Source organism: Alexandromys fortis, unplaced genomic scaffold (assembly GCF_014885135.2).
Source record: "Alexandromys fortis isolate MF-2015 unplaced genomic scaffold, M_Fortis_MF-2015_v1.1 scaffold_23, whole genome shotgun sequence".
Classification (NCBI taxonomy): Eukaryota; Metazoa; Chordata; class Mammalia; order Rodentia; family Cricetidae; genus Alexandromys; species Alexandromys fortis.
This window is the reverse complement of record NW_026067907.1, coordinates 11,703,144-11,759,595: the sequence shown is the minus strand read 5'-3', so window position 1 is coordinate 11,759,595 and position 56,452 is coordinate 11,703,144. Positions and strand designations below refer to the sequence as shown.

At 45.4% G+C, this 56,452-nt stretch overlaps 1 protein-coding gene across 3 annotated transcripts; it reads left to right on the top strand.

Annotated features, from left to right (window-relative positions):
- Window positions 1-6,524: 6,524 nt before the first annotated feature.
- Window positions 6,525-35,400, top strand: Cep43 (centrosomal protein 43). Of its 3 annotated transcripts, XM_050135882.1 has the most exons (13): window positions 6,525-6,693; window positions 6,994-7,047; window positions 10,054-10,108; window positions 10,563-10,651; window positions 11,036-11,173; window positions 11,966-12,046; window positions 14,527-14,586; window positions 21,415-21,638; window positions 22,341-22,456; window positions 24,391-24,459; window positions 29,025-29,064; window positions 30,402-30,498; window positions 33,281-35,400. In XM_050135882.1, the coding sequence occupies exons 1-13, from the start codon at window positions 6,592-6,594 to the stop codon at window positions 33,353-33,355; spliced, it is 1,200 nt and encodes a 399-aa protein (XP_049991839.1). In that variant the 5' UTR covers window positions 6,525-6,591; the 3' UTR covers window positions 33,356-35,400. The 3 variants fall into 3 exon arrangements, with proteins under 3 accessions (XP_049991839.1, XP_049991841.1, XP_049991840.1); XM_050135884.1 differs by lacking the exon at window positions 14,527-14,586 and having other exon boundaries at window positions 21,418-21,638; XM_050135883.1 differs by lacking the exon at window positions 14,527-14,586 and having other exon boundaries at window positions 6,526-6,693.
- Window positions 35,401-56,452: the final 21,052 nt, after the last annotated feature.

Below are 56,452 nucleotides of genomic sequence, written 5' to 3'. Positions count from 1 at the left end.
ATCTCCAGATACGAGATTTGCCTAGGGCATCAGGTCCTCTCTGGACTGCTGATTGCCAGGGGGACCACCTGGGGCTTCGCTCCAAGAAGCTCTAACCCCAATCCTTCAGCAGGCAAAAGCCAGCGCAGAGGCATTTTGTCACTACACGGCAGTCACTGCTGTGGACGTGGCACCCCAGCTCCCACCTTTTGAGACAGAGTTTCTTACTGAACCTGGAGCTAAGCAGTTGCCTAAACTGGCTGACGAAGCAACTGTCTATGGTGTCTCAGACCTGGCTCCCCGTCCCGGTACTGGGAGTACTGACACCTACCACCCCTATACTCAGGATTGTAAGGCAGACACTTAATTGACAGGAGCCATCTCCCCAGGCCCCACCCCTCCCTCCACACAATTTTTGGAATGAATTTACATAGATTTTTAAAAAACTACCACTGACAGGTGACTGGGGGGGCCTATGTCAGATTTCCAGTGCATGCTTAGCGTGAGACTTCAAAGGCCTCAGTTCCAGCCCCAGTTTGAGAAAAAAAAAAAAACCTTTAAAAAATTAAAAATGAGTAACATCAAGACCCACTTAATAAGTTCATCTTAGCACTACGTCTTAGAACCCGGCCAGATCCTAAGCATTAATTAATACACTCAAGCGATGGGTTAAAATGACGGCCACAACACTCAGAAGGCGATGGGTTAAAATGGTGGCCACAACAACCAGAAGTAGTTTCTAAAGCTGCAAGTCTTCAGCCACTGCAGCGCTAAGAACGTGCCTTCCCAGGCCTGAACGTGCCAGGCATTGCTCTGTTACCATGGTGACAACTTTTGAACCAATCAATTTAGCATAGACATGCACTTAGCAACAAGGTAATTACGTTTATAAAAAGAGCTAGGCAGTGCGAAGTGAGATGCAGAAGTAAATAACGAAACACTCAAAAGCCTTTTCTTATTGTTCACATTTAAGCTGGTAGGGGCTGGAGCTATCGCTGAGTGGCAGAGGGCTTAGCTAATATGTGGGAGGCCCTAGTTCTATGCACAGGGGAGACAATCTAACTTAAGGGCGGATGTGGACTTAACTGGTAACACCGGCTGCACACCTCTGCGTAGGAGGGTCGTTTTCCCTCTACCCTTGCCAGCGTCTGGGCAAGAGGTTAGGAGAAAAACAAGCAGAAGCACGCCCCCATGCGCCACGTGGTGCCCAGAGGAGAAGTCAGTGATGGCACCTTTGACAAAAGCTCCGGTTCTAGGGCAGGACACATGGGCAGGTGCACACCCGAGATCTGTGGCGGGAGGGGCTGGCAAGTACCTCCCAGGCTGCATTGGGTACGGGGAGAAGTAAATAAGGAGATGCCTTTGTAAAAGCACATCCTGCTGGAAGGCAGACAGGCAGAAGGCAGGGAGCGTATTAAAAATACATACCTGCTTCTACTAAATTGCCTTCAGCTCAGAATAGTCCTGATGCCAAAGTGGGTTTTGCGGAGGGGGGAGGGGTGGCACTTGAGGGGATCAGAAGGTGTGGCACACTCCAGTTACCACATCTTTGAACAGGTAATAATAATAAAAAAAAGAAAAAGAAAAAAGCCCTCTTCTTGCTCTGCTGCACACTGCCCCCTGGTGGTTATGGGTATGAAACTGTCTTGGGATGGCCCACTCGTCTTTCATTCCACATTTCCTTTATTCAGCTTTTATTTCCCCTATCTTATTATTATTATTTTATTTAATCAAATTACTACTGTGGCTTAAAGGTTCCCAATAAGTTCATGTGTTAAAAAGTGAACCCCAGGATCCCTCAGTAGGAGGCTAGGACTAAGAGGAGGGGCCCTGTGCTGCATTAGTGGCTTTAGGAAAACAAAGGTCTGGGCTAGCACACTTGCTGTCAGTGCCTCACCAGAGGTCACAGCCTGGACAAACGCGAGCTAAATAAATCCTGTTCTTTATGAATTACTCAGATGAAGCCACAGAAGACAAAGTCGGATAACTGCATTCCATAACACTGGAAGAAAGTAAGATATCACGGCAAGAGCAGGGACCCAAATAAGCTTGCAGTTAATCTTGGCTGTGCACGAGGGGCAAACCACTCATCTTTCCTGGGTTTTAGGTCTTCTCTGGGCATGAAGCTAGCAAGAAAACAAAAAGCAAGCAACTTACTCACAGCATCCAAGGTATTTCCAAAGAGAGTGAGATGGGGCTGTGTGCTCAAACTGAATAATTCTAAATAGTCTAGTGTATCTGTTTCAGACATTGAATGCTATTTACCAAAAACTGTGGAGGCCCAAAAATGTGAGCCTATTTCCACCTTATCTGAAGGGCAGAGAGTTTTAGCTTGTTCAAAGCTGTTGACAAGAAACACGGCTACACACCCTGACCCAGGGTGTAGTTACTTGGTCTTTTTGACATTAGGATGGCCCATATCAGTAGATCCGCTCCACCCTGACCAATGGTCAGGATATTCAAGCATACTTCTGCTCCTTTTTTTGAAGTAGGAGGTTTGACCTTAGGAGTGGCTCCCTTCAGGATACTTGGTCTAGGGTGGATTCACTGCCTAAACAACAGAATGCTAATGATTTGATGTCTCAAAGTATTGAAGCAAATAACTGTTCGAGCTGTCCTTTGTGTCGTGTTAAAGTAGTCTTGTGTCTCCTTCCCCCCTCCCTGCTGTATTGGAATATAAAAGTGTATAAAAAATTAAATGTGGGCGGATTCAGTATTCACTGGAACTCCCTCCTGGTACTATGCCATGTTTTGTTAATAATAATTGTTTCTGTTAATAATTGTTTGTTTTGGGAGCTGGAGAGATGGCTCAGTGGTTAAGAGCATTGCCTGCTCTTCCAAAGGTCCTGAGTTCAATACCCAGCAACCACATGGTGGCTCACAACCATCTGTAAAGAGGTCTGGCGCCCTCTTCTGGCCTTCAGGCATACACACAGACAGAATACTGTATACATAATAAACAAATAAATATAAAAAAATTGTTTGTTTTTGTTAAAATTAATATGTCTGAAATAATAATTTCATTCATGTCTTGTTCTCTTTACTATTTTTCTAATCCCCATGCCCCTACCCTGGTAAGTGTTATTTTTGTTGAAGCTTGTCTCTGACAAATGACAAAATGCACATCCATATGCATACACAGAGATGCTGGACTCTATTCCCATCTGCAAATGAGAAACTGAGTGTTGTGGGGTTCCGTTTGCTGTGGATATCATTAGTTAATTTTTAAAAACTGTATTAGGCCTGAGCAAGGCAGAACTTAGGTAGGTGAGGAAAACTAAACTGAATGCTGGGAGAAAGAAGGTAGAGTCAATGAGAAGCCATGTAGCCCCACCAGAGACAGACACAGGAACTTTACCTGGTAAGCTATGACCTTGTGGTGATACACAGATTAATGGGGATGGGTTAAGATATGAAATACATGATGAGTTAGCCAGAAATACACTTACACTATTGGCCAAACAGTATTACAAATAATATGGTTTCTGTGTGATTATTTCAAGGCTGAGCATCTGGGAACAAACAAGCAGCCTCTTACTACAAATAGGTAGTCCAATGTGTGCACACTATCTATGACCTCATGGCAAATCTTTGCACAGATAACGAACTAAGCAATTTCAGTACACTCTGTAGAATATTCTAACAGGGGAAGAGTGAGTTCACCTCTCTCCCCAGCAGGCTACATCACACGCACAATCTGTAAACCTTCGGGGAGCCTCACGGGCCACAGAGAACATTCTCTACCTGCCTGATCCTCCCAGACCTTTCTGATGAAAAAGGGCTAGTCTTCCTGTATCCAGACTGAAAGATGGCCTCCTCGATTTCAAACAACATATGCTAGTCCAAGAGAACTCAAGTGGAAGCGGGGAAGATGCTTTTCCCGGCTTGATCCTGTTTGGTCTTGTAGGAACCAAGTTATACATGGCTTTTTCAATATGTGGAGTTGTTTTCGAGACAAGTCTCATGTACTCACGTTGTCCTCAGATCTGTATGTAACCATGGGTAAGCTTGAACTCCTGGTTCTCCTAATTGCCATCAGACTACAGGCATGAAACCCAGCCTTACACAGGCTAGTTTTATGGCCATGGGCACCCAGTCTGTGAGGTAGTTTAAATTTTGGTAGCCTAAGTACAGCATAGTGCTTTCTCTAATTGGGTGGCACTTGGTAACTTTAAGATTTGTTTTCTTACATTTGAGGGGAGAGTTTATTTTTATTTTATGTGTATGGGCATTTTACCTACATCTATGTATGTGCACCACATACATGCAGTGCCTGTGGTGTAGGTCCGTGTGTATTCACACATTCATATATATTCCCCTATACAGAGTAACCTGCCCTTTGGTCCTGACTGGGCACTCTGGCTAGTCCTTCTGTCTGGAGTGCCGGTTCCTCCTCACTCACCAGCAAGCCTTCCGGCAAATCTGTTCTGCACCAGCTCCTTGGGGAAACCATCTGGCTTTGGCAGCTCCGCCTGCTGTAACAAAATACCACAGACACCTGTGCACTCAACAATGCTGCCTGATCTTAGTCCTCTGGAGGAAATTCAGCACGATCTGCCAGTGTCTTCAGTTCCTGGTGAGCGCCCTTCTGTGGATTATAGTGTCGTGAGTTTGGGACACTGGTCCACTGATTATGACCTCACCCAACCCTTACTAGTCCATGCAGGTGCCATCTTCAAATGTAATCACACGGGAGGTCCCGGTTTTTGAGTCTGAAGTGCCTGCAGCCACCCTCCTGGCTCTGTAGCTGTACTTTCTCCTGTCCTCCCTATGGCGCCTCACTGCTTCAGACTGCTGTAAGGTTGTTACCTGAGTTCCTGCACTGATGGCTGCTTGGCTGTGGGAAATAGGCTTTGACCACTTCCAAGCTACTTAATTTAGGGTCTAGAACTCAGTAGACACTCAAAAGTACTGATTAAACGCATTGCAAACCTTCCTGATATCCAAATCTTGATGGCTGATGTCGCAACCCTTTCTTCTCCAAACTAACATGTCATATCTGCGTCAGAGCAGCTCCTCCGAGTCCCTTCTCTGCCGGCCACACCAATGCTGCTTTCACTGCACATGGGCCACGCTAAGCACGGACTGCTATTTTCCCTTGTCTGGAGCACTCTCCCCTTCATTCTTCCCTTGGCACACTCCAAGGACTCTTCTTAGTTTGTCCAGATCTATTAACCCCACTTTTTCATGTGTCCTGATTGTAATCCGACTGGCAGGTGGAAATATTCTTTGTAAAAGGATCCATATTAGCTCAGGACCTCAAGACTAAGCCTCAACACAAAGGAGATTTATTTACCCCAGAGGGACAGAGGACAGGGAAAAGGGGAAAGGAACAAGGGAAAGGGAGCAGGGTATTTGGCCCAGAGGAACAAAGGAGACAGAGGAGAGAGAGATGTGGTCCATAGGAAAATGATAGTTTAAAAGGTAAAAGGGGAAACTCAGTGTTAGGATGAGGTGTTTAATTTTAATTGGCATTGTTAAAAGGGGGCTTTGATTGCTGGACTTCAATACTTTGATAGGGGCACCTTGGTGGCCAAACAAGGGAAAAGACCTTAGTGGCTAGCTTTAGGAATGTAATCTCCTGTTCTTAAACAAGGCAGAGAGAATGGGAAAGAAAGGCAAAGCCTGCCAGAGCTCTCTTACCGCGTCCTTTGTATTAGCTGTGACCCTTCTAACCTCTAACTGTTCTCCTTAAGGCCAGTTTTAAAAACTAAACTCTCAATGACTCCTTTCTCAGAAAATGCAGGAAAACAAAACAAAACAACTCTCATAAACTGAAAAGCTACATAGATGGCGTTTAACTTTATACTTAGGTGAATCTGCATTCATAATGTCCAGGCCACTGTATGGCTGGGAATGAATCCAAATTATTACCAACCGGTACCGGAATCTCTGTGAAGTTCAAAGCTTCCACGTACAACGCAGCATGGAGTTTCCATTCCTGGCCTATTGCTGTTTCAAAACAACTCACAAGAGCAAAAAGTACCAGAGACAGCCCTCCCTGCCGCCCAGCAAAACGGACTCCTGTGTATACACGTACACAGAGACAAAAACAGAACACACACGCGCGCGCTGCTCATTCTTGGGCGCAACCACCACCCGGGAGGTGAGGCGTCCCGGGCAAGCCCCGCCCCACACTTTACCCCGCCCACCAGGAGTCTTAGCCCCGCCCCGAGGCTTGTTTCGCTCCTCCCACCCAGGGCTCTTGCCTCCCTATCGCCCTCTAAGTTGGAGGTTTGGGCCGGTAGGTTCAGTCCCGGTGGACTCTTCCTCTCGCCGGAACCGGGAAATTAAGTGCAATTTAATGACGTTCCTAATACAGTTCTGTTAAGAAGCCGCAGAGAACATCGCTAAATCCGGCCCCGCCCCGCCCCGTGGTCCCGCCCACAAACGTCTGCTCTCGGGTGCCCCACCTTCAATAGGCCCCGCCCCTCGCGTCGTGACACCCAGAGACCCCGCCTCCTACATCACGATGCCCGGAGGCCCCACCCACTTAGGTCTCCTCCCGGCGTGAGGGGCGGGGTCGCGACTGCGCGCTCGCTCGCCGGCAAGGGCGCGCGCGGCCGCCGTTGGCCGTTAGCGCGGCTTGGGTGGTTGTCTTGGAGAACCAAGATGGCGGCGACGACGGCCGCGGTGGTGGCGGAGGAGGACACGGAGCTGCGGGACCTGCTGGTGCAGACGCTGGAGAACAGCGGCGTCCTGAACCGCATCAAGGTGCGGCGGGAGGGAGGCCGGGCTTCAGCCTGGCGGGGGCGGGGCAGGCTGGCCGACCGGACCGCGCGGCTTGCCCGGGCGCGGGAGGCTGCTGGCGCGAGGCGGCTGGCGCGGGGCGCGCAGGCCGTGGGGCCTGGGCCCGAGACCGTGGGCCGGGGGCGTGGAGCGCCGAGCCGCCCGTGACCTCCCCGCGCCGGTCCGGCGGCGGGCGCCCTCGCTCCTGGCCTTGTCATTTAGACGGTGGGGAAACTGACGTGAATAATTCTGTGTACGCGTGTGTTGTGTGTGTTTCTCTTCAAGGCTGAACTCAGAGCGGCTGTGTTTTTAGCACTGGAAGAACAAGAAAAAGTAGAGGTAAGAGGTTTCCCCCAGACCAGACCTTGATAGGACCGTACTTCCTAACGCTTAATTGCTAATAGATTCAAAGCTATTTTGAAATAGTTTTAATGACTGACTATTTAATGAAATAGTTTTAATGACTTAGAACGGCTAAGGATTTTACTTCTTTACCTCTGCTCCGTTTCTTTATCATTTTGCATGTTAGAGGGGCCTTAAAGTGCCGCGGTAATTCTGACAGGCCATAGCTAGATGCTCTGCTTGAAACCGTTTCAATGAGCTGCCAGTTAAAAATCTGACCATTCAGTTACTTAAAAGCATCTCCGAACTTATCCTCAAAAAAAAAAAAAAATTTAGTAAAACCTGTGTGTTTAAACGGGAGCATGACTTTTCTGTTTACCCCAAGTTTCAGCAACCGTCCTGAATCTTTTTAACTTCCTCAGCCTCTTGCTTGTCTGTCTCTACATCATCTTTCCTGTTGATTCTTGACTAGGCTCCATCCCATTGTCCGCCCCTCAGAAGCCCATATTTCTTTGCTTTCTAGTTACACAGTGGTGATCATTTGAGCCAGCAAACAATCTCCTTCTACTGTTTCTGCTTAAGCGTTGTCAGAGAAAACTTGCTAACTCGGCGACCCCTCTGAAGCTGGAGTTGGGGGTTCTAGGCCTCCCATCTGGTCACCTTCACTTTAGCTTCCTCATCTGTCCCTTTGCTCGTTCAGATGGCCTGTCTTTCCCTCTCAGAAAGAATGGACGTTACTAACTCTGTGCCCTGGTGCTGTGTTCTGAGTTTGTCAGTCCAGGGGAGGTCACCTGTGTCCGTGTGTCTGACCCCAGCTGCTGTCTTCTGTCTGTAGTTCAGGGAGGTCACGCATGTTCATGTGTCTGACCCCAGCTGTCATGTTTTAGGAGAAAAGGTTCTGTCTTTCTAAATTTAATTGGTCTGGTTTTGTCTTTCATGTATTCTCATCTCCTTAGTCAGTTACTATGTCTTTGCCATCTTTTCTCCTGGCTCTTTTGAGCATAAGAATGTTAAATTGCCCTTAAAATAGTTTTCTTTTACTCGTTTTTTTTCCCATTTCTTTAACTACCAAGTTTTGAAAAAATGTCTCATGTTTTTTAAACACCATTAAAAATGTAAATATACTACCACTATACCTGAGAAATCGCTCTTGCTATAGTCAAAAAGACTCCTCCTGCTGTGTAAACTTTAGTTCTTTCCCACTACCTGATCTTTGCAGCATCTGACATTAATTCCTCTCTCCTTTTTTTGAACTCTTGAATTTGGGATCCTTTTTTTATTCTGTTTTTCTTTTGCCCACTCTTCGGTTTCTTTAGCAAGATCTCTTCTCTCTGCAGCCCATTGCAGTGTTGACGTCCTGTCTCTTAGTCCTCCTGCAGCTCCTATGGTGCCCTTGACACCACTAGTAACTTTTTTCTCCTCCTAAGTTGCAGACCTGTATGCTGGATTGCCTAGGATTGCCTAGGAGACTGACATTCCCCATTCTCCAGGCTCCTGGCAGTGTCTGAGCCACAGGATGCTCTGCCGCCTGCCTTCCTTGGGCTGAGTTAAGCTTTTCCAGAGTGGTCCTTCCTACTCTTCGCTCTGTGCCCCTCATCATTGCTCTTCAGTCTGTCTTCACTGTTGTAGAACATACCTGATTTTGTTTTTCCATTTTCTTTGACCAGTTGAGATCAGTAAGTGTCATGAATTCTCTAAACCATGGACTTGTGTGGTTTTTCTCCTGCTTTCATTTTAACGGGGTATAATTGTTCCTGTAAACTCACACTTTAAAATGTCAGATTTGATAAACATTTACAGGATGTGAACTGAATAGCCAAGAAAGAGAATGGAGCTACAATCCCTTAAACGTTGTCTTTATCAGCTGCCTTCCTCAACCTCATAACCATGTTCAAAGCCACGCTAATGGGACCATGTAGAACGACTTATGTACGTTTTTGTCTGGGATCTTTTATTCAGCATAATGCAATAGTGTATTTATTACTCCATTTAATACTGATTCAGGAATTGTAGGTCATTCCATTAGTCACTGAGTGGATACTCATAATTTGTGTAGCCTTCTACCCTTTGACACCATCTTCGGGTTCTGTTTTTTGCTTTTAGATGCGGCTGCTGTGAACGGTCATGTCCAGGTCTTTGCTGGGGTCTGGGTTATCTTGAGAAATGCCCAAGAATAGAGTGACTAGCCACATGCTGAGGAGAATGTTAACCTAAAAAACAACCCTCTAAACTGTTTTCCAAAGTATTGGTGCCCTTTTTTCTCCATCAGCAAGATGTGAGGCTCCTTAAGGAAGCCCATCATGTCTACATTAGCCTCGCTCTGAACAGTCACCACAGGCTCGCTTAATTTGTAAGAAATGTTTTTACTACATTTGTCAGATCTGTAATAAAAAAAAAACTAAGTTGGCCTATGATCACAAATTTGGATTTACAAATGTATATGTTGCAAGTGGTAGATATATAAGATGATACATTTTAAATTTATCATATTGAAATATAGAGTTAAAGTTATACCACAGAAATATTTGTAGACAAACTATTTCAAAAGCAGTTATGGTGAAGGCTGGCGGTATAGTCAAGGGTAGAGTGCTTGCCTGTCTTGTACCAGGTCTTGACTCTAATCTCCAGCAATATGAAAAATGGTTTAAAAGCTTGGAAATAACTGTCTGCATGTACGGTTTGGTTTTCTCAACTTGAAAAGTTATTAAATAGCATAAAGCAAGTATTACCATAAGTACAGTTGTAAAATGGATCTCCTAAACCATGATTTCTGTGAATGGCAATGTATAGATTCTTTATATTGTTGCCAAAATAACTAAGCACAGCTGTTGGCACTCAGCCTGGCCTCCTCTCCACTCTGGAGGGTGGACTTTCCACTTCTCGTTTGCTTACTAGCTAATAGGAAACTTTTGCTATGGGGAAAAGAGAGCTTCAATGTATGCTTTTTAGTTATTTTAGGGTAAACATAGAACACTTAAAATATTTCTTTTATTTTTTTAACAGAACAAAACTCCTTTGGTCAATGAGAGCTTGAAAAAGTTTTTAAATACAAAAGACGGTAAGATGTTATTGTTGTGTGTGTTTACCTGCCTCTGAGTTTTAAAATTCTGCCGATATTTGGAAGAAAAATAGTCTCCCTCTGTGACCCATGCCGGCCTCTAACCATCAGTGACCTTCCTGCCCGAAGCTGACTTTTCATAGGAATATACCACCATGTATGTATACCACTTAGTATATAGAAAGTGAAACACTGAAGTCTACTTTTCAAATATTACATTGCCTTAAAGTTACAGATTGATGATCCTAAATGGGAGAAAAGAAAAAAAAAAACAAAAAACAAAAAAACAAAACTGGGAAGATCAGGACTTTTGTACTTCAGTGAATTATTCCGAGAAGAAATGCGTGACTGTAGAGAACTTAGAAACTTCATCCTTCCTGTGGAATGCTTCAGGTCACAGAGAAGATGGAGTCCTTCAGATTTTGTTCACGAGTCTTTCTCTTGGTCTCCACAGGTCGTTTAGTGGCTAGTCTCGTGGCAGAATTTCTTCAGTTTTTTAACCTTGACTTCACCTTGGCTGTTTTCCATCCTGAAACTAGCACAGTAAGAAAAGTGATTTTACATCTATCCTGTGAAATCTCTGCGGAGGGAATACTAAGTTGAAAGTCAGTGAGTCTCACACTTCACGGTTGCTTACATTTAGGTTATTTTTGTTTGTTAGATTGTTTTATTGTTTTTCTAGAAGCCATCTGAGTTGCTTTGTGTAACTTGAAGCTGCTAAGAAAGGAATGCTCCTATAGGTTGATTCTAAGATGTCATCCAGCAGCTGTCAGGAGAGGCCTTAAACACAGCTGCTCTACAAAATGGCCAGACTTCATTTGCTGCACAGCCTCTTTGAATTTAGAGATGTCTTTAAGTTCCTAAAATGCTCCCTTTCCCAGCTGACTGCTTCCGCTATATTTTCTGTACCTGAATCTTCTTTTCTAGCTTCAAGGTCTTGAAGGTCGGGAGAACTTAGCCCGAGATTTAGGAATCATTGAAGCAGAAGGTACCGTGGGTGGACCCTTATTATTAGAAGTGATTAGACGCTGCCAACAGAAAGAGAAAGGACCTACCAGTGGGGAAGTAAGTACCTGCACTGCCCTTTCCCTAAGTCATGAAGATTAGTCCATGCATGATAAATTGATGTTTGCATGAAAAGAAGCTGTTCTTTAAAACAAAACGTAATGGACTGAGATGGTATATACATAGTTTAATGAACATTATAATATGCAGATACAATTGTGTGCCTGTTTTAGCTCTTGGTCCTCAAAATGTTACGTTCAGGGGCCAGACTAGAAACAAATCATCACTCCTCACTGACCAGCTGTTGGCCTTGGCCATGTTACATTGCCTCTCGGTGGCCTCGTTTATAAAATGAGGCAATGGGATAGTAAAGATGGCATTCAACATGGAAAGCATTGCCCTGAGAGTTGTTCATTTATTGTTAATTCCTTGTGGAAGACTGGTCTGCCATTGGTCAGATTACTCATGTCACCAGCCCTGGGTAGGAGTTCATGGGTAATTGGATTGTTTTTGGCTGACATAAAATGAAACAGGGATGCTAATCCAAGCAGGGAAGGAAAAATGGACCTTTGAGGATCCCAGCCATTGTTAGTTGAGAAAGAAGGGGATGGGCCTCCAGAAGTCATGATGAAAAGATGGACTGGGCACCCACCCTGCAGATCGGGTGGCTAAGAGAAATACTTTGCAGGTAATTTGAATCTGGGTGCTAAATGTGTATTCTAATTAGAAGAAAGTTCGTCAAGGTGTTTGTGAAGAAATGTCAACATAGTGTTCTTAAATGCTAAAATAATATTGTGGTATCATTGGCATAATCACGTTTTATTTTCAGTTCAAACTGATTTTTCTTTTTAGGGTGCATTGGATCTGTCTGATGGACATCCTCCTTCAAAGTCACCTGAAGGAAAAACAAGTGCCAACTCCACCCCAAGTAAGGTGAGTCTGTGCTGGACAGAGAAGTGGGTGGGCACTATGGCAGACTCCCAGGGCTCTGCTCATTCTTCTTACCTATTACCTATAAATTTTCTTTTGTAACAAGTCATTTAAAGTTTCTTAAAGGTAATTCCCTCTTTTGATTAAGTACTTTTTTAAAGTTACTTCTTTTGTGTCATTGGTAATATTTTGCGCTTTGCATATTAGAGAACATTGATACTTGGAATATTTTTATATTGCTTTAGTAAGAAGACTTTCCCTACTTTGCATAAACTCTGATCTGGAGAGCATGAGGTTCCAGAATATAAAAGGCTGTAGTTGAGTTTTGCAGGCTTTTAGATGACCAGATTTGAATCATGGTAGTACTTAAATATTAAAGAACTATTTTTGGCAAGATTTATAGGAAAGTGTACTATGGTTGTGTGTATGTGTGTGTGTGCACGTGCGTGTATCGTGCACGCATGGTATTAAATATAAGACCTGATTTCAGGAACGATACATGAAGAAGAAAAACATTGAGTTGAACATTTGAATATGTTTAGTAGTAGAAGATTGAATGAAAAAGTGATGGTGTCCCATGGCTGGTTAGAGGACATCCTGATTGGTTCTAGTTTGTTCTGTGAAATAATGGGGTTGGGTCCTATCTTAGTCTATCCAAACTGCAGTCATAAAACACTCCTGACTGCTTATGAACAGCAGGTACTGAGTTCTCACAGAGGGAGGCAGGGGCAGCTGTGGTGTCCGGTGTGGGCCCAGTTCCTGGTACCTTCTGGATCCTTGTGTAGTGGGAAGGGAGGAGAGCGCAGTAAAGTCCTTAAGCCCATGCACAGTGCTCCTTCTTTTGACTTAATTACTTTCCAAGGGCCCCACTTAGTACAGTCATTACCTTAGGGACTGGGATTTCAACATAATCAGGATTTTTGGGAGAGTGGGTCGGCTAGTGCTGCAGTTCATCAGAGTTCAGCGTTGCACTCTGTGACTCTTCCATCGGGATAGAAAGACGGCATCGAGTCCATCCAAACACAAGACTTCATGTGGTTTCAGGGTGGAACATGAATTTATAGATAAAACGTGTATCTTAAATCAGGTGACCTTTGGAACATGTGACTATACTGCTGAGTACTTTGTTGCTAAGTGTCTAGGCAGAGGACACTGCTATTTGTGACTTGTTCTTTGATGATTTGTTCCTTTTTAAGCTTTGAAAGCCAAAGAAATTTGATGTTTCTAGCGAACAGGGTTATTCTGCTAGTGTGGCTCCCTGAGATGGCCAGGCCTTTTCAGATGAGGAGCATTTAAAACATTTTTCTTCTCTTGGTGCTTATGGAAGGCTGTAGCCCTGATGACAGAGCAGGCCATGAGTACATTTGACAGATTCCGTCAGATGATAAGGGAAAAGCCTGTGGAAAAATGTATTCCATGAAAATGTCTGACGTTAGAAAAAACACATAGGGTCTGCAGGGATGACTCAGTGGTTAAGAGCACTGGCTGCTCTTCAGAGGACCCAGGTTCAATTCTCAGCACCCACATGGCAGCTCACAGCTGTCTATAATATAACTCCAGTTCCCTGGGATCTGACACCCTCACACCAATGCACATAAAATAAAATTAAATTATTAAAAAAGAAAACAAACCAGTATTATTAATATACTTATCAGTACTTGAGGCATTGAGCTGCTTGGAAAATTCACTTCCTCATAGATTATTTTTAGCAGTGGTACTGACATTCCATGTAAGGTATATCCTCAAGAGAAACCATAATAAAATCTGTTACTGCATGCTCTATTCTAGCATTGTGATGATGACACTGAGTGTTTCAGTCTTAAGAAATATTGCTGTGAATTCTTAGAGAAGAACAGTCTTATAGGAGTGTGGAATGGCCTCTGTCTTCTGGGCTTGGGGTATTACATGTCTGCTACCTTTCATTTCAGTGTAGTCCCGCATCACGAGCTGGGGTTGGAATAGCCCCTTGTGAAATACCTGAGATCCTTGCTAGCTGGTGGGGCCTGGGATCTGTTTACAGTACATCCTCACTTTGTCACTTTGTCAGCTCCATTATATACCTAAGTTCTCCCAAGCTCTCCTTGTTGAGTCCTCGTCCACTTTGTGAGCCAGCAGGGTGAAAGTGTAAGTGTGAGGGACATTAGGAGTTGTAGCTAAGGATTGACGCAGCATTTAGGAACCAGCTTTGTGTGCTCCTGAGAAGGTCAAGCCAAGCTAGACAAGCCCTCGGCAAGCGGCTTGGGATTCCAGGCCATTGTGCAAGGGAATTGAGTGCAGTGTGGAAGGAGACAGGCTGCACACACGGAAGGAAGCTGACCTGTTGGAAACATGCCTTCAAAAGCAGCCGGCTTTGGAGGGGAATGTGTTAGCTTGTCCATTTACAGATACTGTCTAATAGGAATCCTTATTAGTTTGCTAATGAGTTAGTTTATTTTTAAAGATTTATATTTTATGGTAAAATGTCATTTTATTCTCATGCTCAGATACCAAGGTATAAAGGACAAGGTAAGAAGAAGACAAGCGGGCAGAAGTCTGGTGACAAGGTAACATGCATGAGAGCAGAAGAGAAAAGCAGCCTGTGCGTAGACGGGCCTCCTGCTAGCCTGGGTTCTAAGCTTTCTTTTTAAACGTTACTGTCATGTTAACAGACGTGAGACCAGACCTAGTGGCACAGGCCTGTCTGAGCGCCTTGAGAGGGTGAAGGAGGACTGCACTTGAAGGCCAGCCCAGGCAATTCAGTGTGATCGTGTCTAAACCATCAGTGAATAGGCTGGGGACGTAGTCGAGTGGTGGAGCACTGGACTAGCATGCACTGAGGCCGGGTTCAGTCCTCAGTGATGAAAACAAGAAACAAGGTGCAAAAGTGTGTGGGAAAGCACACTGCATAAAACCAAAACAATCTCAGTTTCAGCTAGGTGAAAAGCGTGTATTGGAATGAGGCACAGTGATTTAATTTTCATTCTCAGAGGTCCATCCATCCTGTGAGGAGTCTGATGCACAGACATTGTCCTAAGTTAAAACTTCTAAAAGAAAGCCCTTTTTATAAGATTTTTCTCTGTTAACTGGCTTTTTAGTTGTAGTGATTCCAAGGGCAAAACTCTTTCTATTCATTGTTCTTCATGCATTGTTCAATGAAAAGATGTTCCATTGTCCAGTAAGTACTTTTGGAACATTTGCATAGTGAAAGTGACTGTTTGAACTCACAGTCTAACTTGAGAGGCGGGATACCTTGAGACTGTCTAAGGATATTAACTTTGGTTTGTGTTTTTAAGATTCATTGAATTGGCTTTTTTGAATATTAAAGTTCGATGCATGTTTTACAGTACTGAGTTTTTATAACCTTAGTAGTTCTTAGGTCTTTAACTTAAAACATTTTGAGTAAATTAGTATATAAAACCAGTGCATACATACTGAGAGACGTGGTTTCCCTCTGTGTCGTGTGACATAGCCGTGGTGGGGCCAGACGTTAGCCTTCAAGTGCTTTCTAACTTGAGGGGAACTGAGAGTCTAGTGGGCTTGTTTTGTTATTGTGCTTCTTCAGTCACTTGGGAAATCCCTTTTCCCTTTTCTTCTCTGACCTTATTTCTGAACTGCTTTTGTAATCGGTATGGATCTCAGCATTGCCTTTTCCAGCCTTAGATAGGTAATCCTTTCACTCCCTTCCTCTGCCTTTTTGCTTTGCCCTCTGCATGCAGTAAGTTTTCAGTTTCCAGAACATTCTTAATAGCTTAATCAGGATACCTAGTTGCATGTAGTGGTTGGGGTTATGCCCACCAAAATGCCAGTGGCGAGTGAGTGCCATTTCCTAAGTCATATGCAGCTGCAGGAACCTCATCCATGCTTTAATAGGCGCAAAGTGTGCATGCGAGTGTGTGATTCAGGAGTCAAGCTAAAGCAAGAAAGCCTAGGGTACTGTTTCCCATTGAGCTCTGGAACTGTGAGGCAGGCTGTGGGCAGCTGTTCATTCAGAGGCTCAAAGCCCTTGTTAATACTGGGAGTACACTTCTGAATTATCCGTATGTAATCGCAGTGTGACCATGTACTTCTGTAATCTCAGCCCTCTGGAGACAGAAGCATGGCCATTAGGGCTACAGTACTAAGTCCTGTCTCAAGAAATAAACAGCAGATATTTAAATATATGTGTGCTTGTGTACATGCATGTGTAAGTATAGCTGATGCATGTAAGGTCTTCAAGTAATAACTTTGGTAAAAGGGTTTTGTTTTTGTTTTAAACAATAGAATGGATAGATTCAGAATACAGAGAGTAAAAATTAAATGAGGAATTCTTTAATGAATTAGATTTTTTACATGTAAGAATATTATGTGTATTTGTGTAGTTGAACATGTACCACAGTACACATGAAGTCAGAGAACAACTTGATTGGGCCCTTCTTCCATCATATGGGTCCTGGGAGCAGGCTAGGGGCAGGTGCTTGCTTGCTGAGACAGCTTACTGGCCAAAAAAGACCGAGCCTTAAAGCCATCTCACAGTTTCAAAGCAGTGCCTGTGATTATATCTTTATATTACCATTTTGTTTGACAAACAGTATGTCAGTTGTCTGAGAAATTAATATTAGGAAACCCTACTCCTAAGACTAGTTGGACAAAAACTGAACCCAATGTAGGCTGTTGCGGGAGAAGGAAACTCATTTAAATGGGAAGGGAGGAGAGGGGTTGAATATGTTCAAAATACATTATATGAAATTCTCAAAAAAATTAATAAAAATGGTTCTTAATATAATAAATGTAAAAAACTGGAACAGCTAGGTGTAGCGATGTGTGCCTGTTTCTTAGCACTTGAGAGTAAAGGTAGGAGGATTGATAGTTCAGAGTCAGTCTCGGCTTATGTGGTGAGTTCCAGGTCAGACTAAACTATAGAGTGAGACCCTGTCTCAGAGACTCAGCAGGAAGTAATCATAGCAGACTTGGCAGAAGCTCTGCTTGCTGGGTCTTTACCATTTGACTGGAAAGGCAAACCAAGATGGTTTTGTTTACTCTCTGACCACACTGGGGTGGGGTAGAACTTTAAGGCCTCAGGTTTTCCTGCTGAAGCACCTCCAGTTCTAGGATGCAGTGCTTTGTGTCGTGCACTAATGTGTATGAGAAGCTGTCCTCACTAGTTTCCAGGGTAATGCAGATGGAGGCACTTTTGCTTTCAAATCTTAATAATACATTTCAGAAGTAGTTTGTTCCTTTTCAGAATTCTTGAATAAATTCAACTTTATGTTGACTTTGAACATTGGTCACAATCACATTGTGTATGTCTTTCAGGCTAGGTTTGTTTGTGTCTGGCTACCCCCTCAGGATTTTCTATACTGAGTGTGACTCTCCTTATTCATTCCCCAACATGATGCTGGGTGAATGGTAGATAGATAATTGGAAACTGGCACTGAACTTGACCTCTTCACACTGGTCCTCCTATGAGTCTGAGCTGCTAGGGACGAGAGGGCTGAGGGAACAAGGTTGAGACACCTTTACAAGGCCTTTCTGTCTTGTAGCTCCAGAAGGCCATGGTTCTGCTGAGTGTAAGACTTAGATAGCTCCTGGTGGGAAGAATGTTTCTCTAGGAAGACTGGAGTGTTGTTGACTGTTTTACTCTTGACTTTTTGGGGGACCCACCACCCACCTTCCAAAGAAGTCACACATGGAGTCTTATTGCTTGTTATAAATGCCTGTCCTTAGCTTGGCTTATTTCTAACCGACTTTTCTTAAATTATCCCATCTATCTTTTGCCTCTGGGCCTTTTCCTTTTCTTACTTCTGTAACCTGACTGTCACTCTTACTCTGTGACCGGCTGGCTGGCCCCTTCTTTTGTGTTCCTTGATCTCTCTTGTGCCTTCTCCTTCTATTTATCCTCTCTGCCTCCCAACCCCGCCTAGCCTATCCTTTCTCCTCCCTCAGTATTGGCTGTTCAGCTCTTTATTAGACCATCAGGTGTTCTAGACAGGCAAAGTAACACTGCTTCACAGAGTTGGACAAATGCAACAGAAAAGACTGCAGTACATCTTTGTATCATTAAATCTTCCACAGCATAAACAAATATAAGACATCTTAAAATAATATTCTGTAACACTGGAGGTGTTTAAAGATTTAAAGATTTCACTGTGGGCTTCTAGAGTTCTACAGTCTTTAGGGGAACAAATTAAACCTTATAAGTACAGTGCCCATTTTAATAGTAATAAATTTTTTCAATACTTTGTTAGTAAATATTAGAAGTCCTAAAACTAAACTTCCTAAGTCAGTCATGAATCCAAAGCTGCCTTTGGCAGAGTGGAGGAGGTGGCAGAGGGTGAGAGAGGCCAGGTGTGGAAAGGGAATATTACAGATAAATATTTGAGGTGTTTGCAAAGCTGGGACAGTTTGTCTCCTTAGGAACAGTGCGCATTAAGCTTTCATTTTGGAAACATAAATTATATTATCCTTTTCCCCTCAGTACTGAGAATTGAGGCCTTTGTGCTGGCCAAGTCCTCACCTTAGAGCCACACCTAAGCCCTTTTTTAGGTTCCTAAATACATTGTAACAAGGGCTGGAAAGATGGCTCAGTGGTTAAGAGCACTGCCTGCTCTTCCAAAGGTCCTGAGTTCAATTCCCAGCAACCACATGGTAGCCCACAACCATCTGTAATGAGATCTGGTGCCCTCTTCTGGTCTGCAGGTATGCATGCAGGCAGAACACTGTATACTTAATAAATATATGAAAAAAAAGACATTGTAGCAATAATTCTATTTTTGGCTACTAGACAGTATTTTCCATTGTGAAACCTTTCTCTGAATTTCATTTTCTATTACTTTTTTAAATTAATTTTTTAAATGATTGAATTTTTGATTATGTGTTTTACTGGAAAAATTAATCTATACTAAATTTTGAAAAACTTTTATCATAATTTACCATACAGCTCCATCGAAGGGAATGGCTGATGCAGTGCTGTTCAGTAAGTCTTTGCATTTTTATAAAATGACGAAGGCTAAGTGTCGTATTATAGACGTCTGTGACTTTCCTCAGCTTCTGTACCAGAGTATATGCTGGGAGCTTGAAACATGGCACCTGTTCCCCAGTCTTCAGGCAGGGCAGAAGGAAAGGCATCTCTCTTGGCTTCTGTTGGTGTTAGGCAAGCCTGGGAGATGGTCTTTCCCATATCCCCCTGGCAGTCTGCTCTGTGTCTGTCGACGCCCTCCTGGGTAGTGTAGGAGTTGATTTTGAGCACCATTGCAGAGCCGGTTGATTTGAAACTTTTTAGCTTCATAGATACAACTGTATGTTTAGAATAAAATAAATATTCTGTTATTTTAAAAATACATTATGTCATAGCATAATGTCCTCCATGAAACATATAGAACTGGACCTTGCATCACTAGTAAGAATGCCACTGAAGCCAGCCAGACAGCAATCATGGACAAGCACTTGTCCCCAAGCTCTTCAGGGTCCTGTGTCTGTGTGTACTTGAGCTGGTGATGTGAGCTCCAGGAGGACAGCATGGGCTGTGGTCATTGACCTGCCTGAGATGTTGCTTTGTGTTTGTCTCACTCTGCCCTGGCCCTGTTAAACTTTCTCAGCAAGTTCTGAAGGCAGGGGTCACCACCTCAACCTCAGTGAATGTGTTTAAATATCGTAAGACTTGAGGGTGTTTATTTGTAATGCCTCTGAAAAATCAGTTATTAAAACATGTTTAAATCAGAAATGGAAACTGACCTGAATCTGATGTAAGTATATGTAAACATACTACACTTCTGTATTTCACAACACCAGGACAGCTTGAAGAAAGTAGTGAGGAAATTCTTAAAGTACCTCCTTGGAAGTTTCCTGTACTGTTCAAACAGTTCCCCCAGCAGTTAGCTTTATCACTGCTAATAGCCCACAAACTATATAGCTGCATCATGTCTTGCCTCTGGCAACTAACCAAAGCCTTAAGTCTACAAACATCCGTGGGAATCCTCAGACATGCTATGCTGTGTGCGTGTGGGAAAATAGAACAACCCCTTTGTAGTGCTTTTGTGTTAGTTTACTCCACTTCTGCATAGCCCAGCTTCTTACCTTGCTGCTAATCTGCTCTGTCCCAGCCTGTTTGTAACTTACGGTATACATACTGACTAATTTAATTCTTGACGAAATTCATGTCTGAAAGCATTCCCTAAGATCACACAGTTAATGACCCAGGACAGGCACTTTCCAGATTCCTTATTTTAGTTGACTGCTTTTTCTGGAGCAGCACAGGGGTCTTTATGATATTGCACTCTGTAGTATATAAGGTCAGCCCTTTGGAAATTGTCTTTTCAATCCACACCAAATGCAGTTTCATATAACTCGACCTAATGGTATAACCCAAGTATTAAGAACTAACCTTGGCTGGATGTGGTGGCAAACTCCTGTAATCCCAGCCATTGGGAGGCAAGAGGCAAGGAAATCGGCTCAAGGTCATCCTCAGCTATACAGCAACTTCAAAGCCACCTGTGTTGTATGAGTCTTTGTCTCAAAAAGGGAGAGCTAATCTGATCCTCATTTTACTATTTAACTGACCTGGGGTCTTAACAAGTTACATAAATTGCCTTTGTGTTCCTTTTTTAGAGTCCGTACAGATAGCACATCTTATATGCGTGGTCTAAAGATTGAGTGAGGCACAACACTTGAAGCATTTGCGTATTCTCCACAATTGTTAGCCACTGCTGTTACACTGGCATTATTTTTGTTATTGAAATAGATAAAACCAGGCAATAGTGGCACACACCTTTAATCCCAGCACTCAGGGAGGCAGAGGCAGGTGGATCTCTGTGAGTTCGAGGCTAGCCTGGTCTACAGAGTGAGTTCAGGACAGCCAGAGCTACACAGAGAAACCCTGTCTCCAAAAAAGGGGAAAAAAAAAAAAAAAGACCAGACCAGGTATAGACTAAAACTGTACTGTGGTGGTCAAAGTAAACCAGTCACTGAGATAGTTCCTGCTAGCCTTGGCTCTGTGTCAGTGGGACCGGAATAGAAGTGTGTTTTCAGCCTTGGTTGAAGATACATAGAGGATTTATGTGTTAAGATACTTTATGCAGCAGTGACATAGGATGGAAAGAGGACGCTGTTTATAAATGGGAGCATTGCTGAGCACCCGGGTAGGCACAGTAAAGTGTTTTCAGTTAGAAGAAACAGTGTGAACGTCTGCTTTAACATTTTGTCATTGGAAAGTTGCCCATGTCAGGAAGCCCGGGGATAAAGTGGGAAAGCATAGGACTACACTGCCGTTGCTGCTGCTAAAGGGCAGACACAGGCGTGCACACACTCAGATACACACCCACACATAGACACACGTGTGCACACACACCGCTGCGGTGGCTATTTATCATATCTTAGAAGTTTATCACCACGGAGACCTGTCCCTCCCTCTTTCTTAGAAGACCAGCAGTGAGACCAGTCAGAGTGAGACCAGTGTCTCCTTGTCAGAGCCAAAGAGCAGGAGCAGCCTGCACTCGCTGGCCCACGAGACAAGAATTGCATCCTTCCTGAGCAGCACTCTAGACGCCAAAGACAGAAGTGCTCTTTGTCCAGATGAAAACGATGCAGAAGGAGATTCTTTCTTTGATGATCCCATTCCCAAGCCAGAAAAAACATACGGTTGGTGAGTAAACTTCTTCGGATCATCTGACTTATGGTTTAAAAACAAAATTTCTATATTTTGAAACTAATGATCTGATAACTATATAATTATTGAATCCAGAAATCTGATTTTGTGTCAGTGAAACTTAGTATGTTATAATGCCAGGATTATTGAAGGCATCAGGTATGAACCATTTTCACCAGATGAGCCTATTATCAGGTGCCCACCATGTGATAGGAGCTGCTTCAGGGTTTCAGTTTGTGCATGTGTGCTTGCTAGTGTGCGTGCATGTTAGTGTAAGGAAACACCCAGTGTTAGAATAATGTAACAGAGCATTCCTGGAGTGATGCCTTGTGGTGGACTCCAGGGAGGAGTTGTCAGCAGAATGGAGAGGGTGGCCAGTGTAGGCCCTGATGGTAGTGCCTGGGAAGTTAGGAGCGAGCTGACTGGAATGCATGAAGTTGATGAAAAACCCCTCAAAGTCAGAGGACTCTGCAGCTTCCGAGCAGTGTGTGCTGGAGAGGTAATGCTTCTGTGTTGGACCACAGATGTCTGTATTCTGTATTGTCCCATAGGTATGCTTTATGGCTGATCTGTGAAATCTTCATTTCCAGCTACTACATGAATATATAAGTGCTTTACATTGCTTGTTTATGTTTACAGACTAAGACTACAGTGAAAAGGTCTGAAATTGTCATTTAACTGTCGATTGCTTCCTGTTAGGAGAAGTGAACCTAGGAAGCAAGTGGGGAGTCTGGCCTCACTTTCTGACATACCCCCCTTAAGGAGCGGTCTGAGCTCCCTGGCAGGTGCCCCTTCGTTAACAGATGCCACTGAGAGTGAGTATTTGATACTCCAGGTTTGTTGTTGTTGTTGTTGTTTCCAGATAAGCATGGTGTGCATTGCTGTGATAATATACCATGACCAAAAGTCAGTTGAGGAAAAATGAGATTATTTCAGCTTACACTCGTAGTTCTTCACAAAGGAGACTCGGCAGGAACTGAGACAGGCCAAGCCGTGGAGGAACACTGCTTACTGGCTTACTCCCCAGGGCTTACTCAGATTGCTTTTTGATACAACCTAGTCCCACCTGCCCAGGTGTGGCACCGCTCACAGGGAACTGGGCCCTGCTACATCAACCATTAATCAAGAAAATGTCCCACAGCCTTACCCTACAGGCTAGTCTGACAGAGGCAATCCCTCAGTTGACTGTTTAGTCTTCCTAGATGACGAGCTTATGTCAGGGTGACAAAAAAATCTGGCCATTACATGTGATAGGATTAATGTGGGTTGATTGTAGAAAATCCTAATTTTAATAAGACATACACTATTTTAATAAGATACACAATATTTTAATAAGATATATACAATAGTGTGCTGTTCTCTTCGTTTCTTAATGTAGTCAGTGTTCTCCACCATTTTGTATTCTCCTTTGCTATACTATCGAAATATCTTTAGGAAACTGACCTTTTAAATGGTTTAGACTATGAATAATATACATATATAATTTTAAGATTTTATACTGAAGTGATATACATCAAAATTTGGTTTGACTTTTCTGTGGCTGCCGTATGCCTGTGCCTCTGTTTTATCAACATACTGGTCACTAGGGAAGGTAACACATCCCCAGCATGCTGCTGGACTGGGATGGCTCGTAGGTGAGGCATCTCCAGAAGAGTTTTGATTGGAACATTGTCAGCCTAGGATGGGTGTTAGGTGCTGTGCCGTTCCGAGACAGGACATTTGTAACTTGTAGGTCGTGTCTCATGGACCCATAGAATAACTTAGTGTTTAAAGAAGTTCTATGATAGAGCCATCGTCATAATCACTCTATCATCGGGGCTTGTGTTAGACTCTTTGTGTGCACAAAGAAGAGAGATTGCAAGCCAGGCGGAGGGTAGCAAGCTACTTAAACTTTGCTGTCCTGTCCCGTCCCAACCGAGCCTATCCCCACCCAGGGATGTAGAAGGAGCAGCAGGCCACTTCCCGCCACCTGGGAGGGCTCCCGGCCACCGGCTAGCTTTACCCAAAATAATTACATGGAAACTGTATTCTTTTAAACACTGCCTGGCCCATTAGCTCTAGCTTCTTACTGGCTAACTCACATCTTGATTAACCCATTTCTATTAACGTGTGTAGCACCACGAGGTGGTGGCTTACGGGGAAGGATCTTAACCTGTGTCCATCTTGGAGAGGAGGGCTATTGTGTCTGCCTGAATCTGCTTCTTTCTCCCAGCATTCTGTTCTGTCTACTCCGCCTACCTAGCTTTCTGTCCTATCAAAGGGCCAAGGCAGTTTTCTTTATTAATTAACCAATGAAAGCAACAGATAGATAGAAGACCCACCTACATCACTGGGACAATATTTCTGAGGATTTAAGGAGCATATGTGGACATCACCCTATCATAGCCAGCTGGTGTTTAGCCAGCAGTACGTGTTCAGAACATCAGCAGAACTTCCTGAAGTAGATCCACCGGGAGTTCACAGTCCTGGGCTTGTATACGTTTTTATTTTGGTGGTTATGTTCTAATAAGGAATGATATAATCTGGTTTCTCTCTATAACACAGGAATCCTTTGCTTTTTACCAAAAAAAAAAAAAAAAAAACCCTCCAGGAATGATAGCACATGAATCTGTCCTCTATTGATCATAGTTCTATTCTAAGGTTTTCTGTTCTCTTAGGGATATAGATGTCTCATCTGAGAGAAAGTTGGCATGGCTTAGAGAATGTCGCTCTGAGTTCCATTCACGCAAGTCCTTTCTCCTGCCTGCAGGTAAAAGAGGAAGCACGGTCCTGAAGGATCTGAAATTGGTCAGTGAGAAAATTGGATCACTTGGACTAGGTAACTAGGTTTCAGTTTTAGTGCGATTGTTGACATCATCTTCCAGATTAACGTCTACACGGCGAGCCTTCCTGCTGTCTTTCAGCTCCACTCCCAGCATCCAGAGTTCAGCCCTGTGCTGGGAAAGGGCCATAGCAACAGCCTGGACCATCCTTTGCCTTGTAGCATTCAGACTGTAGTAGGAACATGCCCTAGCCTGGATTTTTATGAAAGACCTCCAGAAGAGGCTGTGGCCAGACCTGGTGATCAAGTCAAAGCTGTATAACAAAGATGGTTTCAGAGAGAGTGGGTGAAGTTGGTGGCGGCGACAGAGCTGATCTCTGTGCTGGGAGTGAAGCACCCAGAGCACAGGGGGTCAGTCTGATGCAAGGCTCAGACTTGTGAGAGGACCTGTAGCTGTTGTGTTATTTGGAGCAGATAGTCAGTATGCATAGAGCTGGGTTCTGAACTCATTGCAGACAGTGTAACGGGGGCCTGGAGAACCTTCCCTCTCACGGTACAGCTGGGCTCTCGGCCATCTCTGTCTTCTGTGTGGATGTGATGTGCTCTGTTCTAAGGGCGGTGCTGTTCAGGCAGGCTGGGGAGAGAGAGCCGTGTCCTCTGTGCACTTTGTGAATGTGCAGGACTGTCCTGCCAAAGTTTCTAACCAAACACCCTGGATATAGCACAGGACCCAGGTGAGGACTGGATAGGTTTACATTAAGATCCTCACTATGGCCCTGACTTGGAGTAAACTGTGCTTTTCTTCTCTGTTGAGTGAGTCCAGTACCATCTACCTCGCTTTGAAGACTAAATAGGATTTAAGCATGTGTACATACATCAATAGGTACAGTGCCTAGCTCGGGTGCCTCAAATTCTAGATCCTTTTTGTGTTACTTTCTTCCCCATTTGCCGAAGAATATATGTCCTCTGAGCTGCCTGGATTCTTGTCCCACACAGTGCCCTGAAGTCCTGGTAACTGCTGAGTTGCTAGTAGTCTGGCCCTTCCTCTGTGCCTCCCGGTTGCTGGCTGGTGGCTGGCTAGGTGGGTCCATGCTCCTTCCTTCCCTGCTTCTGCTGCAATCACACCTGCAGGGAGTTCTTTACCCTTGCACCTCAGAATTGTTGCTCCCTCCCTTGACCACGATTCCTCAGGTTTTGCTCTGTCCCCTTCATTCTGACATCTTGTTTCACTTTGTGGTGGTTCACCTAGTGCAAGCCTTTGGGCTTTCCATTTTCACTGCTCTTTTCTCTGATGAAAGTGTGGTTCCCTCCTCTGCTGCTAAGGTAGAACTGCAGAGACGTCTCCTCTGGTGAAGGCAGTCCTGACTGACGTTCCCCCGCTGCTGGCATTTAGGCGTACCTCGAGTTGAACTTGGGGTGGTGTACAGCACTTCACCAGACTCACTAGAAGGGTGTAGTCTTGTTTAGTGGGCTACGGCAGTCATTTGAGCCTTGTTCTTGTTGACAGCATGCATGACAAGATTGCAGGTGCTCATGCAGCTAGAATGATGTCAGTGATGTGCCCCTCCCACCCTGTTCTGACCCAGAGAAGAGGATGAAGAGCAGCAGCTGTTGGAGTCTGCATGTGTCACTCAGGCCGTCAGCCACTATGTCATCCTTGGACAATCTGTAAATACCATTCCAGTGAAAACTCAATTTAGAACACAATCTGTTTTAGTTTAAATGGCATAATTAAGAGTAGGCAGATGAGCTGGTCATGTGGCATGACCTTTGATCTTAGCATTAGGGAAGCAGAGGCCAGCCTACATGGTGAGGCTGTGTTAGGTGGATAGCCCTTCTAGAGTTTAAAACCCAGCATGATGACCACTGTTAGTTGTATTGCACACTTGAAATTCTCTAAGACAGTAGATCTTAAATGCACAAAGTTTAGTTAAAGCAAAAATGCTTGATCGCACGACCTGGTGCATTAATAAGCTTGACAGTGCTAGTGATTTTACACTGTACATGTTAAGACATGCTGTACATTACATAAATATACATGGTTGTAGTAAAGGGAGAAGCAAAAGTTTGCAAGTGGAATGTTATTAATAGGCACTTTGCCTGCTTAAAGCAAGAGTGGTAAACTGTGGGCTGGAGAGATGACTCAGTGGTTAAGAGCACTGACTGCTCTTCCAGAGAACCCAAGTTCGGTTCCCAGCCACCACAATGCAGCTCACAACTGTCTGTAACTCCTTTTCCAGGGGATATGACATCTTTACACCAATACACATAAAGTTAAATAAATCATAAAAATTATTTTTAAAAAAGAGTAGCAAATTATAACAAATTCAATAAAGTAGAAAGTTCATGTAGTCTCCAGCACATATTTTGTGGTATTTGTTATTTTTTTTTTTCAAATTTATTTAAAATTTAAAAACCATTCTTTCTTAGCTCCGTTGGCTAATACTGGTCAGAATCAAGAGTGAGTGTGAAGAAAGCCAGTGCTGGACCAGGTGCCTGGGGTAAAGTCTTGGGCTGGAGTAGATATCATGTAAATAAAAAAAGAATCATTGCCTGGAGCAAGTTTTGCCAGCCTTTAGTTTAATATTTGTTCTGTTAAATGTTCCCTTTTCAGCTCATAACATCCATGTAGTAACCAGGAAGGCAGAGTCCCTCCTGTAGAAACCCACTAGTCAGTGAGTATCTTGAGTCTGATAACTCCTCATTGCACTTTCAAGCTGCAGCCCCAGCTGTCCTGCTTTCTTGACTTAGTTTCCTCTTTTGTCTGTGTTGGGCTTTTTTCCTGGAGACCCAGCCATTGTTTGTTTAGTGACTCCTGCAAACCAGCAAGATTGTGGTTTGTTTTCTTCCTTCTCTCTTCCTACTCTAGCAGACTGCCTGTTTTCTCTTAAGCTGTTGCAGCCCCTTAACCTTGGTGGCTAGACGAAGAGATGGACCTGGAACTTGTCCCTTCCTGTTACTTCTCTTCAGAGGCTCCAGGAGAAAGTCTCTGCTCCTCACTTGTGTGTGCATTTCTCTCACCTGCCATGGGAGGTCCCCCCCCCCCCCCCCCCCCCCCCCCCCCCCCATCATCTCCAGCTTTGCCACACATACGCTTTCTCTTACTTTTCCTTCCATCCTTGCCTCTCCTACTCACGGCTTTTCTCCCAGAAGCCCATGTCTGTGAAGAAAGATATCAGACCACTCTGCTGTGCCCTGCCCGCCTCCCGCTCCATGGTGGTTGTCCTCTGCTGCTGTCTCAAACACCTTCATTTTGTCAGGCTTTCTCTACAAACATATTCTCCTGGAATTTGAGCCTCTACTGCCTTCACAGAGTTTCCGTCCACTGTGGTACCTTTTTTTTGTTCTGAAACCTTAATGCCTCTCTCTCACTGTTGACTGCTGTCTGTGGAAGAAGCGTCACTCCAAAGTTTGACAACTGTATAATCAAATGCTATAAGAGAGTTTTCTGCCCCCCTTGATCTTGAATCCCCTCAAGTTTGCTCCTCTGTTTTGGAGAACCCAGGACAGTGATGGGCAGCAGCATTGAGCAGTTCACTCTCCAGCCAGAATTTTTCCTGCCCCAGGCAGCCTCCCCTTTGTCCCTGTGAATGTTCCCACAGCCATTCCTTCCCACTCTTCCTCAACTGCTCTGAAAGTCATGGGATGGAATAACAGCTAATTTGCAGTTAGTTGTCATTGAGAGATATAGGTTAGGTCGTAAATTTGCTCCCCTCAGAGCCCTGTGTGTGTGTGAGGAAGCTTGAGGCACTTGTGAGTTAGTAACAGCTCCTCCGTGTGTGGCCACTTTGCATTTGGAGCCTCTTGTGTATCAGACTGTGAATTCAGAATTTGTGGTTCGGGCTTGTTTGTGCTTGGGCATGGCCACGAGAGGGCACCCAGGGCCCTTCCGGGTGATGGGCCCACATGCTCCATTGCCTCTTCACACCTTCTGATGGTTTTTAAAATTGTGAGCAGACTATTGCATTGAAAGTCATAGCAGTTGGAAACAAGGTGACAAGAGAAATTGCTGGTACCGTGCTGTTGTGTGTCCCTTTTTCTGTTTTTGTGGTGATGAGGATAGAGCCCAGGTCCATAAGTATGCTGAGCAAGTGTTCTGCCATGGAGCCGCACACCCATCAGGTCACAGGGCAGCCTTTATAGAGTAAGCCCCTGCCTGAACCTAGAACACAAATAAGGTTTTCACTTTCCAGCATGTGGTAGAATCCTTAGACAGCGTTTATTATTTCCCTTCATTTAATGTGGTAAAAGTATTACTAAAGAGATGACTGCAATATATTTTTTTCTGCTGAAGAGATTGGCTTGGTGGCCAATAGTATGTGCTGCTCTTGCAGAGGAACCATGTTCATGTCACAGTGCCCACATGATGGCTCAGTACCATCTGTAGCTCTCCTTCCTGGGACCAGCAGACACATGGTATACATACAAATACATGCAGGCAAAATATTCCTGAATATAAAAATAAATAAATCTAAATTTTTTAAACACTATTTTGGTACTTAATGTTTTCATGAATCAGTATCATTCAGTAATGTTTTGGCAGGAAACGCTTATTTAAAAAAAAATAAGTATTTTTCTATAAGTGTGTAATAACGTATTTCTTTTCTTAAACAAATTACCAGGAACTGGAGAAGATGAAGACTATGTTGATGATTTTCATAGGTAAGAAAAACATTGAGATGAATACATGAATCTTTTAAATACTTTCTGAATACTAGTGTGGCACAATTACATTGTGGTTTACTTTATACTTGATTGAAAGAACCGACAGATAGCTTGTAACATGAGGGCCTGCTTGCTGGGGTTTCTGTCCTCCCACCAGGTCCCACAGCCATTTAGCCCCAAAGAAAAAAGACCCCAAAGAGGTCTCCATAAGTTATAAACTGATTGGCCCATTAGCTCAAGCTTCTTATTAACTCTTGTAACTTATATGAACCCATTATTTTTATCTATATTAAAATGGCACAGTACCTTTTTCAGTGGGGCAGGTCACATCCTCTTTCTTCGGTGTCTGGACAGGACTGGGGAGGAATGGGCTTCCTCCTTCCCAGAATTCTCCTGCTCTAATTGACCTACCTCTATGTCCTGTCTGGTTGTCCCGTTCCCCCCCATACTTCCTGCCTGGCCAATCAGCGTTTATTTAAAACATAATTGACAGAATACAGAATTTTCCCAGACCAATAGCTAATCCAAAATTATGTTTTGGAGTGACAACTTGTTACATTAGAACACAGACAAATGTGTGTGCTGTAGTGGGAGAGTCGTAAAGAGTAAGATAAAGAAGTGGTTTTAGGGTTGACCTGTTATTTGAAACCAAGTCAGGAGCTTATCCTGATTTTTCTTGTGTCCTTTGTCTTTGTGGTGGGCATTGTCTGTGTTTGACTTTAAAAAAACTGCCTTCATCACTGTGACATGAACATTTTGTTAGCGGTAACTTGTATGAATTGCCTAGTGATATGAAAGTAATATTTGGAGGCTGGAGAGATGGCTCAGTGGTTAAGAGCATTGCCTGCTCTTCCAAAGGTCCTGAGTTCAATTCCCAGCAACCACATGGTGGCTCTCAACCATCTGTAATGAGGTCTGATGCCCTCTTCTGGCCTGCAGGCATACACACAGACAGAACATTGTATACATAATAAATAAATGAATGAATGAATAAATAAATAAATAAATATTAAAAAAAGAAAAAGAAATTTAAAAAAAGAAAGTACTTTTTGCTATAGATATGATTAGAAAATTTAAATTATGCTTGAAAATTTTAACAGTTTTCTGATTAGAAATTTCTGACTGTATTACAATAATTATACTGTGTTTGGAGGTAAGAATATTGTGTGATGAGTGACATTTGAGAGATCTTTGCCTTGTGAGTTTTCTTAGATGACAGTGAAATCAATGTTTAATGTTGTTATATGTTACTTGTAGGATTAAAATCTTTGAAAATTTGAGCAGTGGTAGTTATTCTTCAGAATTCTTTTCCATCTTTCCCCTCTTATAATTAGTGCTAGCCACCGCTCAGAAAAAAGTGAATTAAGTATTGGTGAAGAAATTGAAGAAGACCTTTCCATGGGCATAGACGACGTTAACAGCAGTGATAAAGTAAGGCGCTAGCACATCTTTGGGTATGCTGTTTATTTGCCGATTTGCCAAGGGGCTTAGTAAATTTATATGACAGTAAAAAAATGGTTGAAAATTGCAAACAGTTTGTGACAGTTGCCTATTGTAAGTCTGAAAAAAACCTTCAAGGGTGTGGGAGGCTCACAGCTGTCTTTTGTTTAGTATTTGTACTCTGACAGGCCTGGGGTAAGGGTGGCCACAAGGGATCAGGACTAGAGCCAAAACTGTCTCACTTGGAGTTAAAGTGAGCTTGTATCTATGGGACATTTGACCACCTTCGGCTAGTTGAGGCCAGGTTGAGACAGAACTGCGGGAGGCAGCATAGCAAAGGACTTTGGTTTGAGGTTTAAAGCCAGGATTCCATCTGGGTTCCACACTGGAGCTTTTCACGCAATAGAGAAGAGATGAGCTCTGTTGTTCACAGCCTAGCTGGGCGTGCTGCCTTCTAGATGAGGTGGAGGTAGGCTGGGTTCAGATTGTCACATGAGGAGGGATCCCTCAAGAGAGGTTGTATTTTAAAATGAGTAAGCAAAATTTGGGTTGTGTCATTTTTAATATATTAAGTTTAATATATTTGTTTTCTGGTTTGGATTCCTTGAGATAGGATCCTGGTTTAAATCCTAGGCTGGCCTTGAACTCAGTATGTAGCTCAGGAAGGCCTCAAACTTGAAACAAGTCTCCTGCCTCTACCTTTCAGATGCTAGGTGTCATAGGTAAGCATGAGCCTTTATCTCAGTTTCCTTTTGTGGGTGTTTTTATTGGGTTTTGTTTTGTTTCGTTTTTTGACATAGGGTCTCTGGTGGTCAAGGAACTCACTCTATAAACCAGGCTGGCCTCAAACTCACAGAGATCCTCCTGCCTCCAATTCCCGAGTGCTGGGATTAAAGCTGTGTGCCACCATGCTCAGCTTCATCTTGGTTTCTTTTAAGGTGGCAGTATTACTACTTAGTGACAGTAGATGAGAAGCCATCTCTACTACCACCCAGTATACACGAGATGTTTGCCCCTCTTACCTTTCCACCGCTTGTCATCCATAAGAACCAAACACTGAGCTCTTGCTGAAGACCACTGAGGATTATTTGTTCAGATCTGTGATGGAATTCATGGTGAAGGTCAGCTGCTAACTCAGCCTCTTGGTAATGTCACAGATTTCAAAAGAGATAAAGGTTATCTCAGCAGTGAGCAGCTAAAGCAAGCATGAGACTGTGGGTGTGATCCCCGGCAGTGGGTGCACTGACTGAAGGGGGAAAAGGAGAGAGGAAAATAAGAACTCTGAAGAACAACTACCAGTTTTCAAATTGTCACAATATTGAACATTTTCACTGCTTTGATTTAACACAGTGCATGAGATCCTAGCCAGAGCAATCAGGCCAGTGAACGAGTAAGCTTCCAAATAGGAAGGAAGGAATCAAATTGATGTTTTCAGCCAACTTGATGAAAATACGTATAAAATGAAGGAGTCCACCTTAAAGCTGTTAGAACCGACATCAGCAGCATAGCTGTACACCAATGCAGTGTGAAAGAGAAACACAGCCCTGTGTTCTGTGGTCTTCCCTTGCTCTAAATCAAAACTAAAAGCCCCTCAGCTAACTGATATCCACTGTAGATTATGAAAGATCACCGTCATCCATAGTGTTTCCTTACTCTTCTCTAGTCTAAAACTAGCATTAATATGGCATTCAATTGTTTTGCATATAAAATGCAATACCTTAATGAGTTCATTATTTAATAATGATGAGAGTCAAAAATAACAGATCCAAAGTATCATTCTTAATCTATTTCTTAGTGTGTGGGCTTTTCTGAGTTTCATTTTTAAAATTGTAATGACTTGGGCTGGGCGGTGCTGGCGCATACCTTTAATCCCAGCACATGGGAAGAAAGCAAAGGCAGGCGGATCTCTGTGATTCCGAGGCCAGCCTGGTCTACAGAGCAAGTTCCAGGACAGCTATGGCTGCACAGAGAAACCCTGTCTCAAAAAATAAAACAAATATGTAGGAGGGAAGCCGCTTGTTCGTCCTGGCCACTCACAACAGACATAATCACACAGAAACTGTGTTAATTAAAACACTGCTTGGCCCATTAGCTCTAGCTTCTAATTGGCTAATTCTTACATTTTAATTTAACCCATTTCTATTAATCTGTGTATTACCACGTGGCTGTGGCGTACCAGCTAAAGTTCCCGCATATGTCTCCAGGGGAGCTACATGGCGTCTCCCTGACTCCATCCTTCTTTCTCCCACCATTCCATTTAGTTTTCCCCGCCTAACTCTGTTCCCCTATAGCTCTGCTTTAGGCCCAAAGCATTTCCTTTATTCATTAATGGTAATCACAGCATACAGAGGGAAATCCCACATCAAAAACAAACAAACAAAAAATCAAATAAAGGGAATAAAACTAACTAAAAAAAGTATGACTTTAAGGTTCCAGTAGCTGTTTTTGTACCGATGGTTGTATGCCAAGACTACTGTTCGAACAAGGGCGATTTACTTAAAATAATTTTATTTCTAGTATTTCCTTATATGCAAAGGAAAAAAAATAAGAAGTAATGGGCCAAATAAACAGCTCTAAGAGAGTAAGTGCCACAAAGTCCGGAGAGGAACCTTGTCCTCACTCGGTGTCCCCATTCTCCTGGTAGCCATCTCTAGTCCAGGGGTGGCCCTCCTAAGCAGGTTACAGAAGATAAAGAAATGATAGCAGTATACACTGACAGATGGATTCAGACTTTGTTGTACACTGATTCTTCTCTTTCTTTTGGACAACAAAGCTTGATGACCTCACACAAGACCTGACTGTTTCCCAGCTCAGCGACGTGGCCGATTATCTGGAAGATGTTGCATAGACAGGAAAGGAAGTATTGTGATCAGCAGAAGAGGAAGGACTTTCGGCTCCATGGTCCCAGTCAGTCACTCTTGCTGGAACGTACGCTCCTGCTGGTGCCTTGCATTTCAAAAAGACTGCAGATATTTTTAAAAGTTAACTTTTCAGTTTAGTAAACAAAATACTTCCTATATGAGCCTGTGTCTAGGAGATTAATATGCTTGATTTGGTTTAGCTTTATATCTCCAAGGAAATGGTATTTGGGCTCATGACAGCAAGGGCCCCTGAAGTGTCAGTGTTAAAGAGCATGGCGAGCATGGAGGCCAGTACAGCCGTACTTGTGCCGCTGTGTCTCCGGCTGCTGCCGTCCTGACCACACCGTGGGCACTAAGTGGGCTAGCCCAGAGTTGGTGAGCTGACCTGATAAATCTGTGATGCTGAAACGTACCAATACAAGGTAAATTGATGTGTGAACTTTATTTTGTATTTCCTTCCATTTGGAAGGTTTGTTAGACCATTAAGGTTATATTAAAGTTCTCTGTGCTATTAGTTTTGCTTGTTTTAAACTAGGAGTGGCTTGGACTCTTAATTGGCAGACTTGTCGCTAACAGTTAACATTCATCCTGCTGTCTCAAGCAGCTGTAGACGCAGATTACTTCAGTACAGTCTTAACTTATTATTTCTAAAGATGCCTTGAAACATCCAATACCAAAATGCATCTGAAACCATTAAGCAGTGCTTTTATTTCAGATCTGTAAGTTGATTATATTTAAATCCAAATTGGAATGAAATAGTAGTAATGGCCTAAGACCATGTATATTCAGTTTGACAGACTTTGAACACTGTACATAATTGTACTGTAGTCCTTAAAAATTTTGAGTCAATAATAGAATTTCTGGCAGATTTAATTTGTGCTGTTGTGTGTAGTGCTGCAGGGATATAGGCCACTGGCATTTGTAGTGCTAAAATATTTTAAATGTACATACACCATCATACTGCTAAGTAAAATTTAGGAATTGTGAAACTTTGATACATTTCATTTTAATTAAGACTGTTAAAAGTTACCTTTATTGCCGGGCGGTGGTGGCTCATGCCTTTAATCCCAGCACTTGGGAGGCAGAAGCAGGCGGATCTCTAGGAGTTCGAGGCCAGCCTGGTCTACAAGAGCTAGTTCCGGGACAGGCACCAAAGCTACAGAGAAACCAAAAAAAAAAAAAAAATAAATAAATAAAATTGTTTAAAAAATTACCTTTATTAATAAAAAGAGAAATTGGAAATCATCCATCCATGTTGAGTGAGTGAGCAGAAGCTGTGGTCTGTACCAATGCCACTTTCCATTCCATGATTTCTAAGTAGAGCAGTGACATTTCTCAGCTGTAGTGCAGAGGAAGTGAGAACGTAGTAAAGCTTCGGGCTCTGACAGTAGAGTCTGGCTCTTTAAAGCTAAGTGAAACTGAACTATAAACATCAAGAGGAAGTAGGACAGAAAGTGGGCCGGGTGGCCTGGAAGCCCCTGTGTATTTCTGTCCGCTGTCTGCCCTGACATGGTGCTGTCTGTTCTTCACGCTTTACCCTTAGAAACAGTGCTGTCTGACTGCTGTTAGAGACTGTCTCACCCTGTGCTGTCTCTTTAATGCCTTGTAGAAGCTCTAGAGCTGGTGGGCCTCTGGAGTCCGAATCAAACGTGTGATTTTACTATTTGGTAGGCACTGCAAGTGAGGGAGCTGACCCACCAGCATGGCAGGATGTGGCTTTCTCTATTTGAGGAAGACTTTCCAACAGTCAAGTACGAAATCGTCACTTTCTATTACCCAGTGACTGACCTTTTGGTGATTCTGGAGAGGGTGGAGAGAAAAAGCCGAACGGCAGCTTTGTGGTCAGTACTACAGAAAGGTATTGAGTCACTCTGATAATGTGAGGTTCAGCAAGGAGGAAGTTGTTTCCAGGTATTCCTTGCTTAGGTATTGTTAACCTGATAAACTTTAATGTGTAAAATGACAGGTTCTGCATATAATAATGTTTCTTTGGTTTAAAGTGAATTAAAATGTTGACCAGTGGTAACCTGTATTTTACAGTGTTGTTTTGTTCTTTAACGCTCACAGGACTTTGATTTGTAACAGTGCTGTGCTGTTTGCTTTACATGAGCAGCTCTCTTGCCCTCGTGTTGCAGCAGCAGTGATTCACGGTGCAGATGTTCCTCTCCCTCTCCTCAGTCCATCTCCTTACTGGAGCTGTGCACCCACAGCTGCTCAAGCTGCTGGTATTCACCTCTGCGTGTCTGAAATGGCTTCCCAGAGCCACACAGGCTGATTTTCAAAGAAACCTGACCACTAGACAAGGCCCTCTCTACACTGATATTTATCCTTGTGTTTTCTTTGCCTCTCGTTATCATGGGAGACAAATAATGTCATTCACTTGGGCTAGGATACCAACAAAAGACCAAAACATTCAGGTCTCGTTTAGTGAACTAGTGAGTTTATTGGAGCTGTTTACAGGAGCCCACACCAGCACACAAGACTGCATCCAGCATCCCTGGGGCTTCCAAGTCAGCTTGGAGCAGCTCTACTGAAGACTCTCCTTCTGGCAACTGTATTTTTCTGTCTAACCTTGGGGAGGGGAGTTGCACCAGCCTTGTAGCTTTCTAAGTTTCTCCCCCCCCAGAAGGGAGTGTTTGGGTTGGGAGGTAGCCACATGGCACTCACACTCTGGAAAGATTCGTGTCCTTGTGTGTTGTCTGAAAGCTCCAAAAGAGAGGAGCTTCTCTAAACACCAGTTTACCTGAAATTGCCTTCACATGGAGATGCCTTTTACAGCCCTGGCGCCCCTGCTGGCCCAAGAAGCAGAGCATCTCCAGGGCCTTTGGACCTGCTGTAGATAGGGAAGAGTCAGGAGAGCTAAGCGGCTGTCCTGGAGAGATGCCCAGCCCCAGCTCTGGGCACTGGACTAGAAAGTGGTCCCCTTGGTTCTCTGTCTGTGTGCACTAATAGGCCATGCTGCTCGGCCCCTGCTCTGTCCTAGGGATGTATTAGTGGGAAGACAAAGTGCAGAGGATAGTTTAGCCTAAGCAGGTGAACTCAAACCTATCCAGCTACTTAGGTTTGAGATGACATTTTTTTTCTGCCTAAATCACATTGCTGTGAAAGAATGATTGAATTTTTTTTAAAAAAATATTTATTTATATATTATGCATACAATATTCTGTCTGTGTGTTTGCCTGCAGGCCAGAAGAGGGCACCAGACCTCATTACAGATGGTTGTGAGCCACCATGTGGTTGCCGGGAATTGAACTCAAGACCTTTGGAACAGCAGGCAATGCTCTTAACCACTGAGCCATCTCTCCAGCCCCCAGAATGATTGAATTTAAAAATTTTTTTCCTGCCGGGCGGTGGTGGTGCACGCCTTTAATCCCAGCACTCGGGAGGCAGAGGCAGGTGGATCTCTGTGAGTTCGAGGCCAGCCTGGTCTACAAGAGCTAGTTCCAGGACAGGCACCAAAGCTACAGAGAAACCTTGTCTCAAAAAAAAAAAATTTTCCTGGCGGTCGTGGTGGCACACGCCTGTAACCCAGCACTCGGGAGGCAGAGGCAGGAGGATCTCAGTGAGTTTGAGGCCAGCCTGGTCTACAAAGAGAAACCCTGTCTCAAAAAATAATTTTTTCCTTTATTTGTTTTATGCATATGGGTATTTTGCCTGTGTATATGTCTGTGTACCAAATGTGTATAGTACCCACAGAAGCCAGAAGGTGACATTGAATCCCCTGGGTCTAGAGTTATAGATGGGTATCCGCCACCATATAGATGCTGGGTCTTGAACGTAGGTCCTCAGGACGAGCTCTTAACTGCTGAGCCTGTGGGGGTTTTGTTTCTTTTACATGGGTTCCTGCCGTGTTGCCTGGGGAAGGCCCCAACAGTCTTGCCCTTCTCAGGTTTTAGGGGCTGCATATGTTTATCACTGTGACTGGCTCGCATGTGAATTTGGATTTTAAGTCATTGGACTAGGATTGAGTGCGGAAGGTGGATCGACAAGACATGTGACCTTGTGAACTTAAAGGTGAATTCAAAGAATTCTATTTACAAAAAGGCCAAGATGACAAGAATAGTTGAGAAACTTGGCCAGAGCGCCCCCCCCACACACACACACTGAGGTAGTGACATGGAAAACTGTCACTGAGTGGAGATCAGACTGTGCCTGGGTTAGATCCCAGCAAGATGGTTTGTGGGTATAGCTTACACCTTAGAAAGTCTTGCTACCAGAACAACGTGGGTGTCTGGGCCTGCGGCGAGGTTGAGCAGTCTCAAGTCGGGCTTCACACTGTAGTCCTGCCGGGCAGATCTACTTCCACAGGCAACACCTCGGAGGCTCCCAGACTGCCTGCCTACCTTTGTGGCAGCTGTGTGGATTGAGGTTTGTTCCTGTAGACTTGCCCCTCTTAAGAAACAGGAAGCAGGAAGGGCCTCATCAGACGTCTGAGTCCATGCTGGCATGAAGGGAGTGGATAAGGAGACCCAAGATAATCTTAGTTTCTGCCATCTCAATTGGGAGCTTGGTTTCACTTATTAGAATTAATCTCTCAGTGATTCAATGAAGCATCCGTGTTGCACATGTTTTATGAGCTGGAAGGACTCTGGACATGTTAACCATTACTGTTGCTGTGCTAGACCCTGTGGAGCAGGGGTATGAGTGGGAAGGACCTTTCTTGGCACAGACATAGTCAGCAATGATGGAGGCAAGCTTTACTAAGGAGAAAGTAAAAATGAGAGAAACTCTCCAGAGAGCGGTTTCTAAGGAAAAAAACAACCATTAACTTCCTTGTCTGGGGGATGTGACCATGGCAAAAACTAGACAAAAGCTGAGGTGATTACTTGTGAGACTGGTTACTCCCTGGGCCTCTATGGAGGCCCCGTGCTCCCCATCTTCGTGCCTTGGTAAGTGCTGACCCCAGTGTCTGCGGCTGGGCCCTTCCACTCTGCCCTCCCCCACCTTGCCGGTGTCTGCTGGCTGCTGGTTAAGGCTGTGTTCCCACTGTCCACCCACCCGGAGCTTCTCTGTCGCCACTCCAGGTACCCCACATCTAGCTCCTGTCTGTGGCGTTCTCTCCTAGATGAAAGTCCTACTGCTTGCTCTATTGCTTAGTTGCTTCAGAAATAAGGACATATGGAAGGACAGTAATGCCTCAGGGCTTTGGGCAGGGGGACAGCCTGCCTGCTGTCATTGGTCCAGACTCTGTCCTCATCTCCTGGTTAGCTTGGTTATCTCATATCTGGCTACAAGCAACCACATCCATCTTCCTCCGTGTTGCCTCTAGATGTTGCCATTTTAACCCTCAGTCTTCCTCTGACCCCAGTCTGGTCTCACTGAAGCATGTGTGTTGGGGAGCAGCCTTGACAAAAACCCCTCTCGCCAGGGCAGAGGCGCGGGGATTTAGAAATACAGTAAAGAGTATGAAGACACGGATGAAAATAGTAAAACAGAGAAACATAGAATAGTATTGGGAGGGCGTTCCAGTGAGTACTGAAATTCGCCCGCGTTTAATTTCCAGTTGCTTAAAATAACCCTGACCACAAAAGGTAGAAGAAAAAAAAAACTGCCTTAACATGATGCAAGGAAATGAACAGACCAGTAGTTAAACATTCTGTTGTTAGAACAAAACAAGTCATGCTCAAACCCTAGACCAAAAACATTATGTGTCGGCAAACCACTCCCTGGGGGGAAATCAGTGCTATCTCCATAAAGGAACTGGACCCTTAGTTGGATCCTTAGACTTTGTTTGAGGTAAAAACACACCTACTTCTCTATTCTTGAAATACAAGGGCTGGCTATTAGCCACACCTGTTGACAATAACCTTGAGAGCAGAGCTCTGAGCTAAATATGGGTGGGGCCTTTGAGGTAGAAACAGGTGACTTAGGACTAGTGGTAAGTTCCAACTCACTGACCTTGGGTCAACGTGGAAATAGGCTCACATTTTTGGCTTACACACACACACACACACACACACACACGAGCCACCTCCCAGGCCCTTTTCCTTTCCCACCTACAGCTCCTGCTCACTATGCAGTTTCTAAAACCAAATAGCAGCTCTCTGGAGGTGAGGATCGCCAGCAAGTATTTACCTTCTCTCCCTTCCCTTCTCCCCTCCATGGTGGCCTGGGGCTTTGGTCTTTCTGACCTGGGATCTGAGCTCTAATAGTACAGTTTCCTGCCTCTCCCTCTAGCTGCACTGGTTCCTGGACCTAGCATAACCTTGAGTTGCTGTGGCCTTGCCTGGGCTGGCTGTGTTGCTGTATTTTACCTGCCCTCCCCATTCATGTTCACCTTGGCATTGACAGTCTTCCTTCATGTCAAGGCTCAGGTTAGAACCAATTTTCTGCCACTGTGCAAGCTGAATTCTAATGGCCCTCAGGCATGGTCTGTAATGCAGAGCCACGGCACCCAAGAGTTCACCCTCTCTGGACCCGACCACCTCTGTGTTCAGGTATGAAGGCAGTCCCCAGCCTTTACTGGAAACTGCAGCATGCAGTCTAATAAAATCCCAGAGACAGATATTGGGGTTCAAGCTGAAAGACAAGAGAAGCAAAGCAACCAACCACTAGAGAGCTCTTACCTCTACAAAATCTTCAGACTGAAAAGAGTGAGTTCCTGTCTCATCCCACCTTATATTCCTCTCTAGTGCTGGGATTAAAGGCGTGCTCCACCACCACCCAGCCCCTATTGCTAACTAGTGTGGCTGCTGGGGTTAAAGGTGTGTGCCACCACTGCCTGATCTGTACAACTGACTGGTGTGGCTAGCTTTGCACTCTGATCCTCAAGCAAGCTTTGTTAGATCGTGAACAAAATATCACTCTAGGAAGCTTTCTGTGAGCCTTGAAGACCTCGCACCACTGATGCTCTACCCCTGGAACTCAGCTTCCTGGTTAACTCTGCAGCGGAGTGAGAGTGACTGAGAAAATGTACAGTGCTCCCACCACACTGCATGGAGCTTGACAGATGGCGGCACAGACGGTGCTCCCGCCACACTGCATGGAGCTTGGCTGAGATGACGGTAGGTTGTGCATGGAGACAGATCAGGAAGAAGCAAACGTCTACCAGAAATGCTCTTGGATTATGGGATCTGTGATTGACAATGCTCCTTGGATCCTGCGGAATAAGCAGAGGGTCACTACAAGGGAAAAATGTCCCTAGTAAGGAGCATGGGGGTCAGCAGAGACACGAAAAGTTGAGTGACAGACAGAGTCCTTGTGCGTGGCCCACTGACAGCATTATTGGGCGAGTCATTCAATCCCAGCATTCCCAGTTTCCCATCTGCCAGAAGCTGTTTTTAAAACAGGATTCACAATGTAAACCAAGCTGTCCTCAAATTTATGGCCCACAAGTAATTGCTGGTATTACAGGCTTTTCCCACCCTGGCTGGCTAAAACTTTGTTTTAAAATCTATTTTGGCCAGGCGGTGGTGGCACGTGCCTTTAATCCCAGCACTGGGGTGGCTGAGGCAGGTGGATCTCTGTGAGTTCAAGGTCAGTATGGTCTACAGGAGCTAGTACCCAGGACAGGCTCCAAAGCTACACAGAGAAACCCTGTCTCGAAAAATCAAAAAGGAAAAAAAAAAGGATCTCGTCTGGTGACAGTGCAGCCATTCTTGTCAGGGTACCTGCTGATATGAGGTGTCTTTTCCTTTTAACCTAGTTCCTTCTTTGAATTTATCTTGAAAGTCACCTTCTCGGTGGCTGCTCCAGGACCTACAGCAACCTCTCAGCTTTCCACTGTCCTCCCTAGCAGGATGTGTCTGCCTCCCTGTTTTTGTGCTGCCTGCTGTGTAACTAGCCCAACATCTGCTGGAACTATTGCTTTCTATAGCTCTATGTTTTTTCTTTAAGTGCTTGAGATTAAGAAGTAAACCAGGGAAACTCCTGGGGAGGGAGAGAAGCCCACAGGACCCCTCAGCTCACCTCCGTGGGGATCTGCGAAGCATAAGACCTTCCTCCTCATTTTGCCAGCCAACCCTGTCTGTGGGAGGACCTCCCGCCCTTGCTGAGCGCCAGGTGGCCCTCTTCCCAGAATATGAGTCACGTCACGTGCCGTCCCACTTACTGCGGTCTCTCACCAGTGGCCCGAGTTTGTCCAGTTAGATTTAAAGCATTCAGGGAAGAAAGCTTTCATAGCTGTCTGTGAGCATTTAAGGAACCATGACAGTCTACAGGATGCTGATTCTGAGGCTAGCATGGCACGTTCTGCACAGCTCTGCAGCAGCAGGAGAGAGGGGGCTGCCGGAGTCCTCCACCTCTCAGCTCGAGGAATAGTGTTTCCTTTGTTCTGTTATCCATCTGCGGAGGAGAGTCTGATACATAATAAAGACGGGTAACACCACTGCCTTCGTGGTGGTCTTTGTATGCACATACATTTTCCTGTGTGAGTGCTGTTGTATGCATGCCAGGGTGTGAGTGTAGAAGTCAGAGGACATCCTCAGATCTTGATTTTCACCTTCCATGCTGCTTGAGACAGTCGCTTGTTCCCTGCTGTGTGTACTGGGGTAGATGACGACCCTCACGTTCCTGTGTGTCCTGTCTCTGCTTCAGACCTCACTATAGGAAGTCTGGGATTGCAGATGGGCACGGGGGATCTGAACTCGGGTTAATTAAATAAAACTAACCTGGGCTCAGAGAGGCGGGGCTAGCAGCTAGTTGACAGGAAGTAGGAGGGAGGAGTGTAGCCTGGGTCTTTAGTTGGGGCCCTGTGGAAGGAGGGGCTTCCAGTAAACCAGCAAAGAGAAAGCCAGTGGCTACTCTAACTCGCTGATTTCCACCCGACCTTGAGTTTTAGTAGAACAATAGAGATTTAGTTAAATCTGCCTTTAGCAGCAGCAGCAGAGCCACTGTCTGGGGAACAGAGCCTGGTCACTGGGCCACTAGTAGTTTAAACTGTGTGTGTGTGTGTGTGTGTGTGTGTGTGTGTGTGTGTGCATGGGCGTGCGGAGGTACACCAGGGCACATCTGCCATGGTGAGCATGTGGAAGGCCCTCACCTCCCACCATGGGTCCTGGGAATCAGGTGGTCAGGCTTGTACAGCAAGCACTTTATCTTCTGAGCCATTTCTCCAGCCCTATTTTTTTTTTAATAAACATTTTCATACAGTATATTCTGGTCACTCTTTTCCCACCCTCATCTCCACCCATATCCACCAGCAACCCATCCAACACCACACCTTTCTCTTTAGAAAACAGGCAACAAAAAAAAAAAATCACGAGGAACACAGAGACCATGCAGAAGCTGTTCAGTTTCATGAGGTCCCATGTATTCACTGTTCCGCTGTCATTGTCCTGTTTAGAAAGTCCTGTGCCAGTGAGTTCGAAACTATACCCCAACCCCTTTTCTATCACACTCAATGTAGGTGTCTCCAGCACCATCTGAAGCCTTAAATAGTAATCAAAACAGATGTTAAAGTGAGGCTTGGGTCAAATAACTAATTGTGTGTGTGTGTGTCCTGAGCGAAACGACAAATACAAATGGTGCTCACTCAGGGAGATGAGGACGGACCGCGACCTGCAGTCATACAGTGCCCAGCTCCTGCTGGGCAGGCGAGACCCCCAACTCTCCCTCCTTGCTCTTGGGGCAGTGGGAGACTGTGGAACCAGAAATGTGGCACTTCCCTCCCCACGACACGACTTCTCCCTGAATGACTGCCTTTGGAGATGGAGTTGGTGCTGTGGGGTCAGCCCTCGTGCCTCAGTGGGGGCCCTGGGCAGCAGACTGCAGGTCAGGCAAGGCCTGGTGAAAGACGATGAGACTACACAAAGAAGCCAGGGACCTTACGATTCACCAAGGGAACACGCTGGAGCCATCCATCCCTGGTGCTCAGGATGTAGTGAGCACCGGGCTGGCCTTGGAGGTTTGGGAGAACTGTGCTCAAAGTCAGTGAAAGTAGGAACTAAATGTCTTAAAAACTCACCTCCAAAGAGCCTTCAGAAACATGGTTTTGTTTGTTCCGTTGGTGTCTAAGCAAGATCACATAAAATGCCCCACCATGAGGACAAAGGAACTAGGTCATCCACCCTGTGCGCTCTCAGATCAAGCTTCTGGGCTCTGGGGGTGGCTTATCAAAAGGACTTTTTATTTCTCAGAAAAAGAAAAACAAAAATCACCATGGGCTTACAAAAATACTTGGCAGCAAGCCCTAAGAGACACTAGCTTCTTTACATTTTTTTCTCTGCTGAATGTGAACTGGGGGCTCCGAAAGATCGGAGGAATTAACTTTTCTAGGCTACCGCTGTAGTTTACCGTGGAAACGCTTGGGAAGGTCCTGGGTTCAAGCCCAGGTTCAGCAAAATAAGTAAATAGGCAAATGAAAGCAAAGACCTGCAGATGGAAATTGTATGTAATTGAGCAGTTTTTGAATGACAAATAAATACTCCCCTGGCTTGCTGCACTGCATATGAATGAAGAGAGAGTGGGGGCAGGGTGTGGATATGGATCTGAGGAGAGACTGCTGAGACAGGAGCTGGCGGGAGAGGAGTCTAGGAGGGGGACAAGCTTAGATTTTGGATTAAAACATCCACATAAAAACTCGGTGTATCTGTGAACATCTGTACACCAGTCCCAGGGAGGCAGAGAACATCTGTACTCCATTCCGGGGGGGGGGGCAGAAAACATCTGTATATCAGTCCCAGGAAGGCAGAGAACATCTGCAGGCCCAGGGAGCAGAGAACATCTGTATATCAGTCCCAGGAAGGCAGAGAACATCTGCAGTCCCAGGGAGGCAAAGAACATCTGTACTCCAGTCCCAGGGAGCAGAGAACATCTGTGCTCCAGTCCCAGGGAGGAAGAGAACATCTGTACTCCAGTCCCAGGGAGCAGAGAACATCTGTACTCCAGTCCCAGGGAGGCAGAGAACATCTGTACTCCAGTCCCAAGGAGGCAGAGACAGGGCCCTTTGAGCTTTCCGATCAGTCCTGTCGACCCCCAAAATGACAGGTTCCAGGCTTAATGAGAGTTTTTGTTTCAGAAAGTCAACTAAAACCTGGGTGAGGTGGGCTCAGCAGGTGAAGCTGGGTTGACCTCAGTTCGGACCCCAGGGCCCTGTGGAAGAGAACCAAAGACTGTCCTGTGCATGGTAGCATTCCTACGCCCTCTCCCTCCCATACACATCCAACTGTACATGTGGATAATAAATAGAAAACACTCGCACATGCATACGTGGGTACACACACGCACAGAAAGAAATATAGGCCAGGTTAGATTCGTGCCCAAATAGGAAGACTTGCAGAAGATTATCTTGCTGTTCCTCCCCCAGATAAGCCGAATTTTCCACTGTGGTTTGACTTGTGTGGTTTTAGAAGTAATGTACCTGCTGAGAGTGAGTCCTGCCATACAGCAGCGCTGCACTGAATGAGTCCTTGTTCCCCAGCCCTGACTCAACCCATCGCCTTGTCTAGCAGGATCACTTGAAAACTCATCAGCTCAGTTTTCTCTTTAAATGGAAGATTCACCAACTTTAATGTTGATCCTGTGCTTAGGATGCATTTCAGTTGTTGAAAGAATTGTTCCTTGATGGTTTAGCTTCTTTTGTGAACTCAAGGCCATCCTCCTCAATGTCAATTACCATTTAGTATTTTCGGTGTTCCGGGAGGGCCAAGCTCAGTGTCAGAGGCTACCATCTGTCAGTCACGGCTTAGCTTATGGCCTTTGGGTTACGTCAGACAAGATCCATAGCAGATAGCATCCGTCACAGGCCAGTTCTGATGCTCTGTAAATAACGACACTAAAAATGTCAGATGGGTGATACCTTTTGGTTTCCAGAAAATTCAAAACAATTCTCATCATCTGTGGCCTTATTAATTTAAAGCAATCTTTGGGAATAGTCTTTTCTATTCCTAATAAAAGAAAAATAAACCAGACAAAGAGAGGCTTGGGGAAACACTGGAGAGATGGCTCAGTGGCTAAGAGTGCACACACCTCTTGCAGAGGACCCAAGTTCGATTCCCAGCACCCACATCACGGTGGCTCACAATCACCTGTAACTCCAGCTCCATGAGGATCCAATGCTCTGACCTCTGCAGGCACCTACCGACATGTACACATACCCATATATAGGCATTCATAATAACAATAAAATAAATCTCTAGGGAATGGAGAGATGGATCAGTGGTTAAGATGACTTACTGCTCTTCCAGAGGAACTGGGCTTGGTTCCCTTTCAAACAATTAGAACTCCAGTCCAAGGGGATTTGATGGTCTCTTTCAGTCTCTGACGGCACCTGGACTATTGGTAAACATAAACACAGTGCACACATAATAAATCTTATTTAAAAGGTCAGGTGCTGTGAATTTGAAGCTTAAGGAAAATTCTTCCCTATAGAAAAACCCCTGTGTGGCTGCTCCTGACAGCAAGCCTTTCGTGCGTTGTGTTTGCTGCGGGAATGCTGGAACAGAACCTGTAAGGGAACATCAGCAGGTGCCTGGGGACCATATTCCCACAGGGCCTCCATCAGGACTTTGAATAGTCCTTGTTTAAGACCACATAAGCCTCCTGTACGGGTATGGTCTTTCGAAGATTTCCCCAGGATGTAGAAGGTTCCAGGCACATACCCTCTGAGGAAGAGTCCCACATGTCTTGAGTGCTGCAGATGACTCGGGCCACGAAGGGGACAGTGTCTAGGGATTCGCACACAGGCAAGACCCTAATGGTCCAGAAACAATGGGAATGGACAGGGTCAGCCCAGTAACCTAGCAGAGTCGATTCTAAGGGTTGAGAATCGAGAGAGGGCTCAGTGGTTAAGAGTGCTGGCCGTTCTTCCGGGGGACCTGGGTTCCATCCCCAGCATTCACACAGTTCACAACTGTCTGTAAGTCCAGTTCCATGGAATCCGACACCCGACACCAATGCACAGACAAACAAATACAATATTTTTTTAAATTCCAAGGATTGGGGGAAGGCTAGAAAATGTATATTGAATGGAATGCAGTGAGGTTGGACATTTAATCTTCTGTATGTTTATGGAGTGAGCAAATGACAGTGAGCTTGGGGCTGTGGCAATGGCATTGCTGAACTCCACCTGACTCTGGTCGGAGCCTGGTGTATTCTGTGTGTCACATGCTCTGAACACGCTACTTCTCGTGCTTCTGGGGAAGCCCCACTCATTCCAGCGGGCCCCTCATAGGTGTCTCAGTTTCAGGTCCCCAAGCTGGGTGCCCTTTAGTAGAGTCTGGGTGCTGCCTGAGAGCGGCTTGCTTTCATGATCTGGCCTGCTGTGGGAGGGCCTTGGTGTTCCCTCTCCACTTTATTCTCATGACCCCAGCTAAAGTTCCCCATGGGCAAGAAGATGAATCAATACCACCCCTCACCGAAGGCTTTGTCAGGGACCTGGTGCCCTAAACCTCCGGGGAGACATAGAGAGCTCTGCCCTATCCACAGGTCTTCTGGTCCTTGTGCCCCAGCTTCCAGCTTCCAGTTACCTGAAGACATACCTGGCTTGTCTCTGCCTTCCTTTTGATCCCAGCATCTACAGGGGTTCCGTGTTTTCCAGACCCCTTTCCAGGGTCTCCTGTTCTCAGACCTACCCCGTGTGTCCGCTCTGTCCTCCCCACAGCCTGTGGTGGCCCCCTTGAACTTCAGCATGTTCAGTCATCGTTGTGGCCTTCTTGGTGAGAACACGTGGGTCTCGCCATCCAGGTGACAGAAATGAGGCCAACACACGCTCAGCATAAACTATAAACTCGGGCTTCTGCTTTCTCTTACTCTGCAGGAGGTGGCAAAGCAGACTTGCTCTTCCTAATGAGAAGGGGGAGGGGGATCCAGCCCTATAACTTCTCCTGCACCCACCCACCCCAGAGCATAGGTGAGAGACAGCCAAGACATCAGAATCTTAGGGAGAATACCAGGGGGAGCCACGGGATGCTGGGAAGGGAGAGGAGAGCCTGCCATGGGGTCGCTGACTGATTCCAGATTTGGCAGCAGGAGGGAGAGCAGATGCCTCTGTGGGTGGGAACACAGCAGCCAAGACATAGAGACTCCTTAGAGGCCATGGGTGGCATCTGCTCCCAAGGTGGGGCCTCCGAGAACAACTCTCACTGATACTGTTGTCCATGGGTGACCCCCAGGGTGGCAGGAGAGTTTGAGGAGGTGCAAGAACCTGGAACTAGGCTTCTTCAGGGACACACGCTTGTTTGTGGGTGGTGACCCGTGGCCCCAAGGGACAGATATAAATGTTACCCTTTCCTGAGAGAAGAGGAATTCGGACTCTGTGGCTGACAGACAGCTCCAGAAGGGCACTTTCTCCCACTAGGATGGGCACGAGGAAGGAGACCTGGGCATGCTGTCCACGCCCTCTCCAAGGTCTGTGAAAGATGTGGAACAATAGGAATGGCTTCCTCCGCCACTGAGCTTCTCAGCGAGTCACACTGCAAACAGTGGCCAGGTCTGGGGAGCGGTCTAGGTGAACCTGGAACAGGTGAGGTAGGAAGAGGTAGGGCGTTGACTCTGCCCTTCAGTCTGTGTGAACAGAAGCAGTCTCACCCCAGGGGTGTAACTGGCAAACAACCCCAGATCTATCTCCACTCCTGCACTGACAGCCACTTAGCGCTCCAGTTCAGCCACATACAAACCATTGGAAGACATGAAGGTATCTATGTAATGCTGTGTTTGGACCTTAAATCCTCTCCAAAGGCCCATGAGATCGGTCCCCTGAGCAGACCAACAGGACGTGGTGGAGCCTTCAGGAACTGAGACGTGCGTGAATCTCTCTTCTCCTTTCTTCCTCTCTGCCCCTCCCCGTCCTGTGCTCCCACCACAGAGATCTGCCTCACTACAGGCCTAAGGCATCACATCCAATTGGCTAGGAACTGAAACCACCAAATCTCTGGGCCAAAGCAAATCTTTTCTTACTGAAGATTGATTTATTTGCCTGGGTTTTTTGTTATAGTTAACAAATTCATTTCGCTTCTAATTTCTAAGTTAACTTTAAAAATGAGGCTGAAGAAAGCAAAGCAAAAACAAAACAAAACAAAACAAAACAAAAAAAAAAACCAAATCGGAAACAAACTCATCTTAAAAGGGGACTAGTTTCATGTTGCTGCTGGGACTAGCATCAAGTTAGGGGAGGGAAGGGCTTGTCTGGCTGAGCTTCCAGGTCACACTCCCTCACTGAAGAAACCCGAGAACTCAAGCAGGAACTTGAATGAGAAACCATGCAGGAGCATTGCCTGCTGGTGCACACACAGGTGCCTGCTCAGCAGCGTTCTTATACAGCACAGGACCATCTGCTTAGGGATGGTGCTGCCCACAGTGGGTTGGGCCCGCCTACGTCAATTGGCAACCATTACATTTCCCTGTAGACACTCCCACAGGCCACTCTGATCCCACAATCCCTCTACTGGAAGTCCCTTCTCACACTGACAGGAAAAGCAAACTAGGGCATAAAGCCACCCCTAAAATTAGGTTTGCCCCAGATGCTGGAACTATATGATAGACTTTAAAATAACTAAAATACATATTATTATACGTGATAGACATATTAATGTGTGTAACATGTTTATTCTATGCTAAAATACCTGAGGGAAATGTAGCACACATGGACAGATGGGAAATCCAGGCCGAGGTAGAGACATCACACCACAAATAGACATGTGTATTAAAATATGGTGCTAGAGAAAAAGAATTTGATTTCTTTTTAGGTGATAAACATGATTTATGAAAGAAGATATAAAGGTAATTGCTTTCTAATTCTGTCGTGGAGTTTTGGTGTTGGTGGTGAATACATACATAAAATATATTCTCTACTGAAAGTGTAAACTTTAATATTTCTGTTCTGAATGTCAATTCTAACTGTATAGAAGTCCATTGAGTCAGATAGACTTTGAGTCTGATTAACTTTGGTTTGCAATGTTTTTATTTGCAATGATTTTTTTCATAATAAAGTTCATTAAAAATAATGAAAAACAGATACAAAGAATTCCTTGGCACACTCACAAGTGGGTCACATCTTCCCTGAATATAAATTTGAGGGCTGGTCAACAAGCCATATAAGGTGAATGAGAGCGAAGGAAACGTCCTTCCACAGTAGAGGATTGAGGGGCCGTGGCAAGGATCAAATCTACCCACAGTTAGAGCCCCAGAGGAGGAAAAAGAACAGGGCAGAAGAAATGTTGAGAGAGACTCAGACAGTTACAGTGGAATTCAAGGCATTTCATTGTGGACAACACTCCATGTATGTTGGGTCCCTCACCCAATCAAACCCAGCTGCTGCATCTCATTTGAGGGCTCCATTTTGCATCTGCCTCTACGTCTTAGGGTTGTGCCCAGAATGGGTTTGGAGTCGCCTAGGAGACACACTGTTCCATGTCCAGGGTGTTTCCGGAAGGCTTAACTGAGGACAGAAGACCGTTGTTAACTCTGAATGGCAGTGACTTCATCCATGGGCTGGGGCCCAAGGCCAAATAAAAAGAGAAAAATAAGTGTTCCCTTCACCCCACATCCTCTCAAGCATAAGCTGTCATCAGTGGTTTTGATCTTGGCCATTCTTACAGGTGTTAGATGGAATCTCAGAGTTGTTTTGATTTGCATTTCTCTGATGGCTAAGGATGTTGAACATTTTTTAAGTGTCTTTCAGACATTTTAGATTCATTTGCTGAGAGTTCTCTGTTTAGGGCTGTACTCCATTTATTATTGGATTATTTGTTCTTTTGATGGCCAATTTCTTGAGTTCTTTGTATATTTTGGAGATCAACCCTCTGTCTGATGTGGGGTTGGTGAAGATATTTTCCCATTCTGTAGGCTGCCATTTTGTTGCTGGTGGGAGTGCAAACTGATACAGCCACTTTGGATATCAGTGTGGTGATTTCTCAGAAAATTAGGAAACAACCTTCCACAAGACCCAGCAATACCACTTTTGGGTATATATCCAGAGAATGCTCAATCATACCACAAGGACATGTGCTCAACTATGTTAATAGCAGCATTGTTTGTCATAGCCAGAACCTGGAAACAACCTAAATGCCCTGCGACCGAAGATGGATAAGGAAAATGTGGTACATTTACGCAATGGAGTACTACACAGCAGAAAAGCTAATGACATCTTGAAATGTGCAGGCAAATGGGTGGAGCTAGAAAACATCATACTGAGTGAGGTAACCCAAACCCAGAAAGACAAATATGTACTCACTCATAAGTGGATTTTAGACATAAATCAAAGAAAAACCAGCCTATAATTCACAACTCCAGAGAAACTAGGCAACAAAGAGGACCCTAAGAGAGACATCATGGATCTAATCTACATGAGAAGTAGAAAAAGACAAATTCTCCTGAGTAAATTGGGAGCATGGGGATCATGGAAGAGGGTAGAAGGGGAGGGGAGAGGAAAGGAAGGGAGCAGAGAAAAATGTATAGCTCAATAAAATCAATTTAAAAAGAGAGAAAATGAGATAAAAAGACAAACAACAGATCTCACCATTCTACTTCTGGACTTGAGATGAACAAGGTCCCACTGCCACAGCTGTGGCCACTCCTGTCCTTACATCTTTCCCTCTACAATGAGCTGCACCTTCCGTCCATCACTCCAAATAAGCCCTTCCCCTTTCCAATTGCTTCTTATCAGAAATTAGAAAAGTAACTAATATGGTACCCCATAGTAGCATAGTAAGGGAGGGATGCCCACTTTAACAGGAAATTGTAGTGATACAGTCTAGGGCATGACTCAGTAATATTCCCAGCTATATCTAAGGGCTGGATGGCCTTGTGGATTTTGCCACGCTTAGAAGCTGTGTTTAGCAAGATGTTTGCTCTGTCTCCAGGGTCCTTAGCATGGTGGCAAAGGGGCTGGATCTCCAGCAAGGAGAAGTTGGAAAGGAAGTTGCCTCCATTCGGAAATGCCAAGCTTCTGCATAAAGACCGTGCACGACTTTTCTTTTTCAAGCCAAAACCTCTTCCCTTTTGAGGATGACAAATCACAAAGTTGGCTTGCCCCAGATTGTCGCTGCCTTGTCTATCTCCTCATCGGCTCAAGGTTGACACAAGATCGGGTCTACAGATTGTTGCAGAAACGAGATAAGCGATGTGAGAACCCACACTAGCTCTTCACGGCAACCACTGGTTCGCCTACTCGTCCAGTCCCAGCGGATCAGTTAGTGCCTGTCACTTGCATGGCCCTGCCCCAAGCAAGAGTGAGAAAGCAGGGAAGCAAACAGGCCTGGTTCTTCTTGGCTGAACCTCACCCATTCAGACAGATGTCAGGTGGAGACAAAAGCTCTTACTCTTAGGAGCAGGGCAGTCAGAAACAGACAAGGGAAGGGAGGAGCTAGCTGCCTGTCTAAGCCTGTCCAAGGGAAGAGCTTAGTTGCTATGGCAACTGGTATAAACAATAGGGAGGGAAGAAACCTCAGGGAAGTGGAGTTTTGAGCATGGTGGCTCCTGATGAGCCCTGTGAATCCTAGTGACCACGCAGGGTTCCATTCTGAGGCATCTGGGGAGCCCCAAGGGGTCTAAGACAGAACATCGACATGATCCAAATACCACTAGGATTGTCTGCCTTCTCTGAGGAGTATAGGGCTATGGAGACGGGTAAGAGCGGGGTGTGCACTTGGCAGACGAGGACCATGTCCAGATGGTTGGTATAGAAGGGACAGAGAAGGTGCCGGGCTTGGATGGGGTGGAAGCTCAGAGGACTTGCTGCTGTAACTGATGTAAAGAGAAGACTTCAGGGGTGACCCCAAAGTGTCTATCTAGTCAGTCAGTCAGGAGTCACCTACTGCTGAACCAGGTACCCCTCACCTTTCAGGAACTCACCTGGGGAGGGAGTGGTGAGTTTGGTTTTAGGCACTGGGGATTCTTTTGAGTGCCCAGGGTAGGTCATAGGTATACAGAGTACCAGAGAGGATCTAGACTGTACATGAAGCTGGGGCATGCCATTAGATGGTGGCATCTCCCCCTTATACACAGCCACCTGAACCCTCAGCAATAACTGGACAGTTAGCTACGGATTCAAGGTGAGGCCATCTCAGATGCATGGAGGCCTTTTTGAAACACAGAGCAGCAGTAGAGGTTGACCATGATGTTTTCTTAGGTACTGCAAACAGAGTTGACATCCTCGTCCTCTGATTTCCAACTTCTGCCCTCCTTAGCTGTGAGAGCTTCCTCCTGTGTGTCTGACAGAGATTTTTCTGACAAAGCGCTGCCAGCCTGGGCCCTGAGTGATGGTGTCTAGGGCTGGAAGGTAAGAAGACCGTCTAGTGGAGCCTCTTCACCAGACTCTTCTCTCCCTTGAGAGGACACAGGGCAGACTCCCAGCTGCTCTGACACCTCTGCAGCCTTCCTGATTGAGGCCTCACAGTAGATCTACAGAACGAGCTCTCATCCCTCCACAGCCTCACAACCAAATCAACCTCACCGTCTTCATTGGCAAGGCCTGGGAAGGGGAGTCTTAGATTCCAACATCAGATAAAACTGATACAGTTTACACAGCTAAATGTGTTCACTTCAGAGCTGTCTCAGTCAGCTTTAACAAGTCCTTGCCAAGAGAGCCAGATCAAGACAGAGAGTAGCTACATCCTGGTCCCAACCTCCCCCTAACATCCTCACAGTCCGTGCACCCTCCTGTCCCTGTGTCCTACATCTCACAGACCCTGACCCTCCTGTCCCTCTCCCACTCTGAGTCACAACTGGTCTATTGGCAGTCACTGATGTCCAGAGTATCATGTGGTAATCTCAAGAGCACATTCTCTGCACATCGATTCTTCCACACATGGGTCTGCAGTTTCTATGCTGTGGTCTTGTATCCAGCCAGCAGACGACAGGTCTCATCACAGTGATGTTGTGCTGAGTGCCTGAGATTGTCCTTAATGGGGTCCTCACTCTACGAAAACAGGCAGGTGATGTTGCTCAATGTTTTTTCCTCCTGAAGAACCAGTAGGGCTTTTTACATGCTGTCCGCCCTGGTGTATCTTCTCATTCAGAGTGGTTTCCTGGTCATTCCTCTGCCCAAGCTGGCAAACCATCACTGTTCCTGCCCTGCCCCCACCCACTCTTCCACACTCCCCCAGATCCCTGGGGCTGTGACCCAGGAGCCTGTCCTGCCAACAAGGGCATAGATATGGAGACATGGAGACACCAGTCCATCCCCTGGATTGACTGTGTGGACAGGAGGTAGGGATGGATGTCACTGCTTCTGCGTCACAGAGAACAGGCACTGGAGAGGGACCACTAGGGGTACCCAGAGGGGCTTTCCACGGGCGTCTTTGTCTACAGCTCTTCCCAGCTGTACCTGGTAGGCGTGCATACTCAGCACTAGACTGCTCCCAAGGGGCTCCGGCTGGTGACAGGAGTCCCCTGATCAGTCTCTGCAGGGCATCTGAGGCTCACCGGACTTCCACAAGGTCCCTGGGTCCTCAATGACAGGCAAAGGTCAGTTCTGGGGGCGGGGTGGAGGCAACAGGGTGGACAATTTTTGTCTTTCTGCTGACAGCCACTGTCTGAGCCTCTGCTAACTAGTCAGGTGCCACTCGGCATCTGAGGATGGCTTCTGTGTTGCGGTGCCCTCCCGTGTGCTATCAGTCCATCTCGCCGAGTCCGGGGAATTCTGGGAAACTGGTGGGCGCCTTGATGTGTGAGAAAACAGGCGTAATTCAGTGGTGTCCTTTCCACACAAACCCAACATCCTGTGGGCTGACTTTGCAATCCTGGTTCAGTAAAGGAAACCCTTCGTGGCACACGCACACCTGCACCACGTGTACACTCGGCACAGGCACACTTAGCAACACACACGGCAGTGGATCTGTGGAAAGCGAGGGTACTCTGCAGTATCGGGGCTTGTGGTCAGACAGCATGGAGCGGCACCCCTCAGCCTGTGCCAGTGTCTCGTGCGATCTTGGGCGATTTAGACACTGTGTGCCTTTTCACACTGCAACACAACAGGACAGTCTGCTAAGCACCTAGAAGCTTGAAGTTGATTTTGGATACGCTGCCGTAGCTCTGACTCGATGTGTGTGTGGTCCTGGGAATGGAGCTGAAAGCCTTGCACACGCTAGTGAAACACTTCATGATCCCTTCCAATCAGAGATCTCTCATGAGACAGAGCTATCACGGGGAGGTGGGAGAGAACCAGGGACCCTTGTCTGTGTGTCCTGCTTAAGCGCTGTGCCAGATGGATCTGAGACACTGGTGACCAGGTCCATTTGTAGGACTCCTCTCCCTGCTTTAAAAAACAAAGCAACAACAAGCAAAAAAATAATAATAATAATAATAAAAAACCCTACACTTCTGCTGTGCTTGCCTCATGCCCAGCTTGGTTCCTGGCATGCAACCCTTAGGCACACTAGGGGAAGTGAGAACAGGCTGTTTTCTTCACCACCGCAGCCCCACACACCCTCACACAGTTACCACTATGCCCCCACCTTTCTAGTGTGGAGACTGAGCGTGCTCCTTTCAGAACAAGCCCCGAACATTCAGACCGATCTCTGAGGCAACACACATCCGTGCTAGTCCATGGGCCGGGTCTGGCAGAAAAGGACAGTTTATTGTCTGATCAGTAAAGAAATTTAAAGAAAAGTTAAAGCACACACCTTTAATCCCAGCACTTGGGAAGCAGAGGCAGTCAGATCTCTGTGAGTTCAAAGCCAACCTGGTCTACAGAGCAAGTTCCAGGACAGGCTCTAAAGCTACACAAAGGAATCCTGTGCCAAAAAATAAAAAGAAAAGAATTGGTGGGCTCTTGCTTCCCACATCCGGTGCTCTTCCCCGTGGGTGGAAGGCACTGGCGGCAGATGAACAGGGTCCAGCATCCCTGTGCCTTGGAAGTGTGGCTTCAGAGCTCCTCCTCTCACAGGTTGCATGAGTCCAGCTTGGCCCGACATGAGTTCTGATCGAGCTGCAGGATAAGAGTCAGCTTTAGGCTCCCAGCCACCACCCCCAGCATGAGCATGGTGTGAATGAGAGTTTCTAACCCGCATAAGCAAATCCAAACAGCAGACTCTCTAATGAGAGCCACCATCCTGCCCAGGTAGTGTGTGTGAGAGGGCGTGCATGTGTACACGTGTGCGTGCTGTATGAATGTGTGCGTGAGTGTGCGCATGTATGAGTGTGTATGTGTGCACTGGTCTGTGCATGTGTGTGCGTGTGTGCACGCGCATGTGTGCATTTTGTGTGAGCATGTGTCTGTGCATGTGTATATACACACATGCATACAAACATGGAGGCCAGAGGTGGATATCCAGTGTCTTCCTTGGTTGCTCCACCCTATTTTGTAGACAGTCTCTCACTGAACTGTAGCTTAGCAATTGTCTTGGCTGGTTGGCCACTGCACTCCCAGGATTCGGCTGAGTCTGTGTTCTCTCCCCCAGTGCTGGGGTTACAGATGCAAGTTGCTGCACCCAGCTTTTATGAGAGTTTCTTCCCAGCTTTATTTTTTTATTTTATTTTATTATTATTATTATTTTTTTCGAGACAGGGTTTCTCTGTGGTTTTGGAGCCTGTCCTGAAACTAGCTCTTGTAGACCAGGCTGGTCTCGAATTCACAGAGATCCGCTTGCCTCTGCCTCCTGAGTGCTGGGATTAAAGGCATGGGCCACCACCACCCGGCTCTCCCCAGCTTTAAATGGGTGTCAAGAACCCAAACTCAGGTACTAACACTTACATGGGAGGCTCTTTACTCACGACGACATCTCCCTAGCCCTCCCCCAGGTTTAACATGAACCTGAAGTGGCCCACCTAATCAAGATGTGCTGTGGCAACTGAGCTCCACTCTGACCCCGGTCCCTCAGTTGCACCCAGGCTTGGAGGAACCACCCAGGAAGGAAGCAGGTTGCCTGGTGACTCACTAAGGTGAGTCCCTACCTTTTCTAGGAGCCCACAGAGTCTGCAGCGCCTACTAAAACCTTTCCAGGCGCTGAGTCAGAACCGCCCATGCATTTCCTCGTTGTGTTCTGTTTGGAACCTGGGGCCTTTGGGTCCAGCTCCGAGTCCCTCCCATCCCCAGTTGTCCTGTGTGTGAGATCTCCCTCACGAAACTCGCCCCCAGGAGAAGCGTAGGAGATCCTCAAAGAAAGGTGTGGTCCGGAGCACTCCACAGAGTCACCCTGACCCAGATGTGAAGTCACACTTCTGGAAGCTGGGTTTTTTTTTTTTTTTTTTTTTTTTTTTTTTTTTTT

Bases quoted from the DNA above. Each gene is read 5' to 3' on its own strand.
- Cep43 (XM_050135882.1), top strand. From the start codon at position 6,592: ATGGCGGCGACGACGGCCGCGGTGGTGGCGGAGGAGGACACGGAGCTG. The intron at 6,694-6,993 runs GTGCGGCGGGAG...TTTCTCTTCAAG, and splicing joins GCGTCCTGAACCGCATCAAG to GCTGAACTCAGAGCGGCTGT. The intron at 29,065-30,401 runs GTAAGAAAAACA...TCTTATAATTAG, and splicing joins TATGTTGATGATTTTCATAG to TGCTAGCCACCGCTCAGAAA.